Source organism: Manis pentadactyla, chromosome 18, assembly GCF_030020395.1.
Source record: "Manis pentadactyla isolate mManPen7 chromosome 18, mManPen7.hap1, whole genome shotgun sequence".
Taxonomy (NCBI): Eukaryota; Metazoa; Chordata; class Mammalia; order Pholidota; family Manidae; genus Manis; species Manis pentadactyla.
Window position 1 is genome coordinate 901,220 of NC_080036.1, and position 72,089 is coordinate 973,308.

The following is a 72,089-nucleotide window of genomic DNA, read 5'->3' on the forward strand; positions in this document are numbered from 1 at the left end:
AAAGACTCCACTCCAAAACTACTGGAACTGATTTTGAAACACAGCAATGTTGCAGGACACAAAATTAGCCCACTGAAATCTGTGGCTTTCCTATACACTAACAATGAACTAATAGAAAGAGAAATCAGGAAATAATTCCATTCACAATTGCATCAAAAAGAATAAATTACCTAGGAATAAACCTAACCTAAGAATTGAAAGACCTATACAATGAAAACTATAAGGCACTCTTAAGAGATATTAAAGAGGACACTAGCAAATGGAAACTCATCCCATGCTCTTGGCTAGGAAGAATTAATATCGTCAAAATGGCCATCCTGCCCAAAGCAATGTACAGATTTGATGCAATCCCTATCAAATTACCAACAACATTCTTCAACAAACTGGAACAAATAGTTTAAAAATTCATATGGAAGCACCAAAGACCGCGAATAGCCAAAGCAATATTGAGAAGGAAGGGTAAAGGGAGGTGAGATGTCACTCCCCAACTTCAAGTTCTACTACAAAGCCATAGTAATCAAGACAATTTGGTACTGGCACAAGAACAGAGAGACAGACCAGTGGAATAGAAAAGAGACTCCAGACATTAACCAAACATATATGGTCAATTAATATATGATAAAGGGGCCATGGACATACAATGCGGAGATGACAGTCTCTTCAACAGATGGTGCTGGCAAAACTGGACAGCTACATGGAAGAGAATGAAACTGGATCATTGTCTAACTCCATACACAAAAGTAAATTCGAAATGGATCAAAGACCTGAATGTAAGTCATGAAACCATAAAACTCTTAGAAAAAAACAGAGGCAAAAATCTCTTGGCCATAAACATGAGTGACTTCTTCATGAACATATCTCCACAGGCAAGGGAAACAAAAGCAAAAATGAACAAGTGGGTTTATATCAAGCTGAAAAGCTTCTGTACAGCAAAGGACACCATCAATAGAACAAAAAGGTACCCTATAGTATGGGAGAATATATTCATAAATGACAGATCCAATAAAGGGTTGACATCCAAAATATATAAAGAGCTCATGCACCTCAACCAACAAAAAGTAAATAATCCAATTAAAAAATGGGCAGAGGAGCTGAATAGACAGTTCACCAAAGAAGAAATTCAGATGGCCAACAGACACATGAAAACATGCTCCACATTGCTAGTCATCAGAGAAATGCAAATTAAAACCACAATGAGATATCACCTCACACCAGGAATGACTGCTACCATCCAAAAGACAAACAACAACAAATGTTTGTGAGGTTATGGAGAAAGGGGAACCCTCCTACACTGCTGGTGGGAATGTAAATTAGTTCAAGCATTGTGGAAAGCAGTATGGAGGTTCCTCAAAAAGCTCAAAATAGACACACCATTTGACCCAGGAATTCCAATTCTAGGAATTTACCCTAAGAATGCAGTAGGCTGATTTGTAAAAGACACATGCACCCCTATGTTTCTCCCAGCACTATTTACAATAGCCAAGAAATGGAAGCAGCCTTAATGTCCATCAGTAGATGAATGGATAAAGAAGATGTGGTACATATACACAATGGAATATTATTCAGCCATAAGAAGAAAACAAATCCTACCATTTGCAACAACATGGATGGAGCCAGAGGGTATTATGCTCAGTGAAATAAGCCAGGCAGAGAAAAACAAGTATCAAATGATTTCATTCATATGTGGAGTATAAAAATAAAGAAAAACTGAAGGAACAAAACAGCAGCAGACTTACAGAACCCAAGAGTAGACTAACAGTTACCAAAGAAAAAGGGACTGAGGAGGATGGGTGGGAAGGGAGGGATAAGGGGGCATAAAAGAAAGGGGGTATTATGATTAGCATGTATAATTAGCATGTGGGGTGTCATGGGGAGGGCTGCAGGGAAGACAAGTAGTGATTCTACGCTAATAGATGGTGACTGTTATGGGGTATGTGTGGGGGTACTTGGTGAAGTGGGGAGCCTAGTAAACATAATGTTCTTCATGTAATTGTAGATTAATGATAAAATATAAATAAATAAATAAATAAGTAAATAATCATGAGGTTAAAAGTCGGTGTGCTTTTTTAATACCACCAAGCTCCATCAATTCTAAACAATGTCAGTCAGAAAATCCTTCTATGTGCTTCTGCGAACCATTCCCACTCACCCCCACCTGGAACTCCACTGCCTGGCAGACGTCGGATTGCCAAGAATTTCATGCAGTGAAGGATGCCCCATTTGGGGCGTTGATGCCTTCTGGAAGGAGAACATTCAAGAAGGTACAGTAGATCTGCACTGTCCAGTAGGCTATTTACATTTAAGTCACTGAAAATTAAGTAATATTTAAAATTCATTTCCTTAGTCCTGCTAGCCACATCTAAGGGTTCACCAGCTTCATGTAACTAGTAGCTACCAAACTGGACAGCATAGATGTAGAGTATTCTCATCACAAGTTCTATTAGATAGCGTTGCTCTAGACTCGACCAGCTCTCAAGCCATATGGAAACAAACCGACTGTACACTATTCACTTATAATATATACAGTAGACAGTATTATGTATAATAATATTTCTGAAATGAAAACAATGGTATAACAAACCAGCATTTGGGAGTTGTTTTAAATGAAATATGTCTTTGCCCATAAAAGTTTGAGAATAGTTCAGTTCAATAAAAATATTACTGTATACCCATGATGTGCTACAACCGTGTTAAATACTGGAGACAGCAAAGTAATTACTAGGATTCCTGCCTCAGAAGGGTTCATCATTAGTAGAGGAAACATATAGGTGAACAGATATTTTGAAGTATGATATGTGTAATGATTGAAGTGTGTTTAAAGTGTAGAGTTAGCACAAAGGAAGCTTTCCTAAACTATCTCCACTTTGAAAGTGGGAGAAAGTTGGCACACAGAGCATGGGGGTTGGGGGGGAAGGGCAACACGCTAATGTAATGGGAGGAATGAAAGTCCAGGGTGACCTACTCACAAGGATCAATTAGTCCAGGCCGTTGTGAAGGGAATAATCAAATGGTTTCTGGTCTTTGGGGAAAATGGTGAGCTGTGTCCCTACTACTTCAAGCATTGCTACTACCAGATTGGAAAATGAGTTAGGTTGGTGGGATTAGGAATGTAAACAGAGTTAATGTCACAGAGCCTGTGTATTTTGTGAAAGCTATTGTTTAGAAAAGACACAAGTTTGGTAACAGGAAAGTAACATGAATATCGAATTAAGACATGAAAGGGTAAAGAGGTGTTGAATGAATCGGGGATAATTCACACTAAGGCAGGGAAGTGGGGAAGGAGCAGTAAAGGGCAAAGCATATTAGAAAAGAACAGAGGGGCCTTCTTTGCCCCAGTGTGGAATCTGACCTAGAACAAAGCCAAATCTGATCTAGAACAAAGCTAGGGCTGTTTGCAGAGGAACTGGTGCCCCAGAAATGTAATTTTGTCAAAACTTCAACACTGCATTCTAGTACATTAGTGTCCATAAAACACTTGTAGGATGATATGAACTGTATTGATTGTAGTGTATTTACTGCATATTTATAAATATGAACTGCATAAATTGTAGTATCACAATTTTGTGAGTGTAAGAATCTCCTAAGGAGTTGTCACAGATCAAAGATTCCCTGGGCAAGTCCTCACCTCACTCACCCTAGTAAGTTTAGGATGAGACTGATAATTTGTTTTTTTAATAAGTGTCCCAGGTATTTCTGATTTAGGTGATCCTATTGACTGCAGTTTAAGAAATACTGGTTTATTGGAACAATGAAATGGGGAGGGAAGAATTCAGGCTATAGGAAGATTTCCTGGTCACTTCCCTTTCAAGAGAAGTAAAAGAATATACAAAGTGAATATTACTTTTGATTTCCAAATCCAGAGAAATTTGCATCTAAAGCAAATGGCAAATGGATTCCACAAATTAGTTATTACATGTGGAAATGGGTCAACTTAACTCTAAGAATACTAGCTAAGAGGGAAATGATTGCTTCACTCTAAGATTGATTTAGTTTGTAGCACGTATTTATTAGCAGTAATTTGTTGCATTCTGTAACTGGACACAAGGGTAGAGCTCATCTGGCCACAGCTCTGTGCAGACGCAAAGCAGAGACTGAGGGGAGATCAGGGTCTTTGTGGCAACCATATGCTGCCTCCCCAGCGGTTCTCACAGACCCTCCTCAGGCTCCCCTGCTGGATGTTTCCCCCCTGTGATGAGGAGGCAGTTCAGTGTCCTTCCAGGTCCCCAGTACTGATCTGTCCTAAACTTCCTTTTTTAAAATTGAAGTATAGTTGATGTACAATATTATATTCATTTCAAGTGTACAACTTAGTGATTCAAGAGTTATCTACATTTTAAAATGCTCACCTCAATAAGTGGTTTCTATCTGTTGATATAGAAAGATATTACAGTATTATTGACTATATTCACTATGCGGTACTTTCATCCCCCTGATTAATTTATAGTATAATTGAGATTTTGTGTCTTTTTATCCCTTTCACCCACTCCCCACCCTTCCTTCCTGCATGGTAACCACCAGTCTATTCTCTGTGTCTCTGAGTCTACCTCTGTTTTGTTCACTTGCTTTGTTTTGTTAGGTTCAATTGCAGTGAAATCATATGGTATTTGTCTTTGTCTGCCTGGCTTACCTCATTTAGCATAATACCCTTTAGGTCCATCCATTTTATTGCAAATAGCAAGATTTCTTTCCTTTTTAGGGCTGAGTAATATTCTATTGTATATATGTACCACCTCTTCTTTAACCATTCATCTATTGATGGACACTTTGGTTACTTCCATATCTTGGCTATTATAAATAATGTGGCAATAAATATAGGGGTGCATATATCTTTTCAAATAAAATATTTTGTTGAGTAAATTCCCAGAAGTGGGTGGCTGGGTCATATGGTATTTCTATTTTTAGTTTTTTGAAGAACCTCCATACTGCTTTCCACAGTGGCTGCACCATTAACATTCCCACCAACAGTATAGAAGGCTTCCCTTTTCTCCACGTCCTCACCAATAATTGTCATTTCTTATCTTTTGGATAGCGGCCATTCTGATTGGCTTGAGGTGATATCTCTTTGTGACTTTGATTTGCATTTCCATGATGATTAGTGATGTGGAGCATTTTTCATGGGTCTGTTGGCAATCTGTATGTGTTCTTTGAAAAAATGTCTATTCAAGTCCTTTGCCCATTTTTCAAATGGGTTACTTTTTTGGTGTTGAGTTGTATGAGTTCTTTATACTTTTGGATATTAACCCCTTATCAGATATATCATTGGATAATATATTCTCCCTTTTAGTAAGTTGCCTTTTTGTTTTGTTAATGGTTTCCTTTGCTATAAAGAAGATTTTTAGTTTGATGTAGTCTCAATTGTTTATTTTTGCACTTGTTTCCCTTGCCTGGGAAGACATATCTAGAAAAAAGTTTACTCATGCTGATGTTGAAGGGATTCCTGCCTATGTTTTCTTCTAAGAGTTTTATGGTTTCATTTCTTACATTTAGGTCTTTAATCCATTTTGAGTTTACTTTTGTATATGGGGTAAGACAGTGATCCGGTTTCATTCTTTTGTATATAGCTGTCGAGTTTCCCAACACCAGTTATTGAAGAGATTGTTTTTCCCCCATTGTATATTCTTGCCTCCTTGACCATATATTAATTGCCTATATATTTGTCAGCAGTCTCTATATATCTGGGCTCTATATTCTGTTCCATTCATCTATGGGTCTGATCTTTTACCAGTACCATACTGTTTTGATTACTGAAGCTTTGTAGTATAACTTGAAATCAGGAAGCATGATACCCACAGCTTTGTTCTTTTTAAGGATAGCTCTGGCTACTCAGGGTCTTTTGAGATTCTATATAAATTTTAGGATTATTTGCCATAATTCAGTGAAAGATGCCATTGGTGTTTTGATGGGGATTGCACTGAATCTATAAATTGCTTCAGGCAGTTTGGCCATTTTGACAATATTAGTTCTTCCAGTTCCTGAGCATGGGATAGATTTCCATTTATTAGTGTTTTCTTCCATTTGTTTCTCAATGTCTTAGTTTTCACAGTATAGGTCTTTCACCTATTTTGTTAGGTTTGTTCCTAGGTAATTTATTATTTTTGATGCAACTGTAAGTGGAACTGTTCTCCTGATTTCACTTTCTGCTAATTTTTATTCTAATTTTTTTTTCTGGCCAAAAGAAGGGCTGTGAATCAAAGGATCTTCATGGGAGAGTGGCTCCCCTGGACAAAAGAAGGGCCTGAGATTGATGGAATGGTTTAATGTTATTTATCCTTGGGGATAACAGAGCAGAGAGGATGTCTCTGCTCTTGGGACAGAACAGGGACAAAGGCAAGGAGAGTGGTGTGAGGTGTTTGAACCTCTTGGCTTATTTGTGTCTAATCTAGGACATCCTTTATAACTCCATTAAATTTGGTATTAGGTCCTTAATGAGTAATGTCTGTTCCTTATAAGAGTCATGGGCAGGGGTGACCTAGTTAGGCTGGAGGTCCTGGAGTGGAGTCAATGGGGACAAAATTGTTGAAGAGGAATGGAGAACAGACTGGCTTCCAGAAGCCTGCCAGGAAGGCATGATGGACTGATTGAGATAAAGGCTTGGAAATGGAAATTAATTTCATAAGGGCTGAAAACCTCACCACATCTCACTGTGATTGGCCTATATAGAGTCCATCTTCCCCATTTACCAAGTATTGCATGGGACATATTATAGTAAAAATACATTTTTCTTAAATCTGAAATACAAATTTATTTATAAGTCCTGTGTTTTATCTCAGCAAGCTTATTTTCAGGGGATGGGATTCTTGTTTTGGTTGCCCAATGCAGGGGAGGCACTTTCCTCTAGAAAGGAATATACTTAGTCATATTCCTGTCAGAAACAATGACAGGCTTACCTGCGCGCAGTGGCACTGTCTCGTAAGGAAGCCACTAGCTGCATGTTGCTGCTGAGGACTGGAAATGGGGGTAGTCGGAATTGTGTGAACACATGCCCAATTTTGAAGGTTTAGTAAACAGAATATAAAATATCTCAATTTTAAAATATGAATTATACATTCAAATGATAACTTTTCATACATTAGGTTTAAAATATAGTCTTACATTTAATTTAACTTGTTTTTTCCCCACTTTTTAAATGTGGCTGATAGAAAATTAAAAACTAGATATATAGCTCACATTTGTAGTACACACTGCATTTCCAAGGGACAGTGCTGACCTAGAGCTGAAGCCAACTCAGGGAGACCTGGTGGTCATCAGGCTAGGAGACAGGTGCCAGCCTGCCCAGAAGGAGTTAGTTTTTCCTCAGTATTAGCATGTTGTGGCTGATATGGTTGGGAGTGTACAGAATCCCTGAATGCAGTATGTGTTCACAAAGTTTCATTGTTTTTATTTCTATTTATTCAGACAAAAACATTCTCAAAAGAATTCTGATTTTGGATGATTACAGGACACACGGAATTGGGGCTGGTGTTTCCTGTGGCATGTATGTGGCAGTTGAGTTATGACACTGGACTGAGAATGGAAAGAGGTGGGGGTCCTGGTGGAGGACGGGGACAAGCAGGGGCAGGTCCTGGTCCCTGTGCCTAGATGTTCTTTTTTACTTCTTTTTCTTCCTTTGGTTTATGATTACAAACCAGTGGTGTGAGGACAGCTCTACCTATATTTGCTGGGAGCAGATGTCCACATTAATTTAGAATTTAAAGATAGAAAATGATGGAGGGTGGCACTGTGAAGTATGGAAGATTTTGCCAGCTTAATTAAGTCTCTGCAAGTCTCCTGACTTATGAAAACTACTTACAGAACTGAGTTCTGAAAGTGGGACATGTTTTTATAACTGAAAATATTTTAAGATTCCAGTTTAGACTTAAATTCTCCCTGATCTGCCACTCTCCCTTAGTCCCCAACACCTCACTTTCTTCTGAAGTTCCCAGCGAGTCAGGGAACATTAGCGAAAGCAAAGCAAGGAAAGATTCAAGACCTTATGGAGACCAAGGGCTTGGACTACGGTAAAGTAACCTGACCTTCACCATGTTCCACTTCAAATGTGTATACCCACCATGTCAGAAGGCAGGATCGGTTCTTGCCTGCAGTACCCACCATTTGCCAATTTCCACTTTTTCTTCCCAATCTCACCACCCACTGCCCAGGCTGCCATGTCGCCCTCCACAAACACCTTGTCACCTGATTCTAGGATGTGACATCCAAGGTCTTAGGCCAGAGAGAAGGAGTCACTGCCACACCGCTCATCAGCTGGAGCCTAGGGAGCCTCGTGTCATCTCGCCTAGCCCTACAGCCTGCCGCACCTGCCCCAGGGCCCCCCGTTGGCATGGCCACTGTTCTGAGGATCATCGTGACACATGTGCAGCATGGCTTTTCAGTAAGAGGGGTGCTGGTGGCACTGCTGGCAGGGTGAGGCAGCGGACGGAGGTGCAGGGGCTGTGTGCCAGAGGCCTCTCTGGGGGAAGGAGGATGCTTGGCTCCTTAAGGCCCTGCGATGTCAGGCCCAAAGGTGGCGGCGGCAGGGCGCGCAGGCCGAGTGGAAGTGCCGGCGGCAGACTGGCCCGGGTGAGGTGCGCACTGCCCGCTGTACTCTCTCCCGGGGAACCCTTACTTCCTGCTCGGGCCTGCAGCCAGGCAGCTGCAGCTGCATATCTGCCAGAAGCTCACTGTCCTCTGGTCATTGGTTCTTGACTAAGACCAATGGGAAACTAAACAGAAATCCAGAGGTCTCCAGCTTGGCTCACTGGGCCATGTTGCCAGGTGTCAGCCTCTGGACTGCGATCTCCTTTCCCTGGTTTACTGCCTTGTCATAATCATGTCACTTATCATTTGCTGTGCTACCTTGATTTCATCCCTAAGGTAGGGACCGCGGCAGATGAGAGCAGGCAGAGGGGAGGGACACGGTCTGCCTCTGCGCCTCATGCACTGCTGTGGGGGGACAGTCGGCGAGGCAGAAGAGGAGCAGGAGCCGGGCAGCCTGCGGGCTCCAGTCCTGCCTGAGGCACAGAGCTGGGGAATGTCCCAGCAGCTGGCGTGACAGTGAGAACAGGTGGGCAGTCCCAGTTCTGGCTGCTGCTATGAAACCCACGGTATTATACTCATGAATTCCGTGTGTCAGGAGTTTGGAATAGGCATGGTGGAGGTGGTTGGTCTCTGCCTCACGCTGTCTGGGGCCTGGCTGAGAAGACTCGGAGGCCAGAGGTGACTTGACAGCTAGGACTGGAGTGATCCAAGCGCACGCTGGTCACGTGTCCCTTTCTGACCTCTCCTCAGAAGGTGTTCGTTACTTCTGCATACTTTACTGGCTGTAGGTGTCCCAAGCTTCTGGTCAGAATCACATGGAGAGGGCCACTTTCCACGGAGGAAGTGGTAAAGAAGCTGGAGTTATGCTTTAAAACATATCTATCCTCTGACCACAATTGTTTACATTCCTTTCCCATACATGCAAAATACATTCGGTGCATCCAGGTCCCTACAAAAGTATCATCCTGTTATGAAACCAGGCGCATCCACGAGATCCAGGTGCAGTTTGAGAGTCCAGGTGCGGTTCCTCACGTCCGTCTCCTTGAGCACCGTCCCTCTCAACACGAAGATCTGTGAACCGAAACCTGGTCATGTTCTCCACCATGTGGGACAGGCCTGGGGTCACTACAGGAGACACTTCCCATTCAAGCAGAGAGGAAACAGGAGGCACACAGCAGCTGCTGGTCCATAGCAGCCCTGAAGCCCAGCAAGGCACATGAGACCAGTTCCCTCCCAGGCTCCGTGCTGCTCTCAGGATTTCCCGTGCTTGGGACTCTGCCCTTGAGCTCTTAGCTTTGCCCTCTGAGTTATCCTCCTCGTCCACAAGAAATGGACTCAAAGGTCATGCCAGGGGGTTTGGGAGGGGAGGCTGCCGGTGTCGGGGCTGCTCGGAGGACAGAGCTGCAGCTCCATGGTTCGGCGCTGCAGCAGGGGCCTGGCCTCCCTGGGCATAGAGGCAGGTGGTAAAGCAAGATGAGCAGCCCTGGTCCTTGCAGGGGAATGAGTCAGAAGTTAATGCCTGGTGCTCCTCACACAAAGAGGGGCCCTGAGGGCCCGGAAGATGAGGCCCTTTCTTTATGAAGCAAAGGCTGAAGCTATTTTACTCCAATGTGAACTTGGTCAAGGCAGAAAAAACTAAGCTTATTTTTTTCCCAAGCCAAAGTAACTCACTCCTGGCAGTCAAGTCGGGCCCTTTGCGAAATGTGTTCTGCCCAGCGACACTGACATGCCGCATTAGCCTGCCGTCCCAGGTGACATAAGAAAGGAGTTTCAGCCTGGAGTAGTTTTCCTTCAGAGCTAATTTAGAATATTTAAATTATTTCCTTACAGTTTTTATTCCAAATAAGACTGAGCCAGTATATATTTTAAAAACAAGATGATCAAAATAAAGGATCAAAAGCTATATAAATAAGTACACTAAAAATTAATTTAGTAAAAGTGATTGTTACATTTATTCCAGAATATACTTTTATACAGCTGTGTGTATGGCTTAACATATCTGAAAAGGAACAAAAACCTAAATATTTGCTTCTGGAAATATTTACCTCCAATTCCTTTAAAGATGAAGCTTCTCTTAGTGTAGCTAGAGTGTCCCTTGGGAGACTTCCTTTGAATGGAGTGCTTGAAGCTGGAGGGGCCCTGAGGGACCGCCAGCCCACCTCTTTCTGCAGGGGAGGCAGAAGGCTCAGAGAGACCCGGAGGCTCACCCCCATGTCGGCCTGGCTGGGAGCCCGGGCTGGTGCTGGCAGAGCGTCCCCCCTGCTCCACCAGAGGGGTGGCTCCTAGGTCTGAGTTCTCAGGTGCTGGTGGATAGGCTTAATGCGGAGTGAACAAGTAGGTATTTTCAGTAAGAAGTTATATTTGGTGCACACAGGTCTGTTTTCAGATCTGAAGTGAGTCTAAGCAGACGGGAGCCAGCAGGTTCATGCTGGACCCCAGTGAGCCCCAGTGGACAGGGGGAAAGGAACAGACAGGCCAAGTGGCTGGGTCATGGAGGGACCCCAAAGGAGGCCAGGAGCTGTTCTCCTGATCGCTGCTCCAGGGAAAGTGAGGGATTAAGTCCGGATGCTACCACCCTTTTCTTCACTACCCAGCGGGAGGTGTGCCGCTGTGAGGCAGAACTCGGTCAGGTCAAAGCATCTCAGCTTTCAGATGTGGTTTGCTGACTTAGTTCCTCCAGTGATTCGTTAGAATACACCAGAGGAGCAGAGCCACATACATGATATGAAGGGTTTGTTACAGGACTGAGGTCTCATGCAAACGTGGGAGCTGGCCAAGCAGTACATACACTGGGCTGCTGTGGGTCTGGTGCTGGGCCTGGAGTCAGTGAAGCCAGCAGCCTCCAGGGGAAGGGGGGCATGAAGTGGGGAGAGAAAGGGTGAACTGAACCCCACACCAGTCTCTCAATACCTCCAAGCTTACAACTGCCATGTTGTGGGGGATGCACTGGCACATTTTACCCCAAAGCTGCTCATAGACATAGTGCAGAATCCAGAGGAGTGGAGGACAGCAGCAGGAACTGGATGGAAGGGGAACTCAGGGTTCATTAAGGAGGGGGACTGAATGGCCCCTGCACCCCAAACCCTCTATTTCAGCTTGCACTTCCCTTCTACTTTCCCAGTTCCTGCACACAGGTGTGGGTACAGACTCTCCAGAACCATGTGGGATGGGATTCTGGACACATGGTTACCCCGATGTCATACAGGTTGATGTCATACTCGCTACTGCATCTATGAATGAAGTTATTCTCCTCGGTCTCCCAGTGCCCTAATATTCAGTGCTGGAACCAAGAGGCTGGCAGCTTGGCTATTTTGGAAAGCTTAGCAGGGGAACATATATGTCAGCAAAGACAGTATTTTGTGAAAGTTAAGCTGAAAATAAGCAGAGGTGTTCATGGAAGGACAGGCTGGTGTGATTGTTATGTAGTAACTTTTAAGGAACATACTTTCCAATAAAGGCACAAAGCTGTCTGAAATTGTAACTCCGAAGGATAATGCTGCAATCTGAGTAGCTGGAACGTACCTTGTAAAAGGGCTGTTGTTTCATTTGGAGACTAAATTGAACCTTGGGAGAACCCATATTGATTTGAGAGAAAGAAAGAAAGAGAGAGAGAGAGAGAGAGAGAGGGAGAGAGAAAGAGAGAAAGAAAGAGAGAGAGAAAGAAAGAAAGAAAGAAAGAAAGAAAGAAAGAGAGAGAGAAAGAAAGAAAGAAAGAAAGAAAGAAAGAAAGAAAGAAAGAAAGAAAGAAAGAAAGAAAGAAAGAAAGAAAGAAAGAAAGAAAGAAAAAGAAAGAGAAAGAAAGAAAGAAAGAAAGAGAAAGAAAGAGGGAAGGGACAAGAGGAAAGGGACAGTGACTGTGGGTTTTACAGTAAAATATGACATTACTGTGACCTCGGGGCTATAGCAGTGCAGACAGCGGTCCCTGGAAGCCTTTTGAGATGTGAACTGCAGAGCAATTACAGAAGACACCATTCGTCCAATTCCCTCATGGCAAGTCATTTGCGTGCCCTGAGATGGGAACATTCTTTTCCTTCCCCTCCCCCATTTCAGTAAGGCTAACATGCACCAGCCCCAACTTCCACCTGGCTGAAGGCTTAACAAAGACCCCCTGGATGACGTGCTGACAGAGTGGAAAACCCGGGCCCGGACAGGTGGGCTTTGTGTGTGTGAACCTCAGGAGAAACCTAGAGGTTGCTTCTCCAAGAACAGGAGAAAAGACTACAATTAAAGCTTCTTTTTGCATTTTTGTGATGTGGGTAATGTAAAGGGGCTGAAATAAATGGCACAGTGACCGTCTGGGAAATGAAGACGCCAGCTGGTGGTATGCCTTGCTGAGTAGCTTACCGTCATGTGCGAGGGTCATTACATGTGCCTGTCTTTCCTGCAACAGGCATGTTTTTGGTTTCTTGTTTCTTACTCAAGTTCTTTCTAATGTTAGAACATACATATTTTGGTAAAGTACATATAACATTAAATTCAACATCCTAATCATTTTTAAGTGCACTGCTCATTGGCGTTCAGTACATTTACATTGTTGTGCAGTGGATCACTAGAACTTTTTTACATTTCAAAACTGCAACTCTATACCCATTAAATATTATTCTTTCCTCCCCCAAGCCCTTGACAATGACCTTTTCTTCTTCTTTTTTTAAAAAACACTATACTGAGGTATGACTGACATCAAAAAGAAGTGAACACCTATAGTGCACACAATGACTTATGAGTTTGGGAATAAGTATACTCTCATGAAGCCATCACCACATTCAAGGCCACAAACTGATTCATCACCTCACCTCCAAAAGTTCCCTCCCACCCCCTTTATTTTTTTAATTAATTAATTTCATTAATTTTGTTAAGAGCACTTAACAAAAGATCTGCTCTCTCAACAAGCTTCTAAGTGCACAACACAGTACTGCCACCTATGGCCCTATGTTGTACGGTAAGTCTCCAGAATCCGTTCACCTGGCTTAACCGGAACTTTGCACCCTCTGCCCAACACCTCTGGGTTTGCGCCTCCACCCAGCCCCTGGTCCCCACTGTTCCCTGTACCCCTGTACTTCTATAAGTTTGACTATGTCAAATTCCTCATAAAAGTGGGATCATGCTGCATCTACCTTTCTGCATCTGGTTTCACTTAGCTTAATGTCCTCCACACCCATCTTTCTGGTCACAAACGGCAGGATTTCCTCCATGTTAAAGGCTGAATAATATTCCATCTTATGTATATAACACATTTTCTTTACCCATTTATCTGTCAATGTACGTCTGGGTTGCTTCCACCTCCTGGCTATTGTGAATAATGCCACAGTGAACATGGGTGTGCAAATATCACTGGAGATTCTGCTTTGAATTCTTCTGGAATATATACCAGAAGTAGAACGGCAGGATCATATGGTATTTCTGTTTTTAATTTTTTGAGGAACCTCCGTATTGCTTTCCATAGCGGCTGCACCAATTTGCATTCCCACCGGCAGTGCAGGAGGGGTCCCTTTTCTCCACATCCTTGCCAACACTTGTCATTTTCTGTTCTTTTGAAAATGGCCATCATAATGGGTTGGAAGTGGTGTCTAGTGGTGGTTTTGATTTGCATTTATCTTGTGATTAATGATGTTGAGCATAAATGTTTATTTAAAAAATCCTGTGTGGAATACAATGTGGGAAAATCAGGGCAGCAGGGCTGATGGTTAGCCTTGTGGCCATGGCAACATCCCCTTGCTTTTTTATGTGGTGCTGTACTTGAAATCTCCCACTCAGTTTGATCCCTTTTTTTCCTGCTGTTTTCTGGGCACACTTGGACTTTTTGACTTAGTCCCTGCCTAGAAGCTAACTTTTGAATTTGTGAGCCAACATTTTGGGATTGGAAAGGATTTAGGAGATCTTCTAATTACCACATTCCCATTTTACAGTTGGGGAAATGGAGGATTAAAAGTGAAAAAGAATTCAACTGAGAAGGAATTTCTTAATATAAATGGAACAGTCTAATTATTGAAACCTAAACTCTAATTTAATTCTATTATGAAATAGTCCTAGGGAATCTGGCAATATTAGGAAGATTCAATTCTTAAAATCTGTGGTTGAGCATAATTTTGAATAATTGCCACAGATTTTCTGGGGTATCTGCAAGACGGCTGTGCTGTAATCACCTCCTTTCTGTAGCTCTGATATAAATCTTTGACTGATACACTTTGGAACTTGGACTAGATTGTTTGGATTGTAAAACCTTGTAATTAAAACACTTATTTTTTTGCCTATGTTTTGCCAATGAGAGCAAATTCCTATGTGTGACATGTAGTTGGTGAAGGGAACAGAAATTAGGGGTGCAACAGCAGGTCAGTGACCATCAGCCTGAACCCCAGTCTTGAGGCAGGTGTCACTCTGGGCCTATTGAAGATCACAAAATCTCAACAAATCTGGACAGTTTCCTCGTGGCCAGTGCAGGCCGTTATTCTTCCCAGAGTTTGCTGTGGATGTCAGGGTTCCCCTGAGAAACAGAATCAGAAGGATGCATGTATGTATAATAAGTAGATTTATTAGGGAAGCCGAAAAGTCCCAAGATCTGAAGGAAGCAGGCAGAGACCCAGAAGAGCAGGTGAGCAGCTCCAGTCTGAGACCAAAGCGCTGAGACCCAGGAGAGCTGATGGGTGGCAGGTCAGTCTGGAAGAGGGCAGGCTGCAGGCCCCAGGAAAGCAGACATTCCAGTGTGGTCCTGAACGGGGGAGAATGCTGACGGCCAGCGCAGAGCAGTCAGGCGGGGAGGGGGCTTCTCACTTGTTTTTGTTGTTGTTTGATTCAGAGCTTCACTGGATTATAAGCGGGCCACCCAGAAAGGGAGGATCAGTCTGCATTATTAGCCTACCATTCAGACCTTACTCTCATCCTTATATGCCCAGAATAATATGTGGCCAAATGCCTGCGTATCCTGTGGCCCAGTCAAGTTGACACAAAATTGACCATGGCACTGTAGTTACCACTGAGGGGTTCAAAGGTGACTCTGGGGCCTGCACTTATTACCAGACATGCGGCCTTGGGTAAGTTGTTTAACTTCCCTGTGCTTTGGCTTCCTCATTCTAAAGACAATAATGAAAGCTCCTCTCTCTGTGGGTTGTTTTAAGGATTAAATGAATTTGTAAAGTGTGTAGAATCATGTATGGCAAGTTGCAAGAGCAACATGCGATAAATACAATTCTAGCATATTTCAACAGTGATGTAGGTATTTCAGGGTGCAGTAGAATGGAACAAAATTGGCATCTTTGAGGCTATTATTGCTTAGGATGAGAATAAAAGCAGTGGGTTGTTTTGAAGACAAACAGTAACTAAATACTATTGTAGGAGACACTCGAATATGGTAAAAACTGTGACCACTGGAAAGTGAACGATGAGGCTTGAGAAATACTGTGAGTGAGAAAAAGAAGGTGATGGCTGACTAAACCCAGCCCCACCTTCTGGGGAGCTGCTGGGCTACGGGGCCTTCAGGGTCAGAACCTGGGTGTCTGGCCTACCTGTGTAAGACCGCACTTTGACATTTATCAAACACACATGCACTGAATACCTGCACTATTCCAGGCACTGGGTGCTTCTGAAGGGCCCTGCCTCTAAGGAGCTGGTGGTGGGGTGGACCATGGCTCAGTTCCTACTGCTGGTAGGTCTGTGATTTTAAATGAGGCTGCTCAGCTTCCCTCCATCTGTGTTTCTTGGTCTGCAAAATTAGTGGTTGGAATACATGATCTGTAAATCCCTTCCACCTCTGGGGTTCTTCAGCAGGGACACAGCACATCTGTTACTGCTGGAGTCTCAGCCCCCTTTGGTGTCCAGGGTGAGAAAAGAACGAGGAGCAGAGTGTGCACTGTGATTCACTTTGCAGCCTCCATCCCAGCCCGAGGCAGGCGAGAAACAGAGCAGGGGCCCTCCCGCCCTCTGGGCTCCCAGCCACCGTGGCCCAGGCACACACCGGCCACCCAGCTCAGGGTCCTTTGGAGACCTAATTGATGCGTGTGATCTGGGAGCCCGGCAGGAGGGAGGCTTCCCACCAGGTGCGCGCGCACGCGCACACACACACACACACACACACACACACACACACACACACACGCACAAGGTTTCCCTAAGAAACTGCTGAATGGTTTACAGGACGAGAGGAGATGTCCGTGAAGCCGAGAGGTGCAGCGGCCCCAGTTGTGGCCATGTTTGGAAGTTGAAAAGGTGTCTTTGGTGGTGGGTACGGTGAGGATAAATAAATAACTTATTTAATTGATTAAGAGGCTCTTGTTTGGAGCCTGATTCTCTTCATCAAATGACCTTTTGGAGTCTACAATCTTCCAAGTTCCAGGCAAGTTTCGTTACATAAGAGCACACCTCACTGCCCATCTGTTTCTGTGTGGCTGAAATCATCTTACAGTTATGGCTTAGAAAAATGATCTCACACAAATCATATGCATACATATTTTTTCCAGAATCAATTTAATGCAACAAATATCTATTGAGTGCCAGTTACTAGCGCAGTTCTGTGGAGTCCTGAAGAGGAATGAGAATCTCAGCGGCTAGGAGCCATGGCTAAGGGAAGCATGGTGGGAAGCCAGTCAGCCTCTTTACACTGGTTCTGCTGTTTGTGGAAGAGCTGATGGTATTATGTGGAACTGAGGTTCACTCTTTGTGAGACTGGAGTACAGGAGAGGCTTTGGGTGTTGGAAAGCCTAAGTTCTCGGCTCGGAGAATGTGGTTCTCAGGAGCCTGGTCTTTCTCATAATGCACTTCTTCTAGGACTTGTGACACCCACACTCTTCCCAGCAACCTTCTCTCTAATTACAGCTCCCATGAGTCACTGGAGGTTTTCAGACCCAGAATATGAAGAGACTATAAGAGCAGCTTACCCAACAGAGCGCATGCGTCAGGGGTAGAGCACTTGACTGCAGATCAGGAAGTCTGTGGTTCAAATCTAGGAGCTCCTCCTACAGTGACTATCTTTGCCTCAGGGGGACATGGATTGATATTGACTTTATAGTCTTCTGTAGCTCAGAGCCACTTGAAAAATAATACTAATGTCCCTGTGTGTACACCAGGCACAAGTCTGGGTTCTTTACATTGATTGTCTTCTCCATTTCTTGCCAAAATTTTGAAATATTCATACTATCAGTATCCCCATTTTACGTGAAGAGGCTGAGAGCAGGTGCAGGATTTGAACTCAGAGCACACACTCATTGCACTTCATTCTACCACTCATACAGTTCTCCTAGTGTTAAAAGCACTAGGATGAAATTTCACAATGCTCCCAAGGTGCTAGGACTGTCCCTGGAGTTTTAGGTCCTTTCAGCTGCAAGGCCAACTCAGCAACTCAGTGACTGTCTGTGTCATGGGGACAGTCAGGGCACAGTCTGTTCCCAAAATTCCTAGGGCTAAGATTGACCTGGCCAAAAGTTTAGGGAATTGCTCTAAAGTCAAGGAATTCCTATTACCTTTCCAGCCCCAGTTCCCCTGTGCAGCTGGGCATCCCCAGTGTGGGTGCCTCCATTCCAGGCGAGGCATGGTGCAGGGGTCACCCCTTAGCCCAGGTCTGCATCCTGCCAGTAGTGCAGGTGCTGCTGAGTCTTGAGATCAGCTTGAACAACATACCGTGAGCACCGACTATGTGCCAGAACTGTGCCAACTGTGTGCCCTGGTCTCGGTGTGCTCTCGGCCAGGACGCAGGCCTGTGGCTCACATCAGAGTGGTGTGAGCTGCGCTGAGCTGAGCGAACCCTGGGGACACAGAGGAGGCAGCAGTCACTGTGCCTGGAGGAGAGGGGCTGCAGGAGGCCTCCGGGAGGGGCTGATGGCAGGCCAGAGTTTGTAAGATGAACGATGTCGCACTGGGCAGAAGACAGGGGTGTGGGGAACACAGTCGAGTTCCCGGCAGAGGAAACTGGGCAGGCAGGGGCTGCAGCCAGAAGGATGCAGCTGGAGGCAGTTGGAGCACAGAACGTGGGGAGGGTGTTCAGCGTGAAGCTGAAGCCTGAGCTGAAGAGACAGAGCAGGATTCAGAATGAAAGAACTTTGCTTGTTGTGCTCAGACTTGCAGTTTTCATGAAGGAATTAAAAAGGGATGGACAGGTTCTGTGTTAACACAGGCTGCTCGGAGGGACGATGTGCAGGGAGGAGGCTGGGAAGCTGTTCTGGAGGTGGTGACACTGCAGGGCAGGGTGGGGACAGACGCCAGAGCTCAGTGGTCAACAGGAACACAGAGGGGAGGCCGAGGCCCAGGGCTCTAAGTGTTTTGGCCAAATGACAGAGGGCACAGTGGTGTCAGCAACCAAGATTGGGTAGGCACAACACTGTGGGCCCTCGCACCGTTTTGGCCACAGTCCTAAGACCAGCCAGCCACCCCCAGGCTGTGGGAACACTCTGTGTCTTGTCTTCTTACCTGCAAAATCAGTGTGCTAATTAATACCTATTTTACGGGATTTCTGTGATGATTCACACAGAGTTTTTAGTACCATGCCTGGCAGATATCAAGTGTCCAGCAAATAGGAGCCACTATATTTCAGCAAAGCAAAAATAGGAGATGAAGGTTTGGACAGGAGGGTGACAAGTTTATTCTTGAGCATCCTGGGTTTGAAACTTGAGGTCTTGAAGTGGAGAGGCTGGGAGTGTGTGTCTCAGGTCTTCAGAGCCTCTGCTCTGGACATTTAGCTGCTGTTCACTCCTCGGGTTCAGGGCAGCTGACAGGTCTCATCAGGGAGAGTGCTTTGCAATGACCGAGATTTCCATGCCCTTTCTTCTTAATCTCAGAGACCCATGAGGTTAAAAGTCCTTAGATTGGAACTCAAGGAAATGGGAATCAGAGGTGTTCAAGGGGAATTTTGGACTTCAGAACATCCAGAGTTTTTTTAACTGTAAAATGAGAAAGTTCATCCTGGTGAGGTCCCCTTTGAAAATCTGATGAAAACATGCATGCCGTATCACACATGCCCACACATACACAACCTTTTGCCTCTGATTTCAGATTTGTACATGAACCTCGGAAGACCATTTGTGGCCACCTGGTTAAGATTCCCTTCATGTCTAGTATTTGCTGGTGGTCTGTAACACATTCACTGATGGGCCCCGGGATTGGTGGGCAGTCAGTGCATGCTAAGAGCTGGGGAATACAGCACTGAGCTTCAGCGGCAGGGAGCACCATGTGTGTGCAAGCTCTGGGAAAAGCTGGGGGCAGTGTGGTTAGAAAGGGAATGAGGGGTGAATGTAAATCTGTGAGGGACCTGACTACAGAAGGCATTTCTGAAGTATAGTATAGTTCATAAAACTGGAGTGTTTTTATGAGACCCTTTGTAATCTGGGGCAATAGCTCAGTGGTAGAGCATTTAACTGCAGATCAAGATGTCTCTGGTTCGAGTCCAGGTGCCTCCTGTGCCTTCTTTGGAAAGTGGACCCCCCAGCCTAGGTGAGCGAGGTGCATAAGGGCCAAGCCTCAAGGTGTTCACCCCTTTGGTCATGCTCACCTGGCTCATGGGTTCCTTCGCAGTAGAGCTGTGTGCCAAAGCCCTCCTCCAGCACACACATACCCGCAGACGTGCATACGCGCCCACAGGCCAGATGCTCCCCTGTCACAGACATCCCAGTAGATAAAGTTCACCCCATACACACATATGAGCTTTCTCACAGGTAGCTTTATTTATCCTTTTCTCTATAGTCAATTTCATTAACAACTTTCCATCTTCCTTTCTTCAACATTTTTCTTTTTTAATAATTTTGGATTTATGGAAGATTTACAAAATTAGTACCCAGAGGTCCGGTGGACACTTTGGACACTTTCCTCGGCTTCCCCTAATGCTAACGTCTTGTGCACCACAGCATACTTATCAAAACCGTGAGTACGTGGTGCAACACTGAACCGGACCCCAGGCTTCATTCCCATGGCACCAGTTTTCCGAGTAAAGAGGTTTGTTTCTGTTTCAGGATTCCATCAGGATAAAATGTTGCCCAGAGTAATAATGTCGCCTTGGTTTCCTTCAGAATCTGGCAGCTGCTTAGTCTTTCCATGTGTTTTTTTTTTTTTTAATTTGAACACTTTTGAGAAGTCCTGGTCAGATATTTTGTGGAAAATGCCGCTCACTGTGGTCTGTCCGTCTTCTTACAGTCAGGCTGAGGCTGCGGATCCGGGGCAGGGTCTCACGGACGCCGGGGCCCCTGTCGCGCGGTCCTGTTCGGGGTGGAGGAGCAGCGCTGCGGGGATTTCGGGGGGCTGCGTGGTCAGATGGCTGCGGGCCCCGCCGGGGGCTGCTAGGACAGCCCTCCTGAGGCGAGAGGCACCGCAGAACAAGGGCGTCACGCGGGGGCGTCCTTGGGTTTCGGTGGCAAAGTGTTTGGATGTGCTTCTGCCACACATTCACTGCACAGCAGTGACCCACACGCCCGTCCGTCCCGGGGCCCCCAGAGCGAGGACAGGGCGTGCGTTCAGTGCAGGCTGCGGGGAAAGCTGCTCCTGCGCGGGGACTCGGGACAGTACTGGAGGCATAAGCGGCGACTCCAGCTTTATTGGTGCACCTTTTCCTTGTTTCAGCAGCACGCTGAATTCACCTCTGTTACGGTATTACGCGGTGTACTGTAATTGTTTATACATCTATGTGTTAATCAGGCTAAACATGGCTACACCGTGGTCACAACCCCCAAATCTCAGGAGCGTAGCACACTCAAGATCTGCACCTTATGCCCGGTTGGGGGCAGGGCTGTGTCCCTGTCCCTCTTTCGCTCATCGTCCAGCAAAGTGTGCTCAGGAGAAGAGGAAGGTGGAGGGGTCCCCCGTCCACAGCTGCCCTAGGCCCAGAGGGACACGCATCACTTCTGGTCACAGCTCACTGGGAAGACCTGGTCACACGGCCCCAACTCCGCCCCAGCGGAAGCCGGGAGAGGAGAGGAAGCGCGGGGACGCCCGGGGGGCACCTGCTTCCTCTGCCAGCTGCCTCGCCCACCCCGGGGCGGCCCCAGGTGCGGGCAGGTCTTCCTGACCCTCGTTACCACCAGCGGCTGGCCAGCACCTTCCTCGGAGTGGGGCTCAGAAGGCGTTTGGTGAATAACAGCTCTTAGCGAATCCAGCGAGGGAATAAATGAATGATGCAAGGTATACAAACAAGAGTGTTTTCAAGTTACTTGGAAAATGATTCGATTATAAGGCAGGAGTTAAACTCACATTTGAAAAACAATTTTTTGTTGGTTTTTAAACAATCTCCTAAGAGACTAAACCTTTATTGAAGGAGACAACTCTGTCTATGCCCATCAAGTAAAACATGGAATAATCCTTTTTTTACCCCGGTTTAACTTGAAAATAAACATTTACTACTCTGTTTTCCTTTCTAAAACTATTCACATGAATTTACCTACTATAAAATCAAAATACCTTTATTGTATAAAGCTTAAATGTATGTCATATATTAAAGAGTACAGGAGGGAATAAATTTTGGCTGGATTTCCATCACTTGTTGTTTTTTTTTAATTGTCTTTTTATGTGTGCCCGTTTATACATGTGAGTGTGTATTTTATGTGCATTGTGTATACATATTTATTAAACAAAGATGTGTCCGGCATGTCTCAGGCAGCATCTCAGGCGCCCAGCCTGGCCTGTCTCTGAGGCTCCCGGCTGCTCTTCCGCCCTGGGGCAGCCAAGGCTGTGGACCCCACCAGCTTTACCCTGTGCCAGCCTGCCGTGCCGGTCCTCCTGCCCATGCAGGGGGCCTCTTGCCTCCTGCTCTTGGTTTCCCTCTTATTTTGAGGTCTGAAAGGCCATGAGACTCCCTTGGCACCCCACATGCAGACTCTGGAAGTGATGAGGGGCTGGTGCACCCTGGGAAAAACTCTCCACAGTGAGATGTGGAAGCTGAGGGCTGGTGCTTCCTTCCCTGGGTCAGACTGTCCTGGGATGCAGTAGTTCAGACAGGTGACAACTGCGCTTGCTACCCAGTGATGGCCAGTGTGGACATGAACCTTTGCGCTGCCGTGAACCTCGGTTCCCTGCCTCACTCCTGCTCCCTGGGCTGCATTTCTGACAATGAGGAGCACTAAGCTTCTGCCAGGAGCTCCATCCAGGCACAGCGGAAGGCCTGGGGGCTCTGCAGATTCCCTTCAGCCTTTACCACAATAGTCACCGTGGCCTGAGTCCAGATGCCACACAAGCGTCTCTTCCCTGACGGTTCTCCAAGAGGGGCGGGTTGCAGAGCCTATTCTACATCTGTTTTTGGCAAGCTAGCAGTGCCGGATACTCAGTGGCCCCTAGGAAGAGCCTTCAAAGAAAAGCTGACCGGCATTGAGTTTAACTGCTCCCAGCTCCTTACCCTTCCATGGGATAACTCAGGGCTGGGACGCCTCTGCCCTCAGTTCCTGGAGGGACTGAGGCGTGTGCCCACCACGGTGCCCTGCGTGAGATGTCCGCCTCTCCCAGTGCACTGCCTGTCTCATCTGCCGGTGCATCTGTCGTGCCTCCCAAACAAGCTGCTGGAACTGGAACTCCTGACTTGCAGTCCGCTGCTGTGGGAACCCAAACCAAGATGTCAGCTTCAGACAACAAATTTTTAAATTGTTTTAAACTGATTTTTTTTTCATTTAAGAACATATCCTGTACATGAGGTTAAATATTCTAAAATTTTTCTAAGCTATATGAGATGTAAGTGCTGCATGGTATTTAACATATGGATTATATAAATAATATGTGGGGCACATCAGTTGTTTCCAACTTTTCTATCCAACTGAACTAGCCCAGCACTGAACCTAGACAGGCTTTGTCTCTAGGGTCAGAGCTGCAAGCAAGCAGGCTTGCCACGGGTGGGTCATCCGTGCATATCATAGGGAGCAAATGATCAACGGAGAACTCCCCTCCAATTTCTATCTGATGTTTTCTGAAGATTGTCCCAAAGCTTCTTAGAGAAAACTAGGAGGCATCTCAATTAAATTCTCCTTTAAAAGGAAATGAGTCACATCCAAGCTTTCATTAAAGATGGAACCATCTCTGTCTAGTTTCTCTTTGAAAAGACCTCACAGCTAAATTAAAGCTTGATATGTGGTACTTTGCTACCTAATGGATTTTGTTTTACCAAGGGGCAAATCGGAATTCCTGCTTCTGAGGGGTCAGAGCTCTCTCATTTTCATGCAGTTAGGGTGGCTTCTGCAGTTAGTTTTGTGGCAGCTCCCTGAGTGATTAGGAGCCAGCTAACCTCTTCTTATCTGTATGCTGGGGATACTGCTAGTAATCCCCTTACAAAGTTTGGTGTCAAAATCATATGATATAATATCAATGAGTGCATATGAACTACTCAGTAAATGATGGCAATTATTCTCCAGTGATTCCATTTTCAGTGGTGAAAAAGGAGGAGCACCAAGCAGAGTGTGGGGCTTAAGAACTATGAAGGGGCCTGGGTGCGAGATTTGCAGACATCTAAATAGATTCAGAGACGTGAATGGTTCTACAAGCATCACGCTTCCAGCCATCCCACCTGGCTTGGTGCTTGTCGGAAGTACACCAGGGGTTTCGGGAACACCTGGAACTGGCTGGAAATGTAAATCACCAGGTCCCTCCTTTGACATTAGAATCAGAATTTCTGGGTGGGGCTCGTTACTCTGTGTTTTGAAAGCTGCTGATGCACATTAAGGCCTGGAAACTGCCATCCTTGAGCCTTCAGCCCAGCCTGCCTGGCAGGGCCTCCCCCATCTGCCCCAGGGGCCATCCTCCCTGGTTCAGGTCCTCCTCAGCCTTCATCCTGAGAGGCTGCTATTTGTTCTGTCTCAGTTTTGCACACCTTCTTAGCTCTGATTTTGACCCCACATTTCTGCATTACTCTGAGGCCTTAGGTCTGCCATGGTGCATTATTTCTACTCATCCATTGGTCCTTCGTGTTCGTTTTGCCAATCTTGTTTCATTTGTTTCCCTCTGCTCCCCTTATTTTGCAGGAATATTTTAAAGAAAACTGCAAATTTCATGTCACCCTTGGATACTGTGTTTCTTTTTAAATTTTGTGTTTCCTTTTGTCAACCAAGGGAAGGTGAAACTGAGAAGCAGAAAAGGCCTTTTATTTGGGGTCTCAGAATTGCAACTGGGGAGCACAAATCTTTGGAGCACCTAGAGATGTGTCCCACTGTGTGGGGAAAGCAAGGGGTGTTTTGAGAAACGGACGGGGGTCAGTGACAACCTAGGTAAGGAAGAGAAGGACATGCTGACTGGTGCTACCTCATCAAGCTGCCTGAGTTTGCTCTGCAGACAGACTATTTTATTTTTGTCATCAATCAAAACTATCCTTGGTATGCGTTAGTTAGCTGTTATGTCTTCAGGAAGTTCTTACCAATGGTTTTAGCATATGAATGACAGTTGTTCTGTGGAGCTTTATGATCAATTGTTTATAAAATAAAATTGCTGCTTCTGGTCCAGCTCAGGAGCTGATTACAGAAAAAGGAAAGTGGGTCTCTCAAGTCCAGAAAACTTACACAAGTCCGCACTCCCTGTCCTTAACTGTATCAACTGTTTAATATTGCCAGGATCCCACTCTCCACCTGTCTCCCTTCATATGAAATAGTAACTAAGAGATGAGGGCTTTCTCTCATACTCCCCCCTTTCCTCCTCAGAGCACTGGGCAGTTCATGCCTCTCCCCATACTCTGCTAACTGTTCAGCCTTGGGGGATCTGCTCTGTTGTGCCGGGTGGTCGGTAGGAGCTGAGCGTGTGAGGAGGGGTGGAGCTTATCCTTTTTTGGCTGTCTCTCAAACTTCCTTTCTATGAGAAATACAGATCTGTTCTGTACTCCTAGCTGCATGCATCATGCAAATCTATACTTTTGCGGGTAACTATTGGGCTCTTTGCTTCAGCATCTAAACATCCCTAAGAGCAGGTTTGCAGGCACTCAGAGCAGCATGGTAGAGGAGAGTGGTTCTTGAACTGCAGCGGCCCAGGGCCTCCTGGGGGCGTTTACAACACAGGGACCTGAGAGTCACTCACAAGGACTCTGACTCAGCAGGTCTGTGGGTGGGGACTGAGAATGTGCATTTCCATGAGCTCCCAGGGCCGAGGTGCTGGAGTCCTGGGAGCGCAGGTGGGGAACACCGGTCTATGAGAACTTTCTGCTACATAACCTGACAAGAAAGCCAGCACAGGGACTCTGGGCAGGTGACCTGACCGCTCAGATTTTGGTTCCCTTTCTGAGACCATCAAATGCTCATTCCCTTACTTCTTCCAGCACTGACTCATTGCTTTTAAAGGAGCAAGAGCCCCCTGCTTCCTGCTTTGTCAGTGCTGGTGGGAAGTGGTTTGTCAGTGTTTGCCCTCAGAATCCTGCTGAGCCTGTGGTGCAGGGTGTGGGGTTTGCCAGCCTGGCGCTGGGCCCAGGCTCCTGGGGCAGACAGAGACACGCAGGCAGTGGCGGAGACCTACTACGCACGGCCCCCCTCCAGCTGCGGAAGGCAGGCGGCGGTGTCCTTGTCCTTAGAGGCTGTGTGTTCTAGTAAGGTGAGCAAAAGGCGACAATCTTGGTGGGGCCCTAATGAAATAGGAAATTACAGTGAGGAGTCAAATAATAGTTTTCATTATTCTCTCCGTCCTGGAGGCCAGGAGTTCCTGGGCTAAAGGCAAGGGGATGCTGGCGGGGTGATGCTCTCGGGAGGCTGCAGGGCAGACGGTCTCCTTGTCTTTCCCTGCTCTTAGAGCTGCGTGCCTTGGCTCAGGTACCCCTCTCCATCTTCAAGGCCAGCAGCATGGTATCTTATCTCTCTCCCATCATCTCACCTTCTCCTCCAATTGTATCAGTAACTAAAGGGGGTTTGGGGCAGGGGAGAACACAGATGCAAGGTGGGAGACGATCCGAGGCTGGGAAGCAGTGTCGGAACACATGGGCTGCAGCCGGCCGCTGGTGCTCCGGGAGCTGTGGCCGAGCAGCAGCAATGAGCACATCTGTTGCGAGGCTCCCACGTACAGGGGTTTACAAGCATCTGTCCTTTAACTTTCTTTATTTTATTAAGGTATTATTGATATACACTCTTATGAAGGTTTCACATGAAAAAAACAATGTGGTTACTACATTTACCCATATTATCAAGTCTCCCCCCACACCCCAATGCAGTCACTGTCCTTCAGTGCAGTAACATGCCACACAGTTACTACTTGTCTTCTCTGTGTTATGCTGTCTTCCCCATGATCCCCCCACACCATGTGTGCCAATCATAATACCCCTCAATCCCTTTCTCCCTCCCTCCCCACCCGACCTCCCCGACCCCTCCCCTTTGCTAACTGCTAGTTCCTTCCTGGAGTCTCTGAGTCTGCTGCTGTTTTGTTCCTTCAGTTTTGCTTCGTTGTTATACTCTACAAATGAGGGAAATCATTTGATACTTGTCTTTCTCCGCCTGGCTTATTTCATTGAACATAATACCTTCCAGCTCCATCCATGTTGTTGCAAATGGTAGGATTTGTTTCTTATGGCTGAATAGTATTCTATTTGTATATGTACCACCTCTTCCTTATCCATTCATCTCCTGATGGACACTTAGGTTGCTTCCATTATCTTGGCTATTGTAAATCGTGCCACAATAAACATAGGGGTGCATATGTCCTAATGAATCTGAGAACTTGTTTTCTTTGGGTAAATTCCTAGGAGTGGGATTCCTGGGTCAAAAGGTATTTCTATTTTTAGTTTTTTGAGGAACCTCCATATTGCTTGTCCTTTAACTTTCACAGTAACCCTTAGAGGGGTACTGTTTCATATGTGAAGAAAATCTATGGCTCAAAGTTCCCTTTGCCCAGAGCCACAGACTATCAGGAACTAACCCCAGAATTGCAGGTAGGCAGCCTGCCTGCAGAGCAGAACCGAAAGAAAGCCTGGCTCCCGAGGCTGCAGACTAGCGTTGGAATCACGGAGAACTCATTAAAAATGCAGACGCCCAGGCTCCGCCCAATACCAAGCCAGAATCTGCATTTTAACAAGAGCCTCTGTGAGTCAAATGCCGGACAGAGTGAGAAGCATGGCCACTGAGCCCTCATCGAACTGCCGGGGCCCTACACTGTCAGCACCTGTGGACGCTGGCCGAGACCCCAATCTCTTCTGTGTTTGCTCCAACATTACAGCCCAGATAGTCTAAGTCTTTTTTGAGCAAGCAAACAAGAATTAAAGAAAAAAACCTCTGCGAGTTCTCATGCCCAGGCCTGTAGAAGGACAGCACCACGCACTCTAAACAGCACATGCCTGTCTCCTGGGGATCAGATACTTGCGGACTCAGTTGTTTATCTGTGTGTGGCAGGGTCCGGGGCGACACATCATGGAAGAGAGTTATCGAATAACGCCACTGTCTCTCACATCGGGTGCAGGTCTGGGCATATTTTGGGCACTGCGATCATCACACAGCAAGTAGAGGATCATGATTGTTGTGCCTGTAAAAGATGCTTACCCACAGAAACTTGTCTTTATCCTGGGTCCTTGGGAGGCTGGTGCTCTCTCTAACCTTAGAGTGTGCACTTTGGGCTGAATCAAGGAATGGAATAAATAGAAAGAGAAGATGGTTAGCAGACTAGCACTTTGTGAACCATTTGCATTAGAAATCTTGTGAAAATAATAGGTGCTGGTCAAAAATATACATCTTTGGGCCACCTGGAAAATTAGCCACTAAGAGTGATATCCAGAAATGAAAATTTTTAATTCACGTGCCAGGCATTTCCTACATAAACTAATATGTGAGCGTTGCTGTCAGTGTCCTATTGGACCTGACCCTTACTACCTACATGAAGGATCAGAAAAACAGAGCAGTACAATGACTTACCCCACATTTAGTAGCATTTCCCATTTCATATATATACACATATATGTGATATATAAGAAAAAAGTCTGATACGGAATGCTGGCCTTCTCAGAGAGCCTTTCAGATCGATTAGTATTAGTAAAAGCAGGGCTAGATGATCATGAGTGGCTGAACGTGAGACGGGCAAGTAAGCACTAATGAAGCAATACTGACACTTAAAAGACTCTCATGTAATAAATATTAAATGACCATTTGTCTCCAGGAAAGCCTAAGCCACAGGATCTTACCAGAATTTAAAGAGTTGAGGCAATGGCTGAGTTGCTTGAAAGAGCTGATATGCCACAAATTGCCATGAGGGGGCAGCAAAGAGCTGCCGAGCGGCCCTAGAGGCCATGTGACCAAAGTCATCAATGCAGAAGAGGCAGTGGGTGAAGCGGGCTACCCCAGGGGTGTGCTAAGGATGCAGCTATCCCAGTCTGAGGCTTAGCCCTTAATGAGGAGACCTGGGTCTGAGGCAGAGGCCTGTCATGAAAAAAGGCAGTGCCCTGGCTTTAGGGTGGAAGTGAGGGGCTGAAGTCAGAAAGGTGAGCGGGTGTATGGGAGCAGGGTAACTGCGCTCTGTCGCAGTGGGATGGCAGGTCGTCAGGGAGCACCAGCTTCTGCTGAGCCATTTGCTTTCATTAACAGCAGCTTAGGGCCTCTGCCCTAGTAAGGTCAGAAAAACATCTCATAATCAGAATCCTTATAAAATCTCTTAATCTAATCCCTTATTTAAGAAATACTTTGGGAGTGAGATTGTCAAGTTCTTTTTAGAAAATGCCTTAGTACCCAAAAAGAAAACCTTAAGGAATACAAGAGAGTGCATGGTTAAATACTGCAACCATGGTACATCAATACTTGCTCAGGAGACTTCGGGGCGGGGGAATCAGTGAAAGTTTTGTGTGACCAGGAAAGGCTTCCTTAAGGAGTGAGTCCATCTGAGCTTTAATGGGTGAGTGTGGTTTAGAAAGGCAAGGAGAACCTCAGTGAGCCCCCAGGGAAAAGCTGCGTCAGTTTGCAGGCCTGTGAGCAGGTGGCCCAGCTGTGCCAGGGTGCCTGGAGTGTGGGTGGGCTGGCATATGAAGACACTTTTTCAACCTTTGTTGGATTTGTTTTGTTTGATGGTTTCTGACCTGTTTAATGAACAGGGCCCAGCTTCTTTAAGCACTGGGAGTGCATCACTCACTTAGAGAAAATGAACACTGATGTGTTTCTGGGACACCATCTGTGAATAGGTGGGATCTGCTTAGTATATGTCTGGGTATCTAAGATGCTAAAAGGTTTCTGAAATCATATTCTGTACTGAGAACCAGGGACAGTTAATTGTGCTTATACAATAAGGACACAAGTTGTCCATCTTCCACCCACCAATGGGCTGCCACTTATCCCTTACAGTCACAACCTAGAGAGTGATTTTGGTGTAGTTGGGTGGGCTTTCCTTCATGCGTCACCCCTCTGGGATGTTAGTGAGACTGGGACTCAGATGTAGTCAGAGTAGGGTGAGGGCCTCCGGAGGGGTCAGGGATGGTTATTTGCAGTCAGAGCAATGTAATTACATGCAAGAAAACCCCCTGCTAAAACTCTGTGTTAAACATTGAGCTCTAGAATCATTCTTCAGTGAGATCAGTTATTGTTCCCCAGATAAAGAAGGGTAGCACATGTTTTATTATGCTAATCATTTGTAACCATGTGTAAGATTCACTTTAGCATGCTAAAAGGCCCAGGCCTACGTGCTGTCTTTCCTCCTTCAGGTCTGACAAAGTGATTTTGCAAACTGAGCAACTAACTTGGCATGCAGACCCAGCTGTAGACGGCATGGTTAAAGGCAGGGAGAATTCCATCTTAAAGATAAGATTGCATTTTAACACCCAGGAAGTTCAAGAGGCAAGATTCTTTAGCAAATAGACAATACCTCAGCCCACTTTGGGGGCTGGGCAGGCAGCCTTTTGATATGCTCCCGGACCCATGCGCTGGTGTCCCAGAGAGAAAACAAGGCAGGAAATTCCTTATGTTAATTTTAAATATTCAGGGACCACTCAACAAGTCCACACCCCTAAACTCTTTTTCACGTTCTCAAAAAATCCTCAACTGCCTATAAAACCCTCTAGACAATGCACCTCTATGGACTCTCTTGTCCTCTCCCAGCGTGAGTCGGGAGCTCTGTCCTTTCACTGTATCTCTAAATAAAAGCCTGTACCTTGATCTCCTACCTTGACTGTGAAACTCATTCTTCGGCTCTGCAAACAAGAACCCTGGCATCATTAGCTTCTTATTTTTTATTACCAATCACTGATAGGTCTTTTGTCTTTGCTTATATACTTGTTTAAAATACTAACCTTTTCTCAATTCATTTTTAGAGAAGGCTTCATGTCCTTCCAATACACTCTGTAAAGCCCTCACCTGTATTTCACACAACAGCTGGTCTGTTCACACATCAGCTCTTTTTTCACTAACAAAAAATGTTTCTCGACTTCTATTTATTTTTGGTCTGAGCCACTTGAAAGATAAAACACTTTCCTATCAGTAACAATGGCACCCTGCCCAGTGATTCTCATGGGAATGGAGACAGCTTGGGAATGAAGCAGGGAAGGACTGTCACCCAACACCAAGGTCCTGAGGAGCATCCCCACTGCAGACCCTCCAACTGCACTGTGGACCTCTCCACTGTTGACCCTCCTCCCACTGCGGACCCTACCCCCACTCTGTGGACCCTCTCCCCACTGTGGACCACCCCCATCCCCACTGATGTTCTTTTAGCTGAGAGGCATCACAGGAACTTCAGGATACAGACCCTGTGAGGGGGTGGCTGTGTGTATCTTGCAGTCATCAGGGCTGTGCATCTGCTGTTGTTTTGGGTGGGGTATTTAAATCCTTTTGCTGAGGATGACATGATATTGTACATAAAAATCCCTAAAGAATCCACCCCTAAACTAATAGATCTAATATCTGAATTCAGCAAAGTTGCAGGATACAAAGTTAATACACAGAAATCTGTGGCATTCCTATACACTAAAGATGAACTAACAGAGAGAGAAATCAGGAAACAATTCTATTCACAATTAGGTCAAAAAGAATAAAATACCTATGAAAACCCTAACCAAGGAAGTGAAAGACCTATACCCTGAAAACTACAAGACACTCTTAAGAGAAATTAAAGAAGATACCAATAAATGGTAACACATCCTGTGCTCCTGGCTAGGAAGAATTAATATTGTCAAAATGGCCATCTACCTAAAGCAATCTATAGGTTCAATACAATTCCTATCAAAATACCAACAGCATTCTTCCATGAGCTAGAGAAAATTGTCCTAAAATTTGTATGGAACCACAAAAGACATAGAATAGCCAAAGCAATTCCGAGAAGGAAGAATAAAACTGGGGGCATTATGCTCCCCAACTTCAAGCTCTACTATAAGCCACAGTAATCAAGACAATTTGGTACTAGCACAAGAACAGACCCATAGACCAATGGAACAGACTAGAGAGCCCAGATATAACCCCAAACATTTATGGTCAATTAATATAAGACAAAGTAGCAATGGATATACAATGGGGAAATGACAGCCTCTTCAACAGCTGGTGTTCGCAAAACTGGACAGCTGTAAGAATGAGAATAAGTTAGCATAAGAGTAGCCATCTTAAGGGCCTAGAAACAGTTTTCTGAAGTTGTGACTTAAAAGAAAAAAACTGGAACTGGGTAAGGCCTTGGAAAACAAGTTAATCATGAACACCGGGATGGGGGCAGCTGTGGCCTTCGGTCAGCTAACCTTGGTCAGTTAATCCTACTTACCAAGCTTATCGTGCAGAACCTCCCTAACAATTGAGGAGTGGTCTTGTCTTGCAAAGATAATGTGCAGCTGTGGAAAATTACTAAGAGTTAAGTGCTTTGAAAATGCTATATAAACCGTTGGTTTTGAGTGCTCGGGGTCCTTGTTGAGACCCGCTGCGTCGGGCTAACTTGGACCCCAGCTAGCTGGTTCCTGAATAAATTCCTCTTGCTTGTTGCATCAAGAGACGCCTTTCGTGAGTGATTTGGGGCGGCGTCCTCCTCTGGGAGAATCCAACACAGCTACATGCAAGAGAATGAAACTGAATTACTGTCCACCCCCATACACAAAAGTAACCTTGAAATGGATCAAAGACTTGAAAGTAAGTCATGAAACCATAAAACTCTGGCAACATAGGTAAACATCTGAATATAAGCATGAGCAACTTCTTCCTGAATGCATCTCCTTGAGCAAAGGAAACAAAAGCAAAAATGAACTCATGGGACTACATCAAACTAAAAATTTCTGTATGGCAAAGGACACCATCAACAGAACAAAAAGGCATCCCAGAGTATGGGGGAATATATTTGTAAATGACATATCTGACAAGGGGTTAACACCCAAAATATATAAAGAACTTACTTGCCTCAACATCCAAAAAGCAAATAACCCGATTAACAAATGGGCAAAGGATATGAACAGTTCTCCGAAGAAGAAATTCAGATGGCCAACAGACACATGAAAAGATGCTCCACATCACTAATCATCAGCGAAATTGAAATTAAAACCACAGTGAGATATCACCTCACACCAGTAAGATGGCCAGCATCGAAAAGACTAAGAGCAACAAATACTGGCCAGGATGCGGAGAAAGGGGATCCCTCCTGCACTGCTGGGAGTAATGTGAGCTAGTTCTACCATTGTGGAAAGCAACATGGAGGTTCCTCAAAAAACCAAATATAGAAATACCATTTGACCCGAGAATCCCACTCCTTGGAATTTACCCAAAGCATACAACTTCTCAAATTCAAAAAGACATGCACCGCTATGTTTACCACAGCACTTTTTACAATAGCCAAGATATAGAAGCAACCTAAGTGTCCATCAGTAGATGAATGGATAAAGAAGATGTGGTACATATACACAATGGAATACTATTTGGCAGTAAGAAATAAATAGATTCTACCATTTGTAACAACATGTATGGAGTTGGAGGACATTATGCTCAGTGAAATAAGCCAGGGGGAGAAAGACAAATGCCAAGTGATTTCCCTCATTTGTGGAGTATAACAATGAAGCAAAACTGAAGGAACAAAACAGCAGCAGACTCAGAGACTCCAAGAAGGAACTATTGGTTACCAAAGGGGAGGGGTGTGGGAGGGCGGGTGCGGAAGGAGGGAGAAGGGGATCGAGGGGTATTATGTTTAGTACACATGGTGTGGGGGATCACGAGGTGAACAGTGTAGCACAGAGAAGGCACATAGTGGATCATGGCATCTTACTACACTGATGGACAGTAACTGCATTGGGCTATGGGGACTTGATAATGTAGGTAAATATAATAACCACATTGTTTTTCAAGTGAAACCTTCATGAGAGTGTATATCAATCACACCTTAATAAAAAGAAGTAAAAAAGTAAATAGATTCTACCTTTATTTTGCATCTACTTACCACTTCAGCATTTTATTAAAAATAATAATAATAAAGAGAGAAATGTGACATCCACATATAAATCAAGTATAAAAATCAAACGAATATTCATATTTGAACTGATTGCTTATAGTTCATAATGCATGAGCAAAACCGAAAGCTTCTGTGATGACTGCCCTTTTACTGTTCACCATGTAACTTATTCACTATGTAAGAATTTGTTCTCCATGTAAGAACTTGTTCGTTATGCTTCAGAAGGTTGGAGACTGATGAAAATTAGGCTTGGGGTGGATTAATGATTGTGCATTGAGCATTGACTCCCCTATACAGAATTTTATTGTCGTTAACAACCATTTGATCAATAAATATGAGAGATGCCCTCTCAAAAAAAAAAAAGTACAGACTTCCATTTGTAAAATAAATAAGTAACTGGGATGTAATGTATAGCATAAGGAATATAGTCAAAATATTTTAACAACTTGGTATGGTGATAGCTGGTAGCTAGAATTATCATGTATATAAATGTTGAATCACTGTGTTGTACACCTGAAACTAATGTAATACTGTGTGTCAACTACCCTTCAATAAAAAATAATTATCTACAAAAAAAAATAGTAAATAGATAGATATAGATAGATAAATAAATCCTTTTGCTGAATCCCTTTGGTGGGTCACATCACTTCCCCTTGGGGATCCAGACAAAGTGCGTCCCTCACTCGGTGGTACCAGCGATGCTGGCATGGCTCTTGGACAGCTCCACATTTCTTCCTGGCAGCGTAAGTGTAGAGGGAGCTCAGATACAGTGTTTAATCACTTAATGCTCACTATCAGGATATGCCTTCTTTTAAGAATGCATTTCTTTCTAGGACACTCTTCAGGGTTTCAGGGCATCCATAAAAAATTATCTGAGGAAGAGAAAAGAGCTAAAGCTAGGTTCCGTTTTTTAAAGGAAGGAAACCTTGTGTGAGAAGCTAACCACTTGGAGGCATTCAATACCTCTAAACGGCTGAGAGTTGTCACAAGTAATTAGCAAATCTGAAGTCACAGTTGAACCCAGCTTTAGCGAGTCCAGGACATGTTAAAACAGATGAGGGTTGCCTATGTCTGTAGCTGGGACTGTAGCTGTGCAGAGAATAATTATTTCCTAATTAATTGATCTCATCCACCCTGCTGGATCCTAATGTTTGATCCAATGGAATAGTTTTAGTTCAACCCAGCAATTTAAACCATTTCTATAAGTTTATGCTTATTTTCTTTGCATAAACACTCTCCCCTGTCCCTGCCCACTAAGCCCTTCAAAGTCATGGTGGGCACACTAGGGGTGTGGCTTAGGCCCACTGGCTGGTGAGGTGGAGGCAGGACCCTCAGGTGTCCAGGCAGAGGGGCTGAAGTGGGCTCCCGTGCCAGAGAGCGCTGAGTGCACGCGGCTGCGACAGAGGGCTGCCTGCTGGTGTCTGCGCTGTGCCTCGGGGCGTTTGGGACCTTGGGCTCCAGGAATGGGGCCAGAAGGCAGAGCTGGAGAGGTCGCGGGGCCGTTCCTCTGGCTAATCATTTCTCTTCATGAGATTCTGTTTGAGGAGGGCTACTCACACTGGGATATTTTCATTTTAGTGCTGGAAACCATAGCTGGACAGTCGTCTTCCTCTTTGGGAATCCCCTCAACCCCGTCCTAATATATTCTCTGGGACTCTGGTCCAAGTAGGGGAGACTGAGGTGCACCTTCGTCCCGTCTACCAACTCTCAGGTTGGAAGAGGAAAACTTTGGAAGGCCCTCTGTTTGTCCTCTACGGCCTGTTTGCTTCCCACCCTAGGACAGCAAGCCTCTTGGGGAGCCGCCAGACTCTGGCATGTCCTCGCTCAGGGCATGGTCCCTGGGCTTCCACTGCTGCACCACCTGGGAGTTATTAACATGCAGAATCTTAGGCTCCACTCAGACCTAAGGGGTCAGAATCTGCATTTTTAGAATGGTCCCCAGACCATGACCACAGTCAGGTCCGAAAAGCGCGGGGGCAGAAGAAACACCCTACCACAAAACTTGTGTTCTCTAGAACACGTTTTAGAATATTCTTATCTAAAATAAACCTCTTACATAAAACATGCAAAGATTGCCAAATGGAAATTGTGGTGTCTTCATATGGCTGTTGAGTTCTGTTAAGAATAGTTTTGAGTGTGAAGAAGGGCAAGGTGAAATATGTGAGATTGCTCTATATCTTAACTTTATGCCCATAGCTGTTAATGTATCTATAGCAGGTATTTATTTTAGATGCTGTCTGAGGCAGGCAAGATATCCAGGTGCCAGAAGTTAAGTCGGAACTATGAGGTATGGCAGTGCACTTACTAACTACGACTGCTATTCTCTGGGGTATGTTTCCTGCCTGAGTTCTTCTAGTGCACCCTTTACTCTCAGGAGGGCTGACTGGAGCTGCACCCCCATGGGAGGAGCCTCCTGCCTTGAGAAGGCCTAGGATGGGGAAGCAGGGACTGCTTGGCTAGAGGTCTTACAGATAAATGCTGCGTTTGTCTCCTGGGTACCAGGTTTCTTGGGTCTCTCTTCCCTTGCCTGCCCTGCTTTTGGAGTGAGGATACCTAGATGCTAAGGCAAGGAGGCCAAGGAGATCATTTGCTTCAAGCCTGCCAGACAGGGATTGGAAAACCTGTTTTTCCTGAGCCAGATGGTAAATATTTTAGTTTTTTGCAGACAGGCCAAACAGTCAACATTACACTAGTCATCTCTGTCACTATAGTGTGAAGGAAGGCAGCACACCGAGCACTTACATGAATGACGGGAGCTGGGCTCCAGTGAAGCTTGAAATAGGTGTTGGGATGAATTAGGCCCTTGGGCCATGTTTTGCTGACCTCTGCCTTTGGTAATGTGTCTTACAGCTAACATATCCCTGTGCTTTAAGTCAACCAAACCCTTGAGAAGAAAATACATGTGTCTGAGTTTCCCCTCTAAGCATCTTGCCCATGAATCTGTGACACAGAGTGCTGGGTTTGAGGATCCTGGGTTGACATCATCTTTCTCTTTTTCACAGACAGAGCAAAAGAAAACTTATAATCCTCTTGTGAGGTAAGCTGGACCCATAATAATTTTGCCCCTATTTTTCAGATGCTTGATATTTACTTCCAAATTTTCTACAAAAGGCATATTGGGAAAGCATTCAATAGTGAGCTATACTGCAGGCAAATTAAATAATACAGCTTGGTTAATTGCAAAATGTCCAGTTAAGTTTGCGAGGTAACCACCAGGAGACATAGTCACCGATGTATACTGCTTGCATATCAGAAGGGCTGTCAGTGCTGTTAGTCTTGTGGTGGGGCAGTAGGGACAGCTAGGAGTTCAGCTCCACGCTAATGAGACCTGCGCCATCTGCACAATAGCCTTCCTGAATTTCGGAGCATCTGACACTTTAATATCACTGCCTCAAAACATGGCCCAGATTTCTTCCCTGTCATGAATCTGCTAAGTTTTGTGCCACCACTGTTGCTCATAGGATAATGACAGGCAGTGTGTTTGAACAAGCTGAAACAGAGTCACGCAAGAAGCCATTCCTGCTGCTCATGATCCACTTAATTGCCAGCTTTGCTACATCACCCATCAGGTAGCCCCAAAACTTTTCTAAAGAAACAGAGACAGAGCCAAGGAGGGAGATCTGCGGGTGGCCAGAGTGGGGCTGGCTCTCTGCTGTTGGTACTGATGGACTCCTCCCAGGCTTGCCTGGGCAGCTAGGGCTTGGGACCCCATCCCTGGGTTCCACACAAGTGGTTTCTCTATGGGAGGACCCAAAATGCAGGTCTAGCCACTAATTTATGAATCTCTATCTCAAATTCTATCCTATCAGCTTTCCTGAACTCTGTGACATCTAATGAGATAATTTTCTGTTTCCTTTACTCCCCACACTCCTGTGTCTTTGTATCTTCTCATTTTGATGCCTGATGAGTGGAACTGGGCTCCTGCTTTTCAGCTACTCGTCTTGAGGTCTACAAAGCCATTTCCAGAGTGAAAAACCACAGGTAACAGTCCCAATTAGGAGAATGTGAGCAACTTTCTTCTGAAAGACCCCAAAGCAGTAGGTCGGGCTGCATATGCTCTGGACTAGTTCTTGCTTTCAGTGCTAAGGGAGGCTTTCTGACAGGATAAGAAAACGAGGAAGACCAAGATGTAGCCTGTCCAAACGCCAGCACGAAGTAGTTGTTACAATGGCTTGTTGCATCACATTTCCATGAGAGCAACATCTGTGCAATGTTCTGAGCTGTGAGAACGCACATTTTAAAGATGGTCTATGAATATCACAATTGCATACAATGAAGTCGCAAGGTCAGAGTCTGTTTGCCTCGTTCTGGCATCCAGTCTGCCTATCCCACTCACCGCCAGCTCCTGGAGGGATCCTTTCTGCAGGTGTGATTCCAGGCTCCAGCTGCAGAGGTGCCCGGCAGACCCCTGGATAGGTGGATGGGCGCACGACCTCAGGCTCCTGTGATTTGCTTTAGTTGAGTCATGTTCCTTATGAAGCCAATGAGACAGCTTTAGCTGGCCCCTGAGACCTGGACAGAGGCAAGCGTTCTTCCCGTTGGGTCTGGATGAACACCGGGTGGAGCTGGGCCTCTGCAGCCAGGCCACCCTTCCGGCAGCGCTGAGTCTGGGTTCTGCGGTCACAGGGCAGGGCCAGGAAATAAGGAGGAAGAAGGCTCACCGAGCATCTGTTGTTGGAGCCATGATTAGCGCGTCTGACACCCCCTTGGAACTTTCAGTTATTTAAGGTAATAAATTCCTTTCTTGCTTAAGCCACATTGGGTCATATTTTGTTACTGTAAGCAAATAAGGCCTGAATATTCAGATCTAGATGACGGCTGCTCATGCTGACCGGAGCCTGGGGTGGTCCCCTCCAGCACCTTATTTTAAGAGGTGGGGCACTGATGCAGCCCCAGCCACAGGGGCTTGAGGTGGATGGAAGTCTAGCATTCCGGGCTTTTTCCTTTCCCACCCTAAAATCCGGAACTGTTTTCATGAAACACATTCAAGACAGTTGCTTATCTTTTTTGTGGCCTGTTATTCAAATTTGCCAGTTCTGATGTCAGTTCTTTCTTTTATCTTCTAAGATTAAATCACAACTGGCCTGCCAACTAAAACAAATAATAAAAAATTATTGTCGGGAGATCACCGGAAGATGGCAGTGTGAGTAGTTCAGTGGAAATCTCCTCCCCAAAATATATATATTTATGAAAATACAATAAATACAACTACTCCTAAAAGAGACACCAGTGAATGCAGTACAACAGAAAATACAATAAATACTACTCCTAAAAGAGACACCAGTGAATGCAGTACAACAGCCAGGATACATCTACATCTGCAAGAACTCAGCATCACATGAAGGGGGTAAGATACAAGCCGCAGCCAGGCAGGACCTGAACACTCCCACAACCCAGAACCTGGCAGGAAGAAAGGAGTCAGAATGGAGAGGGAGTGATAGCCCAGGACTGCTAAACAACCAGCTGTAGAAATCTGAACTGGGAGCGCAGACACAAGGTGCATGGGGTGCTGGATATTAGAGAAACAGAAAAGCAAAACCTATGGGCAGTCCCCACAACTGGCACCCCTGAGGCAAAATAAAAGTGAGTGCTTTCTGCAAGTCTTAAAGAAACAGGGACCCAACAGCTGGACAAAGTCATCCCGGCACACTTAGCCAGCAGCTGGAAATCCCGGGGAACATAAGGCACCCTAAACCCCAGGATGGCAGTGCAGCTCTGAAGCCCCTCATGGCATTAAGCAGCCAGCCAGTCATTCCTCCAACTGGTGCAGACCCTGACAGACCAGCCCAGTAGTGGGAGAGTGGCAGCATGCACTGGGGGCAGTGGCGCCGGAGGGGACCGGGCGAAGATCATATGCGCCGGTGGTGACAGAGGGGACTGGGAGCATCTCGTGTGAGCCTGCCGTGGCGGCGACCAAATAGCCTGGAAGCAGGCCACACGTGCCAGCATCAGTGGTGCCAGAGGACCCCGGCAGAGGTCCGCATGGGAGAGGCCCGTGTGCACCTGCAGCAGTGCCAGAGGGAGCAGCCATGCTCCCAGCAGACGACCGAGATCCCAGCCTGACACACAGTTGCACGGGCCAGAACCAAAGGCTGATGCTGGTACACAGCTGCCTGGCAGGTGTGCCGCTATTGTGGAGGAGTGAACTGCTCTGATGGAGACTCCACCCACAGCAACTTAGGGGATTAACCTGGTGGCTGCTCCAGGAGTACGGGTAACTGACACAGGCAGCGGAGAAGGGCAAGGCATCTAGCAAGCAGGAAAGGACTTTCTTCTCCCAGCTGACACACCCGCAACCTGCCTACAGCGACCGCTACCACCATGAAAAGGCAAAAAATTTAGTGCAGTCAAAGATAGTTCACACAACACCTGAGAGAGGATCTGCAGAGACAGGCCTAACCAGTCTCCCTGAAAAAGAATTCAAAATAAAACTCATAAACATGCTGACAGAGCTGCAGAGAAATATACAAAATCTAAGGGATGATGTCCGGAGGGACAATACAGAAGTGAAACAATCTCTGGAAGGGTTATAAGCAGAATGAATAAGATGCAAGAGGCCATTGATAGAACAGAAACCAGAGAACAGGAACGCATAGAAGCTGATGCAGAGAAAGATAAAAGGATCTCCATAAATGAAATAATATTAAGAGAACTGTGTGACCAATCCAAAAGGAACAATATCTGCATTATAGGGGTACCAGAAGAAGAAGAGAGAGAAAAAGGGATAGAAAGTGTCTTTGAAGAAATAATTTCTGAGAACTTCCCCAAACTGTGGGAGGAAATAGTTGCTCAGACTATGGAAGCACACAGAACTCCCAACAGAAGGGACCCACTGAGGACAACATCAAGACACATAATAATTAAAATGGCAAAGATCAAGGACAAGGGCAGGGTATTAAAGGCAGCCACAGAGAGAAAAAAGGTCACCTATAAAGGAAAACCCATCAGGTTATCATCAGACTTCTCAATAGAAACCTTACAGACCAGAAGAGAATGGCATGATATATTTAATGCAATGAAACAGAAGGGTCTTGAACCAAGGATACTGTATCCAGCACGACTTTCATTTAAATATGAAGGAGGGATTAAACAATTCCCAGACAAGCAAAAGTTGAAGGAATTTGCCTCCCACAAATCAACCCTACAGGGTAACTTAGAGAGACTGCTCTAGATGTGAGCACTCCTAAAAAAAGCACAGAACAAAACACCCAACATATGAAGAATGGAGGATGAAGAATAAGACAGGAGAGAAATAATCATCAAACTGTCTTTATAATAGCTCAATAAGGGAGTTTAGTTAGACAGTAAGGTAGTAAAGAAACTAACCTTCAACCTTTAGAAAACACGAATCTAAAGCCTGCAATGGCAATAAGTACATATCTTTCCATAACCAACCTAAATGTAAATGGACTTAATGCACCAATCAAAAGACACAGAGTAATAGAATGGATAAAAAAAGCAAGACCCATCTATATGCTGCTTACAAGAGACTCACCTTAAACCCAAAGACATGCACAGATTAAAAGTCAAGAGATGGAAAAAGATATTTCATGCAAACAACAGGGAGAAAAAAGCAGATGTTGCAATACTAGTATCAGACAAAATAGACTTCAAAATAAAGAAAGTAACAAGAGATAAAGAAGGACATTACATAATGATAAAGGGCTCAGTCCAACAAGAGGATATAACCATTATAAACATATATGCATCCAATAGAGGAGCACCAATATATGTGAAAGAAATACTAACACAATTAAAGGTCGAAATACAATGCAATGCATTCATTTTCAGAGACTTTAACACACCACTCACTCCAAAGGCAGATCCACCAGACAGAAAATTAGTAAGGACACAGAGGCACTGAACAACACACTAGAACAGATGGACCTAATAGACATTTATAGAACTCTACATACAAAAGCAACAGGATACACATTCTTCTCAAGTTCACATGGAACAATCTCCAGAATAGACCACATACTAGGCCACAAAAAGAGCCTCAGTAAATTCCAAAAGATTGAAATCCTACAAACAAGCTTTTCCAACCACAAAGGTATAAAACTAGAAATAAATGGTACAAAGAAAGCAAAAAGGCTCACATACACATGGAAGCTTAACAACACGCTCCTAAATAATCAATGGATCAATGACCAAATTAAAATGGACATCCAGTAATATTGAAACAAATGACAACAACAACACAAAGCCCCAACTTCTGTGGGGTGCAATGAAAGCAGTCTTAAGAGGAAAGTATATAGCAATCAAGGCATATTTAAAGAAGGAAGAACAATCCCAAATGAATAGTCTAATGTCACAATTATCGAAATTGGAAAAAGAAGAACAAGTGAGGCCTAAAGTCAGCAGATGGAGGGACATAATAAAGACCAGAGAAGAAATAAATAAAATTGAGAAGAATAAAAAAATAGAAAAAGTCAATGAAACCATGAGCTGGTTCTTTGAGAAAATAGACAAAATAGATAAGCCTCTACCGAGACTTATTAAGAGAAAGAGAGAGTAAACACACATCAACAGAATCAGAAAAGAGAAAGGAAAAATCACGATGGACCCCACAGAAATACAAAGAATTATTAGAGAATACTATGAAAACCTATATGCTAACAAGCTGGAAAACCTAGAAGAAATGGACAACTTCCTAGAAAAATACAACCTTCCAAGACTGACCCAGAAAGAAACAGAAAATCTAAACAGACCAATTACCAGCAAAGAAATTGAAGCAGTAATCAAAAAACTACCCAAGAACAAAACCCCCGGGCCAGAAGGATTTACCTCGGAATTTTATCAGACATACAGAGAAGAAATAATACCCATTCTCCTTAAAGTTTTCCAAAATATAGCAGAGGAGAGAATACTCCCAAACTTATTCTATGAAGCCAACATCACCCTAATACCAAAACCAGGCAAAGACCCAACCAAAAAAGAAAACTAGAGACCAATATCCTTGATGAACGTAGATGCAAAAATACTCAACAAAATATTAGCAAACCGAATTCAAAAATACATCAAAAGGATCGTACACCATGACCAAGTGGGATTCATCCCAGGGATGCAAGGATGGTACAACATTCAAAAATCCATCAACATCATCCACCACATCAACAAAAAAAAGGACAAAAATCACATGATCATCTCCATAGATGCTGCAAAAGCAGTCGACAAAATTCAACATCCATTCGTGATAAAACTCTCAACAAAATGGGCATAGAGGGCAAGTACCTCAACATAATAAAGGACATATATGATAAACCCACAGCCAACATCATACTAAACAGCAAGAGGCTGAAAGCTTTTCCTCTGAGATCGGGAACAAGACAGGGATGCCCACTCTCCCCACTGTTATTCAACGTGGCACTGGAGGTCCTAGCCACGGCAATCAGACAAAACAAAGAAATACAAGGAATCCAGATCAGTAAAGAAGAAGTCAAACTGTCACTATTTGCAGATGACATGATATAGTACATAAAAAACCCTAAAGACTCCACTGAAAATCTACTAGAACTAATATTGGCATTCAGCAAAGTTGCAGGATACAAAATTAACACACAGAAATCTGTTGCTTTCCTATACACTAACAATGAACTTATAGAAAGAGAAATCAGGAAAACAATTCCATTCACAATAGCATCAAAAAGAATAAAATGCCTAGGAATAAACCTAATCAAGGAAGTGAAAGACCTATACCCTGAAAACTACAAGACACTCTTAAGAGAAATTAAAGAGGTCACTAACAAGTGGAAACTCATCCCATGCTCTTGGCTAGGAAGAATTAATATCATCAAAATGGCCGTCCTGCCCAAAGCAATATACAGATTCGATGCAATCCCTATCAAATTACCAACAGCATTCTTCAATGAGCAGGAACAAATAGTTCAAAAATTCATATGGAATCACCAAAGACCCTGAATAGCCAAAGCAGTCCTGAGAAGGTAGAATAAACTGGGGGTTATCTTGCTCCCCAACTTCAAGCTCTACTACAAATCCACAGTAATCAAGACAATTTGGTACTGGCACAAGAACAGAGCCACAGACCAGTGGAACAGAATAGAGACTCCAAACATATATGGCCAATTAATATACAATAAAGGAGCCATGGACATACAATGGGGAAATGACAATCTCTTCAATAGATGGTGCTGGCAAAACTGGACAGCTACATGTAAGAGAATGAAACTGGATCACTGTCTAACCCCATACACAAAAGTAAATTCAAAATGGATCAAAGACCTGAATATAAGTAATGAAACCATAAAACTCCTAGAAAAAAACATAGCCAAAAATCTCATTGACATAAACATGAGTGACTTCTTCATGGACATATCTCTCCAGGCAAGGGAAACAAAAACGAAAATGAACAAGTGGGACCATATCAAGCTAATAAGCTTCTGTACAGCAATGGACACCGTCAATAGAATAAAAAGGTATCCTACAGTATGGGAGAATATATTCATAAATGACAGATCTGATAAAGGATTGACATCCAAAATATATAAAGAGCTCACAAACTTCAACAAACAAAAAGCGAATAATCCAATTAAAAAATGGGCCGAGGAGCTGAATAGATGGTTCTCTAAGGAAGAATTTGAGATGGCCAACGGACACATGAAAAGATGCTCCACATCACTTGTCATCAGAGAAATGAAAATTAAAACCACAATGAGATATCACCTCACAGTAGTAAGGATCGCCATCATTGAAAAGACAAACAACAACAAATATTGGTGAGGTTGTGGAGAAAGGGGAGCCCTCCTACACTGCTGGTAGGAATGCAAATTAGTACAACCATTGTGGAAAGCAGTATGGAGGTTCCTCAGAATGCTCAAAATGGAAATACCATTTGACCCAGGAATTCCACTTCTAGGAATTTACCCTAAGAATTCAGTACTCCAGTTTGAAAAACACAGATGCACCCCTATGTTTATTGCTGCACTATTTATAATAGCCAAGATATGGAAGCAACCTAAATGTCCATCAGTAGATGAATGGATAAGGATGATGTGGCACATATACACAGTGGAATATTACTCAGCCATAAGAAAAAAACAGATCCTACCATTCACAACAACATGGATGGAGCTAGAGGTTATTATGCTCAGTGAAATAAGCCAGGCAGAGAAAGACAAGTACCAAATGATTTCACTCATATGTGGAGTATAAGAACAAAGGAAAACTGAAGGAACAAAACAGCGGCAGAATCACAGAACCCAAGAATGGACTAACAGTTACCAAAAGGAAAGGGACTGGGGAGGATGGGTGGGAAGGAAGGGATAAGTGTGGGGAAAAAGTAAGGGGGCATTACGATTAGCATGTATAGTGTGTGGGGGTCGTGGGGAGGGCTGTGCAACACAGAGAAGACAGGTAGTGATTTTACAGCATCTTACTATGCTGTTGGACAGTGACTGTAAAGGGGATGTGGGGGATCTTGGTGAAGGGGGGAGCCTAGTAAACATAATGTTCTTCATGTAATTGTAGATTAAGATAACAAAATTTTTTTTAAAGTTATTTTCAAAACAACAGTGAACTCATAGACACTGAGAAGTGAGTGGTGGGTGCAGGACGGTGTATAAAGGGGCTTAAAAATTCTCAGTCATGATATGAGTTGGGCACAGGGAGGGTAGTACAGCATGGAGAATACAGCCAATGATTCTGTAACTTCTCGTCTGTCATGTGTTGACAGAGAGTAGCCACCAGAGGGGGTGCGGATTTAATAATATGGGTAACTGTTGGAAACGCAGCGTTGTATTTTCAAAACCAATATAATACTGTATATCAACGGTAGTTCAATAAAAAAATAATAATGAGGGTTGTTGCAACAGGCCCTTGGCTGGCCTGTCTGAGCTGGAGCTATGGCACCTTCTGTGGCTGTCTGATGGACCTCTGAGACCCTGACCTGTGTTACCTCGCAAGTGGGCACATCCTATGCACTGGTGTCACATGACGTCTTGGTCCTGACCGCCACAGTGACTTCTAGCCTGTCTGGCCTACAGGCCTGGTCCCGGAGCTCCTGCAGCCCCGTCTCTGCTCAGGCAGGAATCAGGTCTGCAGTGGGCTGAGCACCCGGCCCTCCCTGGGGTGGAGGCCGGGGCTGGTCTCCAGTCACTTGCTTCGGCCTCTCTTTGCACTCCCTTCTCAGGACCCTGTGCATGTGGTTTGACACTGGGTCTCCTTATGGAACTCGACTTCTGGTCCCTTCTGTCTATTTAAAGGTTGTCTGGGGTGTTTCTGCACTCAGGTGGCCCTTTGGACTCTGACTATGCTCCTTGGGATGCTGGAATATTTCTTTTTTTGTAATTAGAGCAAGTAATTACTGTGTTTGCTATTCCCAGAGGACTTCAGTATGGATGTCCTGGGGGCCTAATTGAATTTACAGACTTAAGAAAAAGTAAATGGGAACCAGTATTTAAAATTTACAGATTTTATATCACAGTATATCAGATTTTATATCATAAGATTAGTTTTAGACTATTCTTTGAAAACTTAGATGATCTGACACCGTGTTTCCCTTTTCTCATATTTCACAACTGCTGGGTGTGAGTTTCAGGGGCCCCCTTTGTGGGGGTGTGCCACAGTCCCTATCAGTCCCTATTAATTGCTACTGTATAACCTCTATCATGCCTTTACCTGATCAGCCTGTCCAGTATTCCTGTTTGAGTTTGTAACCTGTCCCCAAGTCCCACCATTCTAATGCTGTTCTCACCCCAATTATATAATGTGAATGTTTCTTCTCCGGGAAGATGTCCCTTCGAAGTTGTATGTGCAATTCAGATTGTGAATATGTGATTTAGTTATTCTTAGTTTGTTATCTGCATATCCTGTACATACATAGTAATGTCTTAGATCACAGCTCCCTTAGCAGAGCGGGTAGTTAGAAATGTCCCCGGAGTCACTGCCATGAAGTAGCTCCCGTGTCAGGTGAAGCCGAGCGCAGGATTTCTCCGTGGATGCTTCATAAGCCAGCGACCTTAGACTCGCCTGTGGTGCTCGTTAAAGCTCTACTATACAGGTTCCTGAGCTTCATCCCAGATCTACTGTGCACTACCTAGGTTTGAGGCCTGGGAATTCTGATTTTGTACCAGGTCTAGTTTGAGACCAGTTTGTGAGCAGGTGTCCTGGTGGGTAAGGATGGCAGCAGCCTGCTGGTGGGGCTGGCCTGAGCAGGGTGATGAAAATGTGCTCCAGAATGATAGCCATGGACATGTAGCTCGCACAGCATGGAAATCAGGAGCCCACCCATGTGGGCCAGCGTGAGGGGGCGGGGCTAGCGCTGGAAGGACAGGGTTCCCTGGGAGATCTGTACACAGTTGACTGGGCTCGGCTTTCAGAATCTACCCCTACGGGGGCCTGAGGGGAGGGAGACCGGGGAGAGATGCAGTCACAAGAGGCCTTCGGAAGCCTTGCAAGGCCCGGGAACAAGACGGCCTTTCAGAGCCATCCTCCCCCGGGCCAGGCAGACTGGGTCTGCAGCCCCTCACCTGACCCGGCTGCTCCTGAGGAGACTGCTCAGCTTGGTAAGGCAGCTATCTTCTGTGGAAGCAGCCTCCAAATCCCTACTCCTGGAGTTGAGATTCTTCAGTCTTAGGGGGGCAATGAGGCAACAAGACACCCCCTGAAGCACACGTGGTCTTGGGCCAAGTGCAGCTGCTGCGTGTCGTGGTGAACAAGCGTTTCCTGTCATGCAGCCACACTCACTCACATACTGTCCATGGCGGCTTCCCTGCTGCAGTGGCGGAGATGAGGGGCTGTGCGGGAGCTGTAAGAGGAAGTTCACTGCAGACCCCCCGGAGGTAGAAGCGGCCCAAGGGGTCTTCCCCAACAGAACGTGTTTGGCTGCTTCCAGACATGAGAGTGGCAGGGGGCAGGTAGGAGGAGGGCAAGTGAGCATAGGGGAACATTTTAGCTTGGGAAGGATGCCTCTTTTAAAAATTTGCCTCTGGCTCTTCAGGTATAAGGGGTTACCCTCCCAGGAACCCCACTGAGCTGACCTGCAGCCTGCCTCAACGCTTTTCCTTCCTTTTATACGATGGGGTCAAACTGGGAGGTCCATGATTATTTTTACCAAGGTGATACAATGCACAAGAGGATTATTATTTTATGTTTTTAAAACTCATTTGCTATAGGAAAAGAAGGTGGACAACTCACTACCTCATCTGTTTAAACAGAGTCTGGGATGCCATGTAGCCCTAAGGTCTGTGAGAGTGGGAAGGGCAGGCCCCGGGACGTGGGCTCAGTCTGCTCAGAGACACACACCCAGGGTCACCGGCTGGCCTCAGCGGGTGTCCAAGCCAGCAAGAACCCCCAGGCTCCTCTGTCCCCTTCAGCAGAGGATGTGCTGCTTTGCTGTCATTTGCTTAGATAAGAGGTTCCCGTAACAATGGGCTGCACTTAAATAGATGCCGCTCATTTCTTTGTTCCGGAGGAGAGCGGGTTTCAAAGACTGTTCTGCTTTGCTGATCACTTTCAAGACCCAGGAGACGTTCTGACTCACAACTTCACAGGGACTTAGTCACCACCATGAGCTCTGAATATAAAAAAAGGCCCCTGAGCCCCAGCTCCGTCCTTCCAGATCAGATCCCTTGAGAGTGGAGCCCCACAGCGTGGGCTTTAGGAAAGCAAGCTCCCTGGTGGCCAGGGTGCCCCCTGGTTTGGGGAGCAGCGACTCAGCATGGCGGCCCATTCACCACATCCAGGGGAATGCGTTTCTGTTCCCACCAAGAACACATCTGTGCGGGGATGAAATCACAGCGAGGGACTCCTGTTTTCATGGGTTGGCATTTAGGGATGTGGTGGGACCATTAGGGTTTAGATTTTACATGTATAAACTGCAGATCTTTCATTCATCCTTCCAAAATTCAGTAAACAAATATTTAAATGTTTACTGACCATCCATTACATTGTAGACATTATACTAGTCTCTATGTGTAGCAAGAAGTAGAGAAAGAAACCCTGCCTTCAAGGAGTTCACAGTCTGGCCACTGCGTCCACTCCACTGACCAGCACCTGGATGTGTGCAGGCTGGACGCTGCTGAGGGTCGAGCTGGGGCTCTGCTCTGAACTCCTGAACCTGGCCTCAGGCTCTTCTTAGTCTACCGTCTATCTGATCATATGTGATGATACCCTTTAGAAAGAGTAAGACAGTCTTGCAACATGCCGGGACATGCAGGGTCACACCAAGCACATCTTCACCTCCTTTCTTATGTCGTGGCTGCCTCCTCAGAGCCAGGAATCCTGCTCCCACTTGGAAGCAATGCTGAAGGGGCAAGTCTCTCATAATGATCACGGTCAGGCCTTGAGACTTTCTTGAGTGAAAGGATTCTGTAAAATACAGTTTATTTTGGAAACTTGCCTAAGTAAACTCTCCTGAAAGGAAGTCACAGAGAACAAGGTGAGGGACTGCAGTGACACTAAATAAGAAGAATGGAGCAAGGCCACTGAACTGGGACTCAGGAGCCATCAGTGACTTCATGGCGAGCAGTTCCTGCCCATGGCACGGACACAAGCTAAAACATATGAGTGTGAGAGGGAGTTGGTGAAAGAGCAGAATTAAGCTGAGCTCAATCAGGTGTTCAAGATAAATGGGGGCAGGTAACTGGGGGGAACTGTGGTCAGAAAAAAACATGGCTAAAGAAACAAGGCCATTGAGCACAAAGAGTGGGGGTTAGAGCAGAAGCTGGGGGACTTGCAGGGAGGCAGAGCAGAGACCAGAGGCTAGCACTTCTATCACCCAGGTGGGCAGGCCCTGAACATGACAGGGGAGGGCTGCATGGATGGCTCTGCTGTGGCCTTTTGGCAAACCAAGTCATGAGGCCAGATCAGACTGAAAGGATTAGGATAAAGATATTTGCTAGGAGGACTGAAAAGCCACATTGCACATAGGTGTGGGTGCAGGGAGGGGAATAATGAGAGCAGATTTTGCAAATATCTACCACATTTTCCTTTAGCTTCTGTGAGTAGGCAGAGCCCACCATATTGGAATGTAATTCACACTTTGTTGTTTGCACAGAAATTCAATGCCTTCCTGAGGGCTGAGGTCTGGCCAGGCACCCACTGGGTGAATCAGTGATAACCCAGTTCTTACATTCCTGCTGCTTGGTCTTAGGCCCAGAGAGGAGACTTCTTGGTCCTGATAACCTCAACATGCTCTGTCACCCTTTGAACTTGAAAGGCTTTTCATTTCAGCTTGCTACCCAAGGAGCCGGTTCTGGGAGGAATGTTTAATGCTCCCACAACAAACAATACGGAAGAGGCAGTTGAGCCCCATGACTTCTGGGAATATCCAACTCAAAAATGTCATCTCAGCACAAATCCCGGTCTCCTCAGATGGCCAACAGCACTACAGCTAATATAATTAAGAAATAAACTTCCTAGGTAATGGCCGTGGCCACCCTTCCCTCCCCACTGCACCTTCCCTGTGCTGATGGGAACTACCTCTAGGATGTCTCCCAGTTGAACGGTGCTGGTGATGATTCCAGTCCTGTACCCAGTAACCCCCTTCCACAGGATGGTCCTGGAGCATCAAATATACTGCACGCTCTCCACACGGCACCATTAACATTCCTCATGTGCCTTTTGTGAGAATTACAAGCTAATTACAGAATACATAATTAAGTGCTTCATCTTTCAAATGTGAGAGAAGCAACCAAGCATTCCTCCCTTTGAACTTGATTTTGCTACTGGTGATTAGTGACATGATTCATTCTAAAATGGGAGGGGTGTGCTCTGAAGCATTATAGATGGTTGGAACCTCAGGACACGTTTGATTAATTTTTCCCTGTAAAAATAGAGTTGATTGGAAACCCCGTTCTTCTCACCCTTTGTAAATCATTGTTTAGTTCTCTTTGGACTTGTGGAGTGTAACCTCTTGTCACTGGCTGAGGTCAAGGTAGTGGGTCTGCTAGGCATAAGACAGCTGGAACGTTCCTGCAGCACCTTACAGTCAGTGAAGCTCATCCGTGCTCACCTCCCACTCAGCCCGACAAGGCTGTGATGGGGTCTCTGGTCTCTGTTTTGCAGCTGAGAGTCCTGGGGCTCAGCGGGGTGACTCAGTCACGTCTCTGACTCAGTGGTGGCTGGGGCTCCTGGCCGGCGTCAGTGCGGTCCCAGAATTCCAGGCACTGCCTCCTGTAACATAAGGGAAGGGTGGGCAGTCAGGGGCCAGCACGCCCGTGTGTCCCGAGAATTCTCTTGTGCTTCATGCAGCTGGTTGCTTCTCTTCATGAGATCTGGTGGGGGTGGAGTTATGAAAACACAAAGTGAACAGGACGACTCATCCGCTTAAGGAAATAGATGCAATACTGTGTGGATGTTGAGATTTGATTGTGGGGTTGGGCTTCGTTATGATTTTCCTTAAAATGGCTTAGGAAGCGTGGAGTAAGCCTCCACAGATGTGAGGATGCCATATGTATAAGGAAAAACTCTGTTACATCTCTACTAACGACAATTCCAATACCAAATGTGTAGGTTCTTCCCATGCCAGCCAATTATCTGACACCAGCTGGGTGTCCTACCATTCAAGTCAGTTCTGACACTATCTTTCTGGAGCTGGTATCAGGCTCTGCAAGTTATGTCCCATGAGACTGTCTCCCTGCACCAGATGCCCATCACAGTGCCAGCTGTTTCCTGGAATTCTGACTACTTACCTATAAATCAGTGTTCCCAGGACCCCCTAAGTTTCTCACAGAACTTAGAGAAACGCTTGTGTTTACTAGTTTATTGCATAGTAAGGGATATAATAAAGGATAAAGATTACCAGCCAGATGAAGAGACACCCAGGGCAAGGTTTGCAGGGTCCTGAGCTCAGGGGTGTCTGTCCCGAGGACTTGGGGTGTCCCACCCCCTTGACATGTGAATGTGCTCTCCAGCCCAGAAACTCTCCCAACTCCATACTTCAGGGAGTTTAATGGAGGCTTCATCATGGAGGCATGATTATTAACTCAATTTCCAGCCCCTCTCCACTCTCTGGAAAATGGGATGTAAGGCTGAAAGTTCTAAGCTTCAGGTCATGCCTTGGCCTTCCTCATGACCAGCCCCACCCAGGAGCCCACCAAAAGTCACCACATCAGGACCCGAGGTGTGCCTATCTCCACAAATCCCCAGGGCTTCAGGTCAAAACTAACTATTATCAGGAACCAATATAGGGGGCAGAGACCAATATATGCATATTTGTTATGTATGTGTATCTATCTAAGGATCCATATCTTAATATTTCACAACATATCAGCCCTGTGCATGGCCACCCTCTGCCCCCTCCTTGCCCAGGCCTCACCTGTTATTACCTTGTCTAATTTTGTCTCCATTAGATTGTGCCCCACATTTAAATCCCTAACCAGAAAGTGCATGTATGTCTAACATATGAGTCAACTGACATTCCCTCTTTCCTGGGTCTGGAAAATGAGGTCTAGGAGATTTTTGTTTAAGTTTTCAGAATCCGCCAGTCATCTCTTTACAGTATCTTTACAGCAGATGTTCTGGGCCCCCTGCAGACCTGCCATCCAACTGGAGGCGCACGCATTTCTTTGCCTGAGGGTTTCCTCTGACCACTGGAGTCCATGTTACCATCCCCTGGGCAAGCTAGAAGGGCTGGGGGTTGGCATCTGCTGAGTGAATTCCTGATGGGAGGGGGGCATGAGCACCCCAGGCCCCTCACCCCTCCACTGTGGCACATGGTCTGCAGAGTTTCCCAAGGAGACTGAGCTCCAGGCACCTGCTGGGACAGCTGGCTTGATAATGTGCTCTTTGCATGCTGCCTTCCTTGTTCCTTGTCCTTTTTGTCTTGTCCCCCACATCCCCATTGGTGTTTCTTTCAACTCCCACATAACCTCTTGCATCCATTTCTAATTGCAGCAGATTTGGGGTCTGCTCCTGATGGAATCCAAACTAAGACACCTCTGTGCTCAGAGAAACTTCCCTCTGACAAGTAACCAGTGCTTGCCCAGCGCCAATTCACTGCCAGGCACCATGTGTGGGAAGCAGGGTTGCCCAGGTGAGTTCCCCAAACTCACTCTGGTCAAGGATGGGAAACCCTGTACGATGCGCCTACTGTATAATACATCAGCGTTCTAAGGGTTCTGGACATTCCAGCAATAGAGAAATAGCCCAACTTTGTTTATTTTAGTATTTCCTAAACATTTTGGGTAAACAATTCATTTTCCTTCCACAGCAGAAATTATATCTCACTGTAATGTAATGGGGAATGCTTACCTAGACTAACCCTAAAATATTTGGCCTAACATTCTTTCTGAAAAAGCTGTCACAGCACAAAAGAAACTCCTTATTTTACTGATTTTAGTATATATATATATAAAGACTTTGTTTAGAGCAGTTTTAGGTTCATAACAAAATTAAGAAACACCCCTTGTCCTCACACATGCACATCCTCCCCCATTATCAGCATCACTCACCAGAGTGGGGCATTTTTATACCAAGAACAAACCTGCACTGACATGTCATTACCACCCAAGGTCCATGGTTCACCTTAGAGTTCACTCCTGGTGGTGTACACCCTATGAATTTGGACAAATGTGTAATGACATGTTTCCATCATTATGTCATACAGAGTAGTTGCACTGCCTTAAAAATTCTCTGAGCTTGAATAAGGATTAAAGATGGCACCATGAGAGTTGAGACAGAGGCTTCCACCTAAAACCACGTATAATACGAAAATTAATACAACTAATCCTGAGAAAGCACCAGGAAGGAGGACTGCACCAGACTGCATACACCTGGAGAAAAGAGCCGACCTCACAGAACAGGGTAACGTACCAAAGCTGTGATGTGGTGGGACCCAAACCCTTCCCCCACCCCAGCTCACCACCTGGAGGAAGAGAAATGGAGTGGGGAGGGAGTGGAGGCCTGGGACTGTGGAATACTTAAGTCCCGATATTTGCTCTGGGAGCACAAACTTACATGTCGTGGTGCTTTCATGATACTCTTATGAGGGGATTGGAAAGCTAATACAGGCAGAATTCCTGGAGAGACTGAGATTCTGGCTGCCTGTGGAAAGCAGGGCTCCATATCCTCCTGCTCTGGGACAAAGGAAGGGCAGGCGGTCTGAAAGACTTCCTAACAAGAAAGCCCTTAGCAGGAGGGCTGCTAAAGGGGCAAGAATTGCACAGAGCTTACTGCTCAGGAGAAAGGATGGGTAGACAAAATTTGCTGGGTGCACTCTGCCCAGCAGGTTGGGAACTTTCACGATTTCCAGGTGCTCCAGCTCCCTGACTGACTCCCAGCTCCAGGGAACCCCTCCATGATACACAGCCTGCTGTGCCTTTCTCCTGGCCAGCCTCACCTGGCTCGCAAACTGACAAACCATAACCTGGCCTTAGGCCAGCCAGAGGGAAGATCTGTCTACAGCAACTGCAAACGCAAGGCATAGAGGCTTATGCCTGTGTGCTCAGCTCACTAGTTCAGGCAGTGGAAACAGGCATAACAGCCGGGAAGCAGGAAACAGCTCTTTCCTCCCCGTAGACACCAATCCCACTCCCCTGTGACTCCCAACATTGCTTCTGGGGCTAAGCAGCTCTAAAGAGTAAAGCTTCAGGACACTAGAGGGCGACATATACAAATATGAAATGCCAAAGGAACCTGGTTCAGAGTAAAATTGATATAACTTCTCAGAAAGATGATATGGACCTCATGATTCTTTCTGAAAGGAAGTTCAAAATAAAAATAATTAACATGCTAATGGAGGTATGGAAAGACATACAAGATCTCAGGAATGAACTCCAGTCAGAGATCCAATCATTGAAGAGAATAATGGAGGGATTGGCAGATTGGATATGGTGGCAGAGATGATAAATGAAATAGAAACTAGAGAAGAGGAATATAAAGAAGCTGAGGCACAGAGAGAAGAAAGAATCTCTAAGAATGAAAGAATATTGAGAGAAATGTGTGATCAATCCAAATGGAAAAATATTCGCATTATAGGGGTACCAGAAGAAGAAAGAGAGAAAGGGATAGAAAGTGTCTTTGAGGAGGTAATTGCTGAAAACCTCGCCAATCTGGGGAAGTAGATAGTCGCTCAGGCCACAGATCTCCCAACACAAGGGACCCAAAGAAGACAATGCCAAGACATATAGTAATAAAATTGGCAAAGATCAAGGATAAGGACAGACTATTAAAAGAATCCAGAGAGAGAAATAATATCACGTACAAAGGAAAGCCCATCAAGTTAACGTCAGACTACTCAGCAGAAACCTTACAGGCCAGAAGGAAGTGGCATGATGTATTTAATGCAATGAAACAGAGCGGCCTTAAAACAAGATTACTTTATCTGTCAAGATTATCATTTAAATTTGAAGAAAGGATTAAACAATTTCCAGATAAGCAAAAGCTGAGAGAATTTACCTCCCACAAACCATCTCTACAGTCTATTTTGGAGGCACTACTATAGATGGAAGTGTTCCTAAGGTTTAATAGCTGTCCCCAGAGTTAACAAAACCACAGTAAAGAAAGTAGAACAGCTAATTACTAAGCAAATGCAAAATTAAATCAACTATCCCCAAAGTCAATCAAGGGATAGACAAAGAGTACAGAATATGGTACATAATATATAAAGAATGGAAGATGAAGAAAAAGGAGAAAAAAAGAAAAGAACCTTTAGATTGTATTTGTAAAAGCATATTAAATGAGTTAAGTTAGACTCTTAGATAGTAAGGAAGTTAACCTTGAACCTTTGGTAACCACGGATCTAAAGGCTGCAATGGCAATAAGTACATGCCTACTGATAATTACCCTAAATGTAAATGATCTGAATGCACCAATCAAAACACATGGAGTCACTGAATGGATGAAAAAGCAAGACCCACCTATATTCTGCCTACAAGAGACTCACTTTAAATCTGAAGACATACACAGACTAAAAGTGAAGGGATGGAAAGATATTCATATAACTAATAGAGAGAAAAATGCAGGAATTGCAGTACTTGTATCAGACAAAGTAGACTTCAAAACAAAGAAAGTCACAAGAGACAAAGAAGGTCATTACATAATGGTAAAGCGGTTAATCCAGCAAGAAAATATAACCATTATAAGTATCTATGCACTCAACAAAGGAGCACCTACATATGTTAAACAAATATTAAGTGAATTAAAAGGGGATATAGAATGCAGTGTATTCATTCTAGGAGACTTCAACACTCCACTCACTCTGAAGGACAGATCAACCAGACAGAAAGTAAGTAAGGACACAGAGGAACTGAACAACACATTAGAACAGGTGGACATAACAGACATCTACCAAACTCTACACCCAAAAGCAGCAGAATATACACTCTTCTCAAGTGCACATGGAACATTTTCAAGAATAGATCATATACTAAGCCACAAAAAGTGCCTCAGTAAATTCAAAAGGATTGAAATTGTACCAACCAGTTTCTCAGACCACAAAGTTATGAAACTAGAAATAAAATATGCAAAGAAAATGAAAAATCCCACAAACACATGGAGGCTTCACAACATGCTCCTGAATAACCAATGGATCAATGACCAAATAAAAACAGAGATCAAGCAATATATGACGACAAATGACAACAATAAGTCAACACTGTAACACCTGTGGGATGCAGCCAAGGCCATGCTAAGAGAAAGTATATTGCAATACAGGCCTAGCTCAGGAAAGAAGAACAATCCCATATAAGCAGTCTAAACTCACAATTAATGAAACTAGAAAAAGAACAAATGAGGCCCAAAGTCAGTAGAAGGAGGGACATAATAAAGATTAGAGCAGAAATAAATAATGTTGAGAAGAATAAAACAAGAGAAAGAATCAATGAAAACAAGAGCTGGTTCTTTGAGAAAATAAACAAAATAGGTAACCCCCTAGCCAAACTTATCAAGAAAAAAAGAGTCTACATGTATAAACAGAATCAGAAGTGAGAAAGGAAAAATCATTACAGACACCACGGAAATACAAAGAATTATTAAAGAATACTATGAAAATTTATATGCCAACAAACAGGGTAATCTATAAGAAATGGACAACTTTCTCAAAAAATACAACCTTCCAAGGCTGACCAAGGAAGAAACAGAAGATCTGAACAGACCAATTACCAGTAACGAAATTGAAATGATAATTGAAAACTAAGAACAAAACATCTGGACCAGATGGTTTCATCACTGAATTTTATCAGACATTTAGTGAAGACCTAATACCCATTCTTCTTAACATTTTCCAAAAAATAGAAGAGGAGGGAATACTTCCAAACTCATTCTATGAAGCCAGCATCACTCTAATACCAAAACCAGGCAAAGATACCACAAGAAAAGGAAATTACAGACCAATATCCCTGATGAACATAGATGCAAAAATACTCAACAAAATATTAGTAAACGGAATTCAAAAATACATCAAAGGATCATCCATCATAATCAAGTAGAATTTATCCCAGGGATACAAGGATGGTACAACATTCAAAAATCCATCAACATCATCCACCACTTCAACAAAAGGAAGGACAAAAACCACATGGTCATCTCCATAGATGCTGAAAAAGCATTTGACAAAATTCAACAACCATTCATGATAAAAACTCTCAATAAAATGGGTATAGAGGGCAAGTACCTCAACATAATAAAGGCCATATATGACAAACCTACAGCCAACATTATACTTAACAGCAAGAAGCTGAAAGCTATTCCTTTAAGATCAGGAACAAGACAAGGATGCCCACTCTCCCCACTTTTATTCAACGTAGTTCTGCAAGTCCTAGCCATGGCTATCAGACAACACAAAGAAATAAAAAGCATCCAGATTGGCAAGGAAGAAGTTAAACTGTCCCTGTTTGCAGATGACATGATATTGTACATAAGAGATGCTAAAGAATCCACTTCAAAACTACTAGATCTAATATGTGAATTCAGCAAAGTTGCAGGATACAAAATTAATACACAGAAATCTGTTGCTTTCCTATACACTAACAATGAACTAGCACAAAGAGAAATCAGGAAAACAATTCCATTCACAATTGCATCAAAAAGAATAAAATACCTAGGAATAAACCTAACCAAGGAAGTGAAAGACCCATACTCTGAAAACTCTAAGACACTCATGAGAGAAATTAAAGAAGATACTAATCAATGGAAACACATTCATTGCTCATGGATAGGAAGATTTAATATTGTCAAAATGGCCATCCTGCCTAAAGCAATCTATTGTTTAAATGCAATTCCTATCAAAATACCAAGAGTTTTCTTCAACAAACTAGAGAAAATCATCCTAAAATTCATATGGAACCACAAAAGGCCCTGAATATCCAAAGCAATACTGAGAAGTAAAAACAAAGCAGGGGGAATTACACTCTCCAACTTCAAGCTCTACTACAAAGCCACAGTAATCAAGACAATTTGCTACTGGCACAAGAACAGACCCATAGACCAATGGAACAGACTAGAGAGCCCTGATATAAACCCAACCATATATGGTCAATCAATATATGATAAAGGAGCCATGGACATACAATGGGGAAATGACTGCCTCTTCAACAGCTGGTGTTGGCAAAACTGGACAGCTACATGCAAGAGAATGAAACTGGATCACTGTCTCACCCCATACACAAAAGTAAACTCGAAATGAATCAGACTTGAATGTAAGTCATGAAACCATGAAACTCTTAGAAGACAACATAGGCAAACATATCCTGAATATAAGCATGAGCAACTTCTTCCTGAATGCATCTCTTCAATCAAAGGAAACAAAAGCATAAATGAACTCATGGGACTACATCAAACTAAAAAGTTTGTACGGCAAAGGACACCATCAACAGAACAAAAAGTCATCCTACAGTATGGGAGAATATATTTGTAAATGACATATCTGACAAAGGGTTAACATCCAAAATATATAAAGAACTTACATGCCTCAACACCCAAAAAGCAAATAACCAGATTAACAAATGTGCAAAGGATATGAAGAGGCAATTCTCCAAAGAAGAAATTCAGACGGCCAACAGACACATGAAAAGATGCTCCACATCACTAATCATCAGGGAAATGCAAATTAAATCCACAATGAGATATCACCTCACACCAATAAGGATGGCCAGCATCAAAAAAACTAAGAACAACAAATGCTGGTGAGGATGTTGAGAAAGGGGAACCCTCCTACACTGTTGGTGGGAATGTAAGCTAGTTCAACCATTTTGGAAAGCGATATAGAGATTCCTCAAAAAACTAAAAATAGAAATACCATTTGACCCTGGAATCCCAGTCTTTGGAATTTACCCAAAGAATGCAACTTCTCAAATTCAAGAAGATATGTGCACCCCTATGTTTATTGTAGCAGTTTTTACAATAGCCAAGATATGGAAGCAACCTAAGTGTCCATCAGTAGATAAATGGATAAAGAAGATGTGGTACAGTTACACAATGGAATCCTTTTCAGCCATAATAAGAAACAAATCCTACCATTTGCAACAACATGGATGGAGCTGGAGGACATTACGCTCAGTGAAATAAGCCAGGCAGAGAAAGACAAATGCCAAATGATTTCCCTTGTTTGTGGAGTATAACAATGAATCAAAACTGAAGGGGAGAAGGGGATTGAGGGTATTATGTTTAGTACACATGGTGTGGGGGATGACAGGAAGAACAGCGTAGCACAGAGAAGGCACATAGTGGATCTGTGGCATCTTGCTGCACTGATGGACAGTGACTGCATTGGGGTATGGGTGGGGACTTGATAATATGGGTAACTGTAGTAATCACATTGTTTTTTTATGTGAAACCTTCATAAAAGCGTATATCAATCATTCCTTAGTAAAAATTTTTGAAAAGGTTCTCTCAGCTCTACCTATTCATCTGTATTTTGGCCATTCTGATAGGACAGTGGTATCTCATTCTTGTTTTAGTTTGCATTTTCCTGGTCACATATGATGTGGAGCATCTTTTCAAGTGCTGACTTGCCCTCTGCATATCTTCTTTGTTGAGGTGTCTGTTAAGGCCTTTGGCCTATTTTTGAAACCATGTTGTTTGTTTTCTTATTGCTAAATTTTAAGAGTTCTTTGTATATTTGGGGTAGCAGTTCTTTCTTAGGTGTGTCTTTTGTAAATATTTTCTGCCAGGCTGTGGCTTGTCCTCCAAATCTCTTGATAATGTTTCATAGAGCAGAAGTTTTTAATTTTAATAAATTCAGCTTATCAATTATTTCTTTCATGCATTATGTCTTTGGTGGGGTACAAGGGACATTGCTGTAACCCCAGGGTTACCTAGGTTTTCTTCCATGTTATCTTCTGAAAATTTTTTTTTTGAGAAGGCATCTCTCATATTTATTGATCAAATGGTTGTTAACAACAATAAAATTCTGTATAGGGGACTCAATGCACAATCATTCATCAACCCCAAGCCTAATTCTCAACAGTCTCCAATATTCTGAAGCATAACGAACAAGTTCTTACACGGTGAACAAGTTCTTACATAGTGAATAAGTTCTTACATGGTGAACAGTGCAAGGGCAGTCATATCATAGAAACTTTCGGTTTTGATCACGCATCATGAACTATAAACAATCAAGTCAGATATGATTATTCATTTGATTTTTATACTTGATTTATATGTGAATCCCACATTTCTCCCTTATTATTTTTTTTAATGAAATGCTGAAGTGGTAGGTAGATGCAAGATAAAGGTAGAAAACATAGTTTAGTGCTATAAGAGGGCAAATGTAGATGATCAGGTCTGTGCCTATAGACTAAGTATTAATCCAAGCTAGACAAGGGCCACAAAACATCCACAGATGCAGAAGTCTTCTGCAAGTTTTATTATTTGAATTTTACATTTTGGTCTAAGATTTATTTTCAGCTTCTTGTTGTGAAGGTTTGAGACCCATATCTAGATGGACGTTTTGTATGTAGATGTCCAGCGGCCCCAGCACCATTTGTTGAAAGGACTATCTTTGTTCCATTGCATTACTTTTACTTTTCTGTCCAATAACAATTGACTATAAATATCTGTGTGGGTCTGTTTCTGGACTTTCTGTTCTGTCCTGTTGGGAGCAAACCTGTGGGCCTTTAGGCAGGCTTGGTTATGAAAGCCCCACCCTTAAAACCTCCCTCCAAAGGGCCCCCACCCACAAGATGGTGAACTCCCTGCTTCTCTTCTGGGTCCTCTGCTCCCGCCGGCGCCAGCCAAGGCTCAATCACCCCTCTGCACCTTCCTGCTGGCACCACCTAAGGCCCAATCATCTTCTGACCCACCCCTTCCTCGCTACCTGTATAAATTGAGCCTGCAAACAATAAACTGTGTCAGCTTGATCAGATATCCTGTCTTGCTGTCCGTTCTTTGTGTCCCTTGCCCCTTCATTCTCTCCTCCAGGTTGTCGACCCCCGTTGACTGTCCTGCTAGTCGGGACAACTGGCGCCCAACGTGGGGCCCGACAGACCGGAGAGGCAAGAACGTTGCTCCCAGGAGGGTGGGCCCACCACTCACCCATGAAATGAGGTGTCTGCAGCTAGACCCTCGCCAGAGTCGCCACGTTCTGAACCCGGCGTGAGACAGACTCGTGTATACTCAATCGGCGACGCATTTAGGAAGGTAAGTCATGGGACAAGCATTCTCGCAGGAAGATTTGTTCATAGCCAGACTCAAAGAGTCCCTCAGGACACGAGGAACAAGGGTTAAGAAAAAAGATTTGAAACGTTTTTTGGTCTTTATTGAAGATGTGTGTCCCTGGTTCCCTCAAGAAGGAAACATTAGTGAAAAGAAATTGCAATGGGTAGGCGATTGCCTTCAAGACTATTACAGAGTTTTTGGTCCAGAAAAAGTACCTGTGTCAGCATTTAGCTATTAGAACCTTATTAATGATATCTTGCGCATTCATCGCGAGTGGCCTGACTTGCAGAAAGTTGTCATTGAGGGAGAAAAAACCATGAGATCCCATTCTCGTCCCCCATCCAAGGCTTCCCGGCCAGGCTCCCTTTCTCTCAAAGAACATCCTTCAGATTCCGCTGCAAACCCCTCTCAGATAACAGACTCCCACCCTTACCGACTGTCGAGTCTCTTTCCCCGTCACCAACCGACAAAGTTTCCTCCCCTAATAATTCCGCTGACTCCTGTCCTTTCCCTGTTATCCCTCCACGAAAAGCTCCACCGCCTTCCCTCCCCTCCCCTCAAAAAGCTCCTCTGAATCCCAATTGTTGTAGGAAAAAAGTTACAATCCCATTATACTGCCCACAGACCAAAGAAAATTCCAGGTGATATTTCCAGCCCCCTGAACTGGGGCTGTCTAAACCTTAACCCAGTAATGTAAACTGCTTGCCCATTAGAGTGTAGTCTTGAAAACTGAAGTACTTTTAATCAAATAAACTAAGAAGAAAGAAGGCAATTGAATATTAGAAACTCAAATCTTTATGTCAGTTTGTCTGTGTATGTTTATATATGAAAAGTGTTGCTAACGGTAGTCATTATGTCTTGGTCTGTATGTTTGTGTGTCTAAGTGTGTAAATAAAAAATGTTTTCTACCTCCGGATGGTATTAATAAAAATTGATTTAAAAACAAGCGCTTGTGAAAATTGGGCATTCTAAAACTTCCAGAAAATCTAATAAAAAATATTATGCATTAATGCTAATTTAAGCTTAACTGATACTGACATGTCCTTATAGTTATTAACTGCCAAAGTTTACTTAAAGTCATTTAAGTTGATGTTACCTGTTAAATATTTTAAGAAGATGCTTAAAGAAAAGTTTGACTTTGATGTTTAGTAAAAGTTTTATAAGTAATCTGGCATGTTGCTAAAAATAAGTAAACAAGTGTAGCAAATAAACTTTTTAATAATATTACTATATTAATGTATAAATGTATATATCTGCAAACAGCTTGAGAATTTTTGTGGTAACCGAAATTCTTAAAGTTTGCTAAGCTATATAGACATATTTTGTACTTAATGAGAAATTGTGCTGTAAGGCACATTTCCAAAAATGATAAAATATGTTCATAAATGTATCAATCTGAAGAATGTTGGTGTAACAGTTTACAGTGAACTATTTTTCAGTGTTCACTGAAAGTTAAAGTATCAAATAGTTTTAAGTTCTAATGAAAACTACTTGATATAATGAGGAAAATATTTTAGTATGTCAAGATGTGTGTTTTTATAAGAGAAAGTATAAAGAATGGAAATTCGTTTTGTTGAAGGTAAAAGAAGGTTAATTGTTCTAAAGTACAGCTATTTATTTAAACGGAGACAGAGAGACAGAGACAGAGAGAGCAGTGTGGTGCAGCAGCATGGTGCCTTTTGTTGTGGCAGATCCGCTCAGCCTGCTGCTTTGGGGGAGGGTCAAGATGTTTAGAGATAAGGCGGGATAAACCCAGTCAAGCCCCAGGCAAGCCCAGGCATAGTTCTCACTGGTTTATGTGCTTGGGACCATAGGGCAAATGAAGAATAAACTACTGTATCCTTACAGATATAATCATGCTATGTGAAATTAAAGCAAGTGAGTCTTAATATCGAGAACACAGCAAAATTGGAGTTTTGTTTTCAGTTGGAAAGACAAAGTATTCTTTAACTGTTAGTCTGCTCTTAATATTGAAAGATTGCAAAGGGTTCTCTAATTGTTTTATTAAAAGTTTCTTATGCTTAAAGTCTTAATGAATTGTCTGAGTATTTAAGAAAATAAGATCTTAATATTAAAAAGACTAAGCTTGTAAAGGAATGCAGGAAACACCCTAGAGCGAGAGCCACCCAGTTTCCATACCCTAAGGGGGACGAAACTCGTGACAAGATGTTAAGGGATGCTCGTGCAAAGGTCAGGCAAGCGGCAGGTCCCCGTTTCAACTTTATTGGTTAAAGCATGGAGTGTGTTTTAAATTCATTGGTTGTGGTAATGTATGGGCTTTGGTGTAATGGCTGTGGAAATCCTATATAATCGATACCTAAAGTTCCTTGGGGGTCGACAGCTCGGACTCGACCTGCGTGTCAGGGGAGGTGCTGTCGGCCCCAGCTAGCTGGCTGAATAAAGACTTTGCTTGGATTTACATCTCCGTGCCTGAGTGGCTTGTTCTCTGGAGAAGCCCCGAAGTCCCGAACCCTAACAAGCTAAGTGTTAACAACTATGTAACCTGCATTTGCTTTTAAACTTTCTTATTATCATTCTAGTTAAATAATAAGTGTTATTTAATAACTATAATTCTATTTAGGCAAGTGCCTTAAAACTTTTTGACAACTTCCCAAGACCAAATTTTAAAAAAGTATTTTTACCTCTCAATTAACTCTGATATTTTCCAGAGGGCCCCTGGAACATATCAGTAGAATTTCTTCTCATCAAAGAAAATATTTGACTAATTTGGCTTATTTACCTGATATATACTTACCTAAAAAGTGCTGTCAAAAGGAATAATGCTAAACTTTATTACTGAATGTTTTATGTTACAGAAATGTCACTCTTCCCCCTAAGACGCTTACTCCTGATGCCCAATTAAATTTACCTGTTAGTACTACTGTAATTACTGACTGTGTATGTATTAATTGTACTCATGTAGCCTCTTACCGTAATTCTACAATCAATGTAAAATAGTCTTCTGGATATAGACTTCCAAACGGTTGGGTATTTTTGTGTAATAATAAAACATATCAAGCCCTCTCTCCACACTATCAAGGTGTTTGTGGGGTGAGACGCATTCTTCCTGCTCTAATAGACCATCCTAAATATAAGCACAAGAGGCTTCTCCGAGCTCTGCCATCTGACTGTGATGAAAACTTGAAGCTTTGAGGTCCTGCTGCTGTTGCAGTTGCAGCTGCGTTCCTCCTGCCGGTTCCTGGACTTGTTGTTGGAATGCTAAAGGAGATATCTAAGCTGGCCTGCGCATATAGCAAAACAACAAAATTGACTGCTTCTGTATTATCTGAACTCCACCAAGAACTGAGAGAATTGCGAGCTGTGGTGCCTCAGAATCGCGCTGCTGTGGACTGTCTGCTGTTAAAAGAGCATGTAAGATGTGAAGTTTCCAAGAATGTGTTGTTTCAATTTGTCTGATTTTTCTCAAACTACCCAAAATCAATTAGATGATATCCCTGGTCACCACAGAACCATTTAAATCCTATCTTATTTACAGCCAAAACTGCATCTGATATATTAAATCAGATGAAAGACATGTGCAAAGAACCCCTGAATAGTCTCTGGCACGCTGTCACACCTCTCTTAACTCCAAGCATTTTATGGCTTTTGTTGCTGTTACTAGGGTCTTGTGTCCTTCGCAGCATGTAGAAACTCATCCAACAAACCTTAAGAGGCCCGCATCATTTGAAATTGCAGACGCCCTCCCCAATTGTAAATCATAAGATCTAAAGTCAAGTATGGTAGCCAATGACGGGTAAGATATGGTTGAATTGTAAATACCAACCTAAGACAGGGAGTGGTCGACAGAGGACTATAGCCCCATGACGGGTAAGGATTTACTTCAACCATACAACCTAAGACAGACACCTACCTTGACCCAGTCTGAGTTAGACTGGTTGTTTTATTAAAGAGAAAAAAGAGATGGAATAGTCAAAGACAGGTAAGCACCCTAGAGCCTCTGGCAACCTAAGACAGGGCTTCCACATTGGAGTGGGAGTACCAATGATGGGTAAGATCAGAGTCACTGCCTTGGGGCACCTAAGACAGGCACTGTCTTCTTATTATAAAATAAAAAAGGGGGAGATGTTGGGAGCAAACCTGTGGGCCTTTAGGCAGGCTCGGTTATGAAAGCCCCACCCTTAAAACCTCCCTCCAAAGGGCCCCCACCCACAAGATGGCGAACTCCCTGCTTCTCTTCCAGGTCGTCCACTCCCGTCGGCGCCAGCCAAGGTTCAATCACCCCTCTGCACCTTCCCGCTGGCGCCACCTAAGGCCCAATCACCTTCTGACCCACCCCTTCCTCGCTACCTGTATAAATTGAGCCTGCAAACAATAAACTGTGTCAGCTTGATCAGATATCCTGTCTTGCTGTCCTTTCTTTGTGTCCCTTGCCCCTTCATTCTCTCCTCCAGGTCGTAGACCCCTGTTGACTGTCCTGCGGGTCGGGACACTGTTCCTTTGATCTGTTTGTCTTTTCCTTTTGCCAGCATCACACCGTCCTGAATACTGTAGCTTTATAGTAAGTCTTGTAGTTGGGTAACATCAGTCCTGCAACTTTGCTCTTTAAAAATTTTTTTGGCTATTTGGAGTTTTTTGCCTTTTCATAAAGACTTCAGAATCTGTTTGTTGATGTACATGAAATAACTTGCTGGGATTTTGATTCTGATTGAATTGAATTATGGACCAAGTTGGGAAGAACTGACATCTTGACTATATTGTCTTCCTATCCATGAACATGGAGTAAAGTGTTTCTCCATTTATTTAGTTTTTCTTTGATTTTGTTAATCAGTTTTGTGGTTTTTCTGGTACGTATCTTGTAACTTTCATTTTGGGGGGGCGCTAATGTAAATGATACTGTTTTTAATTTCAAATTCTTGTTCATTGCTGATATGTAAGAAATCAAATGACTTTTGTAAAATATTTGTTTTAAAATTAATAATAATTTTTTTTTACAATGTATGTTCTTGATCACAATGGAATTAAGTTAGAAATCAATTCCAGAAAGAAGTTTTGGAAACTCACAAACACATGGAAATTGAGTGATACTTCTAAATAACCAATAGGTCAAAGAAGAAATCAAAGGGGACTTTTAAAAACACTCTGAGATATGTGAAAATGAAGACATAAATATAAAACTAATGGGATGCTGCCAGACTGCTTAGAGGGAAATTTATAGCTGTCAAGTGGTTGTGTTAGAAAAGAATAAAGATTTAAAATCAATAACTTGACCTTTCACTTTAAGGCACTGGGGGAGAAAAGCACAAGCAAACCTAAAGCAAGCAGAAGAAAGGGAATGATAAAGATTAGGGCAGAAATTAATGAAAAAGCAATAAAGAACCAAAAAGAAATAGAGAAAATCAACAAACCGAAAGCTTTTAAAAAAATATCAATGAAATTGACAAACTAATCTAGTTTAGCTAGACTGACCAAGAGAAAGAGGGAAGACTCAGATCACTAATACCAGAAGTGAGGAGGGGCTGCGATCACTGTGTTAGTCGGGTCAGGCTGCTGTGACCCAGTACCGCACACCGGGTGGTTGGCCGGCAACAGACATTCACTTCCCACAGCTCTGGAGTCTGGGGAGTCTGAGATGAGAGTGCAGACATTCAGGCTCTGTGGGGGCCTCTGCCAGCTTGCAGATGGCTGAGCTCGCCTTGCATCCTAACACAGCAGCATGAGAGTGTGCTGGCTCTCTGGCCTCTCATGGTAAGAACACTAATCCCTTCACCAGGGCTCCACCCTCATCCACGATTTACCAAAGGTCCCACCTCCAAATACTATCATGCTGAGGATTAGATTTCAATGTAGGAATTTCACAGGGACACAAACATTTAACACCGACCATACAGAAAACTTTTTTTAAATGCTGAAAGAATAGTATGAACAGTTTGCTATCAATAAATTAGATAACTTAGATAAAGTGGACACATTTCTACAAAGATACAAACTACTGAAACTAAACCAAGAAGTAGAATGTTTGAATAGGCCTGCAGGTAAAGAGATTGAATTAAAGAATATCCACAAAGAAAACTTAGACCCATGTGGCTTCACTGGTGAATTCTAACAAACATTTACAGAAGAATTAGTACCATTTTCTCACAAAGTCTTCCAAAAAAACAGAAGAGAAGAGAACTTGCTTTTTACAATATGCTTCTTCAGTCCCAAACCCCACAGCTTCAGTCCCTGGTCTGCACTCATCCCCTGCACCCTGGCCTGATCACTCACCAGGGCAGTGTGGCCTTGGACCCCCAGGTGTGCACTGTCCCTTTGGAGAACCTTGACACGGTGAAGCCCCTGATCCTGGATCTATCCCTGCCTTGGGCCTCAAAGGACCAGACTCTGCACAGCTGAGATGTTGCCTCTCTATTACTTCCCTGTGTTAAGGAATGGATTAGCCACCCAAGAGACGTGGGAGCTATACTCTGCTCCAGGCTGTGGTTGTATTTAAGCCAATCAGCAGCTATATGGACTCCCTCAGGGCATGTGCCCACTGGTTCTTGGCCAGCTTCTAGCCAGGATCCATGTGGTAACACCAGGGCAAGGGAGCGTACCACAGGGCTGTGCAAGCACATGGCTAGATTCAGCCCTTTCCCAGGAAAATTATCCATCTTTAAGGGTTTCTTGACTCCAAGAAGCAGGATACCTCAGTGGCTGGTTTGATGGTCTGCAGCAAAAGCTTCTTGGAAAAAATCAAACCGTCAGAGGGCTTAGCACAGTGTCTGGATGTGGTAAACTCATGAAGTGGTAATCATTACTGTTCATCATTTTTCTGGTGCTTGACCTTAATGGAGACTCAATAAATAACTGACCACTACTAACAACTCATGCTACCCTACATACTCCATAGAGTTCCGGTGAAATCTGGAGAGAAAGTAACCCTGTAGGCTCTTGGTAATCTGCAAGGCACACAACAAAGGAAAGGAAATATTACTGGTAACAGCTGCATCCATGATTTTTGGGAAGTATGAGAAAAAATAGTGGACATGTATAAAAGTATTTTGGCTAATTGATTTCTGCAAAAGGTTATGAAATGCTTAGCAGTATTAAACAATGCAACTGCTTTAGTGACCCTAACAGACCTGCTGTGACATTAGTAATTTTTAATGACATGAGAAAAACTTAATATGTCTATAGAAGCATAGATTTACTGTACATTGATAGACATTCTAGAATGCATATTTTGACACAATGCACCTTAATTATTTCTTATACTGTCTTCCTCATTATATTGTTAGAACTGAGGGAGATGATTTTTGAACTTGAAAGTTATGTAAAAAGAGTGAGGTTCCCATTGTTTTTAATGTACCCTAATTATTCCAGGGAGTCAGCCAGGGGCTGAGAACTTTTTATCAAAATAACCCCAAATCAGTTTTTTCCCACTCACTTCTGTGCCCTCCTGCCTGTTGGGAACCTGGATCCCTCCACAGGGTGCTGGGGGTGCCTGGGACAGGTCTCACTCATGCCCCTCCAGCCCTGTCCCCACCCCAGGTCTGGGATCCACCTGCAGATCTTTCCCTTTCCACTCCGAGCGGGTGGCATTTCTGCCGAGCCCTGGCCACTGCTCCCGTGGAGCTCTTGCTGGCTTAGTGGTCCACCCAGAAGCCACTGGCGCTGATAGAGCATGTCCTGTCAGCACAGGGCCCACTGCTCCTAATGTCCTTGCAGCGGCCTGGGGAGATCATAAACAAAAAAGCTCTATTTCCTCCCCTGTTTCCCCATAATTAATACTTGAGTCTGCAGAAGTTAGGGAGCAATCTGAGGGGAGTACAGGTTCTTCTCACAGGCACCCCCATCCCTCAGAGCCCAGGCCCTGTCCTTGAACCACATGTCCTGCATCTGGGCTGCCCTCACCTGGGTCCTAGTCCCCAGCAGCCAGGTCCCAGCAGCCCAGACCGCAAGGTGAGCACAGCCTGGGGCCATCCTCAGACTCCTGACAGTGTTAATGAGGTCCAATCGTCAATTAATTTTTAAAATCAAGTAGATCCGTTTTGTTTCAAGCACACACCTTACAAAGAAGGTGACAGAAGGTCCTTACAATTTCCCCAAGGAAGGGCTCCTGTACCACCCCAGGGTTGAATTTAAGCCAGATATATCCTAGCATACCTGGGTTTGAACCCTCTCTTTGTCATTTACTGAGCTGTGTGACCTGGACAAGGTGCTTATGTTCTATGAAATTTGACATATTCATCAGTGAAATAGGGATAAAAACTAACTTCTCAATGAACTGGTGGTGAGCACTAGTTGGTGTGTGTAAAGTGTTCAAAAGCACATCTCATAATGAACATTAAAGTGTCAGGACCTGTTTTTAGTTATCATGGCACTCAGGGGTCTTGAAGGAACTTGAAAAAACACAAATAGGGGGGCCTTTATTATTTTTGTGAAGGCAAAGGAAAGACAGAAAATGATATATCTCAAGCCTGCCCCACGTGTAAAAGTTTCCCCTGTGATTAATATTCATAACAAGAGGTGTCTTCCTAGTACAGGCGATGGGAGGCTAAGCCACTAGTGGAGGTGGAACCGGCTCATCAGCGCTGCACCTTCCTCCGGAGCTGCTGCGAGGGAGGCCGCATGTAGCAAAGAAAAAACACAGGACGTCATGTTAGATTTACATTGCCGTTGAACAAGGAGTGATTTGTGGACGTAAGTACTTGCCGGACGTCGCGCGGGAATCCTTATTTATCTGGCAGCTCTAGTCCTCTACCTGCTTTTGAGGCCCAGGCACCATGTGCCCCCTGCCCGATCATTTCAGCAGGCGTCCTGGTGGGTGGGTGTGTCTCGTGCATTCGTGTCAGAAAACGCCACCATTACCTGAATCGCAAAGTCTGTATATCATGGCAAGGAAGAGCACAATCTTCTAAAACTGAACTCTGGAGTATGAGTTATAATAAGCAACTGTGTTTAGCCAGCAAGATGCTGGCTGGAGCGCTTCACCTGCTCAGGTCAGGGGCATCAGGAAACCCTTAGCACCTAAGTGGGCAGCTCAGAATATGCCAGACTTGGTGGCTGAAGCCATCTGAGGAAGCAGTGAATAAATAATGGCATTTGCTGATATTCGTCCCCATCTCACCTGAACCTGCTGGCCACCTGGAGCACCCGTCCTGTCCCGCTGTCAAGAAGTCTTCGTGGAAATGTCTGTGAATCACAGTTGGGGCTTTTGGGCCCAGGGTTGGTGGCGATGAGTTGACAATATTAATTTGGAAAGCTGCATTTTTTGTGATAATTACAGAACCAGGAGTAAATCTGCCCCCCTCCCACTGCTTTATGTTAATAATTAGGCCCACAGAGATGTATACAAAGGTAGAAATTGCTGTGGAGTTTTCCCGACCTCTCCAGGCAGCTGGTGCACATTCTGGAGACCTGGCAGTCCCAGAGCGGCAGTCGCCTCTCATCCTTCTGGAGGAACACAACAGTCCGGAGCTTCCTTAGGGCTGTTAAGTGGCCACCTGCCTTCCTTTCCCTGGTAACAGTCGCTCCTGACTTAGTGGAGAGGTCGAATTCTTCATAAAACCTCATTGAAGTTTGCAAAAATTAATTTAAAAACGTTACATTTGTAGGGTCCTTGCAAGATTCCTTCACCCACTTTTCCCTCCGTGTGGCCCTGCAGCAATCCCCACACGGACTCTCAAGCTCCTCCTGTTAAGGTTTCCCTAGGGTGGTTCAACTTCTGGGATTAGAACACAGGTCTCCTTGCCCTTAGACCAGGCCACATTCTTTCAGATAGTTTCAACTTCCTTTTCTGACCACCTTCGAGGACAGGAAAGTTTATTTCCTTAGCACTTGAAGAACAATTTCTTGGTCTCAGAAAGTGTTATTCTTGTTTGGCCCAAAATTTTGAGTGACCACCATGGAAATGAGCAAATACCACAAATTATCCACTCCTCCCTGGCCAATTATCAAATAATTATCAACATACCACCGCTAACCCTGAATGTGCTTGGTTAAATAAAACATAATCTTAAGGTTTATTTTTTTGCTTTTGTTACTGTTCATTTCTAGGAAATACAAAATTGAATATAATAGCTTACATTAGACGTCTAGTAGACAGCATTGCTACACAATAAGCTCCTTGAGGGCAGAAGCCATGTCTCCCTAATAACTAGCACAGTGTTTGATACATGGCAGGTGCTCAGTAAATGTGTGCTGGCCGACGGAACGGAGGAAGGTGGAGAAAAGTTGGAAGCTCTGTAGAGAACAATCCAATGGGACCTTACAGTCCACAGAAATGTGCAGACATTAGAGTGGAGGGGACATAGGTGGATGGCACCCTGCCTCTGTAGGAAACGTTTAGTGACTGAGGATGTGGTACCCCAGAAGTTGCCTGCCCTGGTGGGCTTTCCTCTGCTCAGCGATCCCTACTGCGTAATCCTGGGCTCACACACATGCCACAGCCACCTCCTTGCTGGTGAGGTGGACCTCCAGACTCCCCTCTCCCTGCTGGCTCCACTTTTGGCCTCCTCCCAGGAACCCCTACATTGTCCTGCTCCCACGAATTGGGGTGTGCCAGAATGGTCTTGGTTTTGTATGGCTCCTTTCCCAAGCATGAGCATCCCTCACTGCCCACACATCCCAACTCTCATGCAGGGGAAGGGCAGAGCTTTGCCCTCAGACTGCGTGTTGCAGTGCAGGCTGTTGGTCTGAGGAAGCAGTGAGCCCGTGAGCTGGCCCACGGGGCTGGGGCAGGGAGAGCACAGATTCTCCTGTGGTTGGGGCTGGCCCATGGGAGGCTTCCCTTTCTTGCGGCTGAGTACGGCTGTCTCCCAGAAACCTCCACCCATTGGTCCACTTCTTCCTCCTCCTGCAGC

General features: G+C 44.3%; 1 long non-coding RNA gene across 1 annotated transcript; it reads right to left on the bottom strand.

The window, feature by feature from the left end:
* Positions 1-15,020: 15,020 nt before the first annotated feature.
* Positions 15,021-51,903, bottom strand: LOC130681460 (uncharacterized). The gene is made up of 2 exons (XR_008994631.1): positions 50,705-51,903; positions 15,021-15,220 (listed from the first exon to the last, which is right to left on the bottom strand). It is a non-coding gene; the product is annotated as an uncharacterized LOC130681460 (long non-coding RNA).
* Between the last annotated feature and the right edge of the window lie 20,186 nt (positions 51,904-72,089).